This window comes from Apium graveolens, chromosome 2 (genome assembly GCF_009905375.1).
Source record: "Apium graveolens cultivar Ventura chromosome 2, ASM990537v1, whole genome shotgun sequence".
NCBI classification, from domain to species: Eukaryota; Viridiplantae; Streptophyta; class Magnoliopsida; order Apiales; family Apiaceae; genus Apium; species Apium graveolens.
In genome coordinates, this window is record NC_133648.1 from 316003044 (window position 1) to 316075132 (window position 72089).

At 34.2% G+C, this 72089-nt stretch overlaps 5 protein-coding genes across 5 annotated transcripts; 3 read left to right on the plus strand and 2 right to left on the minus strand.

The window, feature by feature from the left end:
- Positions 1–7337: 7337 nt before the first annotated feature.
- LOC141708864 (DNA-directed RNA polymerase 3, chloroplastic) lies at positions 7338–21116 on the plus strand. Its single transcript, XM_074512675.1, has 19 exons — positions 7338–7911; positions 8577–8780; positions 8909–9042; positions 9318–9387; positions 10339–10397; positions 10593–10710; positions 10973–11086; positions 12192–12320; positions 12513–12929; positions 14018–14068; positions 14803–14873; positions 15532–15616; positions 15736–15888; positions 16952–17026; positions 17133–17222; positions 17627–17674; positions 17763–17877; positions 19456–19559; positions 20173–21116. Exons 1-19 carry the CDS (start codon positions 7477–7479, stop codon positions 20281–20283), a joined length of 2583 nt encoding a protein of 860 aa, XP_074368776.1. The 5' UTR covers positions 7338–7476; the 3' UTR covers positions 20284–21116.
- A 652-nt stretch (positions 21117–21768) lies between these two features.
- LOC141706425 (uncharacterized) lies at positions 21769–25542 on the minus strand. The gene is made up of 6 exons (XM_074509185.1): positions 25415–25542; positions 24475–24759; positions 24215–24388; positions 24002–24108; positions 22893–23206; positions 21769–22528 (listed from the first exon to the last, which is right to left on the minus strand). Exons 1-6 carry the CDS (start codon positions 25529–25531, stop codon positions 21969–21971), a joined length of 1557 nt encoding a protein of 518 aa, XP_074365286.1. The 5' UTR covers positions 25532–25542; the 3' UTR covers positions 21769–21968.
- Positions 25543–55284: 29742 nt separating this feature from the next.
- Positions 55285–56457, plus strand: LOC141704305 (bifunctional desaturase/conjugase FADX-like). The gene has a single exon (XM_074507553.1). It carries the CDS (start codon positions 55285–55287, stop codon positions 56455–56457), a length of 1173 nt encoding a protein of 390 aa, XP_074363654.1.
- A 7519-nt stretch (positions 56458–63976) lies between these two features.
- Positions 63977–64525, minus strand: LOC141704310 (uncharacterized). The gene has a single exon (XM_074507560.1). It carries the CDS (start codon positions 64523–64525, stop codon positions 63977–63979), a length of 549 nt encoding a protein of 182 aa, XP_074363661.1.
- A 5261-nt stretch (positions 64526–69786) lies between these two features.
- On the plus strand, positions 69787–71874 carry LOC141704319 (AP2-like ethylene-responsive transcription factor At1g16060). Its single transcript, XM_074507569.1, has 8 exons — positions 69787–69950; positions 70148–70230; positions 70414–70422; positions 70527–70615; positions 70734–70807; positions 70910–70960; positions 71103–71179; positions 71264–71874. Exons 1-8 carry the CDS (start codon positions 69787–69789, stop codon positions 71872–71874), a joined length of 1158 nt encoding a protein of 385 aa, XP_074363670.1.
- The last annotated feature ends 215 nt before the right edge of the window (positions 71875–72089 follow it).

Sequence of the window (72089 nt, forward strand, 5' to 3'; positions counted from 1 at the left end):
ATATAGCTTGTGGACATCGGTTGGCACTCAAAAAACTGATATTTATTTTAATCTTAGACATCAAATTTTATACATAAAAAACTAGGGTTTCAATTTCAAAAACCCCAATTTTAAAATTTAGGGTTTAGATTTATAAGCTAAATGCTGAGAAAATAAAAGCCACTTTCAAATTTGAAAAAGAGAAGAGAAAAATCTAATTGAAACATAGAGAGATCCGAGTGGAGAGATTAAAGAGAGTTGAGCGGAAAGAGTAGAGAGAGCAGAATGGATATGGTGAGAATAGCAGAGTGGAGGTGTGAGCAACCGTGAGCGAGACATAGATAGAGCAGAGGTATTCTTGAGAGAGAGAGAGCCATGAGAGAGATAATCGAGAGAGATCGGTATTCGAGAGAGAGATTGCCTAAATGTAAAAGGTGAAAACAAAAAATGGTCAAGAAAGGAGTAAAAATTTGGTTAAAGAGGAAATATTTGACTAAGTGGGAAAATAATTGGGGATGTTGTGCGCTAAATTTTTAAAAAGTGAATTTAAGACATCAATTTTAAATTAAATGATGTCATAAAAATAAAAAGATATCAAATTAACGCGGGATGATGTCTGTCTAATGTATGATATCTATTAACATTTTTTTTGTAGTGTGAGATTAATAAAAAATTTTGTATCCCGAATGTTGCTAGGAAAATAAGTCAGTGGTGTGGATTCTCGGAAAAATTAGGGGTTCATAAGTTTGATCCTGATATTGAGAGGGCTTTATATGCTAAGATGACTGATAAACATGATTTACCTTTTCTAATGGTTGAATATGAGTATTTTCGTCTTTGGATATCTTATGTGATGTCTTGTTAGAAATTCCGGTCCAGCGTAAAATCTGACTTGTTATGTGTGTATGCGGCTGAAAAGAAAGAATATATGTATAAGGAAATTAAAATTTTGACTTTTAGAGTTAGTGTCACCACTTATGGGTGGAAGCCAAATTACTAAAATAGATCTTATTTTTGTGTCACTTTCCACTATATTGATGATGATTGGATATTACACACACAAATTATTTCTTTTCGTATTGTGCCTCATCCTCGTGTTGGTGTTAATTTGAGTGCGTGATTAAAAGAGAGATTTTAGAGTGGAATATTGATAACAAGTTATTCTCGATGCTTTAAAAATCCAGGTATAAAAAATTGGTTAAACGGAAAAGTCCATGTTATCGGCTTGTTTTGCGCTGATTCATTCACTTCAAATTTCACAAAAATGTTAGTTTTTCCTTCTTTGATTTAAAACAATTTTTTTTTATAAAGGGATCTTGAATATTTTCGCACCAAGCTTCAAAATCCTCGACATTACCTTGCATTTATGTCAACAAAAATTGAAAACAGACATTCTGTGTCTTAGTATGATGCTTACTTGCCATTAGATGTTCTTTTTTTGCCAAATATTTTTTTTCGCTAAATTTTTAGATGCTCACTTCGTTACCCAAAAATAAGCAATGAGTTGGGATTACCGAGTTGCACAACACAAATCTAATAGTACTAAGAAGATTGGTAGTGTCCCAACATTTATTAGTTCAGTTATTTAAGAATACTGGTACATATATCAAGTACTCCCAATAAAGATTGGAATCAACTCTGAAACAAAGAATAATTTATTATTATCAAATTGGTATTTAAAATTATTTTCAAATATCATTTGTCATGATTAGAGTGAGCATAATTCAATTAACAATAGTGAACCCCATCCCCCTCAATTCCCCAAGTCAAATCTTTCCAAAGTTATCAATTTATCATTGTCTCGTCATTTGCCGCCAAATTTTCATATATAATTTGATACTTTTTTCCTAAAAACGCTTTTTATTTTGACCTTTTACATTATTATGGTCAGCGATTGATTACTATAGAGCCCCCTGATCTTGACTCGGATAGTTGTCCCAAGGAATTCAAATACACTTGTTCTTTATATTACTCCCTTTATTTTTATTTTAATTTTTGACAACTTTAACTTTTGACGTATATTTTTAAATATTTTGACCGTATAGTTAAATGACCTTTTAAATTTCTTTTTTGGAAATTAAAATTTTGATTGAATATTTTAACTCACAAAAAATTAGAGAAAATGTTAATATTAGATATACGATCGAAATACTTAAAAATGTGTGTTAAAAGTAAAAACGTCAAATATAGAAAAAAGTATTATGATGTGGGTCTAGGGTGATTGAAGTATCATATAATAAATATCTTATACTTCTGTTTCAAAATAACTATCAACTTTTAAAAAATCATGCCTATTAAAAACTCTAATATTAATAATAAAATTATTTAGTATTCATATTTATTGTACTGAAAACATCAAATTTGGTATAAGATTAATTTTGAAAAAAGAATTAGTAATACAATAATTGTATGTGATACATAATTTATCTTAAAAATATAAACTAAATTTTATAATTTAAATAGTGACATCACTTACAATCATTTTGAAACATTTCTTTCTAAAAAAGGATAATTATTTTGAAACATTTGAAAGCATAAAATAGATGACCATATTTATATATGAAAAGCAGGACCATGAGTTCATTTAAGTCGCTTGAACGTGTCCGAACTCTTGGTAGGGGTGCCGGATAAGTGATCCAGCATCAGTATGTCTATATTTCCGGGACCGTTTGTACATGATTGCTTATAAGTCAAATTATATATTGATTTTTTATGGTGGCCCAAATGCACACAATAAACACTAATTTCCATAAATTTGGTGCATTTTGATTGATACTCTAATTATAAATATTGATGGACCCACACCAAACTTATAAAAATTTAATACTTATTATGTGCCCTTGGGCACATTAGAAAGACCGAATTATATATTTACTCCGTACAAATGTGACTATTTTCTCGGAGAATAATTGAAGAGACAAGTCTTTAAATTCAGGACATCAACTAACTCAATCATATCTCTCAAAAATAAACTCCTCCTCCTCCTATGTTCTACAAAAGAGCAGACATCTATTTCATACGTGTAATTGATTTTACTCAAAAACAAAACCTAAACAGTCTTTTACGTAGGCAGGGCCGCTCAGATTTTAAGTCAAAATAGCTGAGGGGTCCATGAACCATTATTTTAAAAATATAAATACTTTATTTATTTCATTTTTTATTATATATAGTTACAAATTTTAATTACTAAGTGTTCATTTGAGAAATCTTAAAATAAATAATTTATGACTTAAAAGAAATAAGAGACTTATAAGTGAGAAATGAATAAATCATTATAAGTGCCCGTTTGAGAAATTTTAAAATAAGTAACTTGTAACTTAAAATTAATAAGTGGCTTAAAAGTGATAAGTAATGAATACTTATAACTTATGTAAGTGTTTGGTTAATTTTACTTATAAGTCAATTTTTTTAACTTAAACGAACTAAAATAAATAATTTTTAAATATGATTATCTTAATTCATGACTTTTAAATTAACTTAACATTTAAAAACATAAATTTAAAAACTAAAATTAATAAAAAAAATAAAATTAAAAAGAAGTTGAGAAAAAATACGTCGTTACTAACATTCAACTTATCAACTTATAAGTTGTAAATTCAACTTAGATAAGTAGTTAAGGGCTTATAAGCCGGAAGACAAACATGCCCTAAGTGTTTGGATAATCTTACTTATAAGTCAGAGTTTTTTTACTTAAATTAATGAAAATAAATAAGTTTTAAATATAATTATCTTAATTGGTGAATTTTAGATTAGATTAATATTTAAAAATATATTATTTAAAATTAAAGTTAATAAAAAGGCAAAAAATCAAAATAAGTTGAGAAAAAGTAAGTCGTTACTAACATTACACTTATCAGCTTATAAGTTGAAAATCGACTTATAAGTTGGGTCGACACACTCCTCAATAAGTACTTATGGGCTTATAAGTTAATAAGCAACTTATTTGCTTGTCGCCAAACATGCCCTAAGTTAAAAATGAAGTTGAACAATTTTTTTATTTAGAAAAACATTGAAATTTAATGAAACAAGTTAAAGTGGTTATATAGTACAATCATCGTGCGTGTTTGAAAAAATCTTAAAATAAGTAACTTATAACTTAAATCGAATAAGTGATTGATAAGTGATAAGTTGATAAATGCGTATAAGTTATATAAGTGTTTGGATAATTTAGCTTATAAGTCAGAATTTTTTTATTTAAATAAACTAAAATAAATAATTTTTAAATATAATTATCTTAATTCTTATACTTTAAGTGATTAATATTTTAAAAATATATTTTAAAAATAAAATTGATAAAAAATGAAAAATAAAAATAAAGGGGAGAAAAATTACGTCGTTACTAACATTTAACTTATCAGTTTATAAGTTCTAAATTCAACTTATAAATTGGGTCGACAAACACCGGTTAAGCTGTTGCGGATTTATAAGTCAATAAGTTAACTTAAATGATTTGCCAAACATGCCCATAATAAAATCACACTTATCTAAAATTATTTCAGTAAAATCGAATTTAAAATCATTTTTTTTTCAAAATTCAATTGTTAAACATTTATTATATTTGAATATAATTATTATACACTAGCAACGAATGAGATAAAATTCTACTACATTAAACATTTATTTAGAAAAAGAAAATTTTAAAAATGAGTTATGAAACTACACTAAATAAGAGTCTTAAAATGCGTGCCGAACTTTCTATTTCAAATGTTAAGAACCTAGTGGGACGGGGAGTATAATATAAATAAGAGTTCTCGATTCAAGCCTGTATATATTATACTCCCTCCCTCCCATTGAATTCAATACATTATTTTTCGGCACGTTTTTCAATATTTTTTTAAAGCATAATTCCACAATATTTTTTAAAACTTTTTTCTGATATTCAAAAAAAAATAATTAGAAAAACATTATAAAACTGTATTTTATACCAGTCTCGAAATACAACGTATAGAACCTCATGGACCAAGGTAGTATATTATATAGAGTATATATTATATAGAGATAATCCAATTTGATAAATATTTACTCAAGCTAGGGCACACCTGTAGGGAGCCTGTACAGAAAGTAAGCAATATAGTTGAGCTGGTGACTTCAAACTCTGCAAAACCCTAGCTATTAATATTCAAGACTTGTTTGATCGACTCAACGAACATGACTTGTTTCCTTTCCGTTCGACGAACATGCATTTTTGATCAAAAAAACAGGTACACTACAGCAGTTGCTTATTCAATGAAAAGACTCAACTACCAGCCTTTAATATATCTGTATTTTTGTCCTATCAGCTGCATGCTGCTATATTTTAAAATAGTTATACATACATTGCACTTAAATCCATTTCATGACTCGTCTAAAATAGTTAAACATACCTCAGATTACAAGAGTTCATTGTTCAAAATACAAGGATATATGGTTGCTAATTTTGGATGTATCATATATTAAATTTATAATTCAAGCCTATTTATTACTTCCTCCTTCGCACTCACAGCACCCATTAGTATACATAAGAGATGTGACATGATGGTTAAGAAAGAAAATGTAATTTTATCGAGAAAAATTAAAAAAGTGAGTAAAGTGGTGACATCAATTAATATTTAATATAAAAAATGAGTGTGGTGGAAGAAAATAATGAAGATTATTGAATAATTATTAATTTTTATATTATAATTTTTTATTAATTTTAAAATATATAAAATTAAGAGATCAAAACATCGTGAAAAAGAAAGTATGTACAATTAAACGGAATAGAGAGTACTCTTCCATACAATATGTTCCATTATCCCTGTCCAATTTATTACTTCGCATTGTATTGTCTTTTTCTTGACTCTCTGGAGAGTTATGGACCAATGATAATTAATTTGATGTGATATTCTTGCGAGGGAAGATATTTTAAAATATGAACAGTAAATGCAGAGTTGAGGATGTGTCAGTATTATCTTATGCCCAAGAGAATGGGGGTATGATCTCCTGGTTAAGACAAAGTCAATCTGATTTCACTTTATTTAGGTGTCTGTACTATTGTGTTGTGTTGTGATGACACTGAATTGAAATAAATGAGATTCATTAAATGTGTTTTTGGGATTGCTGTTGCAGATAGTAATAATAATTTTTTGCTACTGTTTGGTAAAATTTAAAAACACTGATTTTCTGAAATATGGTTTTAGAGTCAAACATGCTGTTAGAAAAAAGTAAGGCTCTCCCTGTTTTTTCAAAAAACTGATTTTCAGCTTTTGCCTTAAGAAGATACTGATTTTAACATCAAACCTCATCAAAAACATTATTTTTTAAAATTTTTATCATCATACTCTTTAAAGTAAGGTGATTTATAAAGTACTAAGAGTGTATAAATACAATTACAAATTAAAAATTATGATTACAATTATTAAGATATATATAAAATATATATAATATAAAATTATAGTATTTATAATTTGGTCTATTCGGTCTATTCGGTCCGGACCGAAATATTTTTTAAAAGAACCGGATCGAACCGAATTTTATTTCGGTCTATTCGGTTCGGACCGAATAGACCGAATTTCTGAAAAATCAGGACCGAACCGAACCGAATTAGCACGGTTCAGTTCGGTTTCGGTTCGGTTTTGCTCAACCCTAAAAAATCAAATGATTCATTTGTTGCCTTTCAATTTAATCTTATTAAGGTTTTCAAACGATTAAAAAAAATTTATCTATAAGAAAATTATTTTTTGAATAGTATTTCAAATTTTCAATGAATTGAAATCACCATTTATCAAGGTCTTGCGTGACATCAAGTACTCCAACTTATATGGAGCTGGGCCTGCAACACCAAAAAAAATAAAAAAAATAGACCCGGGCCTGCAACACCAAAAAAATAAAAATAGAGCTGGGCCTGCAACACCAAAAAAATAAAAATAGAGCTGGGCCTGCAACACCAAAAAAATAAAAATAGAGCTGGGCCTTATTTGGACATCTTTAACCTAAGCCTGTTAACCAGCAGTATTTCAACTAAACTCCCCATTATTTGGGCCTGGGCCTATACCCAATCTCTTTGGTAGTTTAATTTAACCCAAGGTAAATCCAATTCTCTAGAACGCGGTAAAAATGAACGGTAAAAATTAAAATTACAGCGAGTATATATAATTTAACCGAGTGTGTCAAAAATAGGGTTCTAAAAGGGTTTATGTTCTTCCCTCTTCACTTTCTCTCCTTATCTTCATTTTACACACACTTAAACACACACAATTACACACACCTATACATACACCTATACATACAATTCTGGCTTCTCTAATTCTATCATCTCCGAGCCCTAGAGCTCAATCTCTCTCTCCATGGCGCCCGAATTCATTCACATCAATCTCGAAGTTGAAATTTAAGTCTAATTTATCTTCGTTTTCGAGTCGTGTTTCGCGTCGTGTTTCGAGAAGTGTTTCGACAGTTACGTTTGATCCGAGCACGCAGCGAGAGGAGGATGAGAGTGAGAGAGTGTTTGTTCAGGATCCTCCGTGGATTACGAGTTTCGTGATGCGTAATTTGTGTAATAGAAGTAAGGAGAGTGTGAATGTGGATGGTAAAGAGATGGAGAGAAGGAAGTATTATAAGTTACGGAGACGGCAAGTCAAGGCGGAGACGGAGGCGTGGGAGAGTATGGTGGAGGAGTATAGGGAATTAGAGAGGGAAATGTGTGATAGGAAATTAGCGCCAAATTTACCGTATGTTAAGAAGTTGTTTTTAGGTTGGTTTGAGCCGTTGAGAGACGCGATTTTGAAGGAACAGAGGAGTCAGAAGTCGAGGAAACATAAGGCGGCTTATGCTCCGTGTATTGATTGTTTGCCGGCTGATAAGATTGCGGTTATTGTAATGCATAAGATGATGGCGTTGTTGATGACTGGACAGGAAGGGAGGTGTGTGAGAGTTGTTCAAGCTGCGGTTCAGATAGGGGTTGCGATTGAACAGGAGGTGTGGCTTTAGTTTTGTCGATTGTTAGTTTCACTGAATTCTAATTGGTTTGTGGATACTAATCATAGTGGGAGAATTATGAAAGAAATTGCAAAATGTGTGACACGTAGTTATATTTAAGCTGTTAGTTTTGTTGCTAAACGTGTTTTTATTAGTATTAAATGAGTAGAAATGCTTGTTTAATGTATGTTTTCTTTTTGTTGTTAGAGTATGACGCCGTGTAAGCATATGTAGGTAAATCATAAATGGTTTTTTTTTGTTGTTGCTGTTTTAAGAAGAAATTAACCAATCAAGAATTGTAATTTTACTAGTGTATGTTTGCAATGAAATGTGTATTCTTCTAGATAGGAACTTTATCAAGTAATAGTTCTAGGCAAATGCTTTTTGTTGATGATCACACAGGGTTTTGTGACGTGTTGGTTTATTATCTATGTATGACAGTTAGTTTGGCATTCTTTGGGAAGTATCTATGGATGATGGACTATTTTGTATTCCTCACGCATATCTCAATGTAGTCTTCTTAATAATCAGTGTTCACGTCAGCGCTTATACAAATAACTGATACATGTTATGCTGTACAGTTATTAAATTGTATGGCTACTGGGAGGTACATTATGTATGGTTTATTTTATTTTTGTCTGAATGTAATAGTGAGCTTATTTCAGGTTAGAATCCATAGTTTTATGGACAAAACGAAGAAGTGCAAGAAAGGTAAGATTTTAACGCAAGATCAAGAAGATGCAAGTAAAGAGACAGAGGTACTGAGGAAACGTGTCAAAAGTTTGATGAAAAAGAGAAGAACAAATGAGGTGCGAAAGATCATCAAAAATGAAGATTTTAAGTCTTGGGGTCGAGATACACAGGCTAAGGTATGCTCAGTATGGCATATATTCCGTTAAGTTTAGTAAGTGGTAAATATGTGGAGAAAGGAATAATAGATTGTATATATTATATATATAGCAATGCACTAATGAAGCAGTTCTTTTACCTTGTGCAGTTGGGATGCCGTCTGATAGAGTTATTAACAGAAACAGCTTGGGTACAACCTCCAATTAGCCAGTCAGCAGATGCCCCACCTGATATTCGTCCCGCATTTAGGCATACGTTTAAAATTGTAGCAAAGGATCCAGGGTAAAGATGTACTACTTTTTATCAGCAGTTCTAAATTTGCTTACACTAATATCATACACAAATTTAATACACAGACATTTAATTTTGAGATTTTTGGTTGAGAAATTGCCTAAAAGAATTTGTGATTGCGTATGGTTTATGCCATTGTTGGTTATGACCATGCTCTAAGAATCAATATTCTAGGAGAGTAGGCTTCTTGAAGTATGAGAAATGTTCATAATTAATAAATATTTTTCTAAGAGTTTGAATTTTAGTTTCTTTCTTTGACCTTGTAGGCAGAGTTTTGGAAAACGGTATGGAGTTGTAGAATGTGATCCCTTGGTCCTTGCCGGAAATGAAAACACTGTGAGCTAGAAATGCCTTTTATCTATTATGCTCTTACAATGCCTGTTTCCGCTACCTACAAATATGCAATGTTAAATATTTATCCTGTACACTTTTTAAGTTCATAGGGTTCGTTCAGATATTGTGCCCGTTTGGGAAATTTTAAAATAAGTAACTTATTACTTAAAATGAATAAGTGTCTTCTTGACAAAAAAAAAGAATAAGTGTCTTATAAGTGATAATTAGATAAATGTTTATAAGTTATATAAGTGTTTGGATAAAATTCAAATTTTTTTTACTTAATTGAACAAAAATAAATAAATTAGAATTAAAATAATCTTAATTCGTGATTATTAAATTAGAAAAATAGTTTAGAACACATTTTTTAAAACTAAAGTTAATAAAAAAATAAATTCAAAATATGTTGAGAAAAAGTACGTTGTTACTAACATTCAACTTATTAGTTTATAAGTTGTAAATCCAACTTATAAGTTGGGTCGACAAATACTCCGAGATGAGTCATTACGGGCTTATAAGCTATAAGTAACTTATCTTTAATAGTAAATGCTTGTTTTGGACATGCTTAAGTATTTTCTTTGCCCTTCCGTAAAATAAAGGATGTTTAAATATGATTAATCATCCAAAGAATTTACTGATAATTTTTTAATGTAATAAAATTACTCTTCATCTTTATTCTTTATTATGTTTTTAAACAACTTTTTTAAAGCATTATCTTTCAGATGTTTGATGCTAAATGAACTAATATATAAAAACATGTTGAATGGAATATGTTTTCCTACTAGCTAAGACATGCTTGTGGTGTTTGAAAAATTACAATAAAAAGTTGTAAGTGCTTCATGTAAGTTCTGTTTTATTTGGAACGAGGGAGTTTTTGGTATCAAATTGGGCACAGATGCCATGTTCTATACATACATACAACATATTAACCCTTAAATTATTTTTGAAATGCAGGTTAAGCATATGATAATTCCCTATGTACCAATGTTGGTGCCTCCAAAAAAGTGGAGAGGGTATGCTTTAATTTTAATGCTAATATAAATGTCCAACTGTAAAGAGGCCAGATTCTGGAATATATTTAGTATTCTTTCTTATCCCAGCAATCTCAGTCTAGGAAAACAATTGAATGCAGAATCAGTTAGAGACTGAAATTCTAGAATACTTAAGTGTACTAAAACAGTTTTTTATCACTAAATTTTCTACCCCAGGTATGATAAAGGTGGCCACGTGTTTTTACCTTCTTATCTCATGCGTACTCATGGATCGAGACATCAACAAGATGCTGTTAAAGGTGTTCCTCCAAAACAAATGCAGAACGTTTACGAGGTAAGAACTAGAATGAAAACCTTAATGCATCTTTACATCGTCTGTTGGATGTAAGTTGTAAAATCGTGTGAATTTGCTAAAATTTGTTGAAATATTTTTGACAAATTTTAAAACTGTATATCTTAATGTAGTTACTTCACCAAAATGATGTTATGAAAAGCATTTGAATTGCTATAATATCAAACTGTTAAGAAGGTAGCTAGACCAGAGTGTCCATTCATTTTCTAGATGAGCTACTTTATGTATTTGTGCATGTAAATAGGCTTTGGACACACTTGGGAATACAAAATGGAGAATCAACACAAAAGTGCTGAGTGTGGTGGAGAAAATATGGTCTGGAGGGGGTAACGTTGCCGGCCTTGTTAATCGTGAAGACGTGAGTGTCCTGAAACTCCTTCCATATTGTTAAAGAGCTGGTTATATACTTCTATATCATATTTACTATTTCTCTCCCAAACATATCCCATTCCTGTTGCTTAATATGTAATTGTATAATACAACATTGTATAAAATTCACAAGGTTGTCTTCCATAGCCAATAATATGTGTTTGGCTTTGTCTCACTGGTTTGGAATATGATCATGAATATTTAAATGATTGAAAGACTTTACTGTATGAAAGTAGAAGGAAATATAATTATGTAGTCCTCGAACTATAGAGGCGGCACAGGGGTCAGTCCCTTGACAATTATTTTTTAAAGTTTCGGTCGTAAATAGTATTTTACCTGTTTGAGTATGGACTTCCGTCAAAATATTGGACATAGATTTGTTTTTTTTGCCATAGAACTTTATTTTTTCAGATTTGGCATGGTTTAAAATAAAATAATAAGATACATGGAGAGATGCATAGCATAAACAGTTTCTCGTCCTCCGCTGACCAACTCAGATTGGGCGGGGATGGGTTTGGAACTAATGCGTGTGAGATCCTTTTTGACCTAAGTTCAGATAACAGAATTAGGAGAAGAGCCGGTTGATCTGTTTGTTAGCTTAGGGCTTTAGAAGAATATGATTACATTTATAATGTAGGAACCATAGATAACTCTGATTGAATGAAGCATTCTGCATCATTCAGTGAATATTACATATGATCAAACTACTGTACTATTCCTTTTCGTTGTTCTAAGTTTCCCCACCCTTCTCTCTCTACTTGCATATCTTTTTACGGGCTTAGAGAAAATTGAATGTTATTAGACTTAAGGATCATTCAATTTATTAAAGGAGGTGATTAGATGATTTTAGATAGACACAATCTTAGTACTCTTGTTAGATATGGAATTTAATGGTAGGTAGTAGAAACTATAAGCAGGATATTATAGATGCTATAGGGTTCATATTTAGCTAATAGGGAGCGAAAAGAGGAAGAAAGAAAATGGAAGATTCAGGTCTTTCCGAGAATGAGGATGGTAGGAATCAAGATAAATAATAGTTGATTGCATATATTGTTTATGTGGACAGAATATGATTGTTGATGTTCTAACTGCAGGTCCCAATACCTGTGATGCACTCTGATGATGCAGGTGCAATGAAAGAATGGAGGTGGGGTGTTAGGAGAGCAAAAAAAGTTAACCAAGAGAGGCATTCTCTACGATGTGACATTGAACTGAAGCTTTCAGTAATGTTTCATCTCTTTTTTAATTTCAGTTTCGCTATTATTTTCTAGTTGCTATGTGGTAGTGATGTGTAGATGACTTGGAATGATTTGTTTGAATAGTTCAGTTTATATTAAATTATTATTGGACTTCTAATTTTTATATCATTGTTAAAAGTTTGTAGGCTATATTTTAAGAAGTGCTAACTTGAACAGGTGGCTAGGAAATTGAAAGACGAAGAGGGCTTCTATTATCCCCATAATCTAGACTTCAGAGGACGAGCTTATCCTATGCATCCTCATTTAAATCATCTGAGTTCCGATCTCTGCCGAGGAGTACTTGAGTTCGCTGAAGGACGACCACTGGGGAAGTCTGGATTCCGCTGGCTGAAGATACATTTAGCAAATCTTTATGGGGGTGGCGTTGAAAAGCTATCATATGATGAACGCCTAGCATTTGTAGAAAATCATTTAAAAGACATTGTAAATTCAGCAGACCAGCCTTTAAGTGGAAGTCGGTGGTGGCTCATGGCTGAGGATCCTTTTCAATTTTTAGCAGCATGTATTAATTTATCAGAAGCTCTAAAAAGTTCGTCGCCACATACAGTCATCTCTCATCTGCCAATTCATCAGGTTGGTGCATCAAGATATGCCTCCAATCTCAGAGAAGTTATATTGTAGCCTACAGGAATTATCCCTTATTTAATCAGTTATATGTTGCTAGTTGGTAATCTGATGCTAGTGCTACATAGCTCTAAGTATAACTTGATTGGCATAGTATTATAGTTGTAACAGGAAAAAAGATAATATTTGGATTATGGGCTTGGGTGGTCCATTAGAGCTTCTCTAACAGGCTAGTATAAGTGTGAATATTGTTGTCACGGCGCTCGATTAGTCGCGACTAGTCGACTAGTCGGTTTGAAAAATTCGACTGGAGAGGTCGACTTGCGAATTGTGGACTAGTCGGTCGACTTGATCGACTAATTGGTCGACTTATCGACTAGTCAGTCGACTAGTCGGTCGACTAGTACAAAATCCAATCAATTCCAAAATGAAAATCAAATAAAACAATTCTAGAAACCTACTCAACATCAAGAACAAACAACATGCTAAACTTTGTGTGTGTCTGTTTTTGTTTATGTATGTATAAATTGATTAAACTGAATATACATGTATTATAGTCTGTTTATATATTTGCATAGTCGGTGTAATTGTGTGTGTACAAGGTAGGGGAAAAGGATATGTTTGGAATTAACATATCTATTTTATGATTGATATAATAGGAGTATGGAAGTGTCAGACTTTTGTAGTGGGAAACCACGTTTATAAGATATATATATAATTGTATATTATTTAATTGATTATTTATTAATTTGTCGACTAGTCGGCAAGCTGAACCCCCATCAACTCGACACGACTCATCGACATGACAACCATGTTTAATAATTTCATTATTACTAGAACAATATGCTATTTATAAGCAGAGAGAGTGAAAATTTAAAATTAGCTATATGGATAGACAGACATGAAACGGTTGGATTAGTGCTTTAACCTTTCATACGTTTAAATTAAGAGAAGATGTTACAGTTGCATCTTAATGATAGATATTCTGATTGATTTTAATGTGTTTGTTGCTTTCCTTCCAACCATAATTTATGTGATGTGCCTATTTTGATCGAGTTTGTGGCTATAAACATTTCTGATAGTTGTTTCTCTTTCAGGATGGCTCATGCAATGGCTTGCAGCACTATGCTGCTTTAGGAAGAGATGCAGTATGTTACTTTGCTCTCCAACCTTCCCATAATTTGCTTTCTTGTTTTTCCGGTAGATAAATCAACATCAAACATGCATTTTTTTGTGAATTGTATTCAAGGCAAAAAAAGCATGGCAATATTTGCATACCTGAATGTAGGAATGCCTGCAATAATCTGAATCCGCGTATATTTGTTTAAATAGTTTGAAACTCTGTGCTGAATAATGATGTAATCTGTAAGTGAATGGTTTAGTTCAGAAAATTGGTTTTCAAGTTTCACATAATTCATAGTTCACATTCCTACATCAGTATTCGTTTTTAGGAAATAATTTGTTTGGCACCTTAGTAAAATCTTTAAAAATATTATAATTCCGAAGCTTTATATATGCTTGAATCAATGTCTGGAATTACCTGTAAGAATATGTTGGATGAATATGATTATTAACCTAATGCCGATGATGTAACATGCTAATGTTTTTCGTGATTTTAGCAAAAGTGATTCATATAATATTGAATTCTTTGATATGTTTTTTGACTTGTTTCTGTCTACTTTTCAGTTTTTGTATGTATCTAGGTAATTTGTTGTGGATTTATGAATGACCCACTTTATTCTTCTGTCTTAAAACCAAATCACAGATATGACTTTTTACATTAATATACTTTGCACCATATTTCAATGTTTTGTGAAATGCCAATATAGATAAAGTAAATGTAATTTTTAATCTATGATGATGTTGGTTGTTCTTATGCAAGCTTGAAGCTGCTGCTGTCAATTTAGTCGGTGGAGACAAACCGGCAGACGTGTACTCTGAAATTGCTTCAAGGTAAGATCTGTAAAGAAATCTAGAAAGTTCTAAAGTGTGTGTGTGTGTGTCTAGGCCATTGCTCCATGAAGAACGCTCTTATATAAAGAAAACATAAAATTGCATTTAAATTCTAATTTTCACACCAAAAAAAGTTTTTTTTTTTACGAATAAAAATAGAATCTAACAAAAAATTAGGATAAAATATAACATGATCACATATAATTTTATTTTATCGTCACAAAAATGTATATATGTTATATATACGGTTACATATGGAGAGAAAACTTAAAATGTTTATTATATACTTACTGTTAAAAGATCTTTAGTTTAGCCAAAAAAAAGGTCAGTTGTTTTTGTATAAATAATCTAAAGTACCAGGTGTATAACAAATTTAATAAAGTTCCTTCATAGTTTTTCCTGTTCGAATGGCTACTTCAGATAGAAAGCAAGTAGAGAAGGTATAAACTTGGTCTAAGTGTTAGTATGGGGTACTAAAGTCTTGTGGTTTTGGTCAAATTTGTTTGTTGAAATGAAACTTGTTAGTTTTGTTTAAATTTTTCTAGTGTTCAACTCTTTATAATACCCTAATTTCATTTGACTTTTGTTCTGTAACATGTAAATTTCTCTACTGTTAACTGTAAATGTTCTTCATATGAACTGCTCTACTATTTTTCAGGGTACATGCTATCATGGAAAAAGACAGCCAAAAAGACCCAGCAAGCAATCCAAATGCCTTATTAGCCAAGGTCTTAATTGGTCAGGTTGTTTATAGTCTTTTAATAACCACCCAAAAAGAGGAAAAAACACCAAGCACATTGTGTTGACGGGACTATATCATGTATTTTATTATCAACTCAGCTGACAAATGGCCAACTTTCAGGTGAATCGGAAATTAGTGAAACAAACAGTCATGACTTCAGTTTATGGTGTTACTTATGTTGGGGCACGTGAGCAGATAAAAAGAAAATTAATGGAAAAGGGTCATATCACAGATGAGAGGATGCTATTCAGTGCATCTTGTTATGCTGCCAAAGTAAAACTACTTGATCTTTATGTTTCTTTTTATTATTGGACATGAACTAATGGTCCTTGAAATTGGGTTGTTAACATCTGCAGAAGTCCTCTCAGTCTCAGATTGCCAGCCTTTCATTTTGGTCTTAATGTTGATAGGCCTGCAGTCTGCACTCCATTTAAGTCCCAAACTTTGCAATCTTTTACCGATTTAATATGACAATTACAGATAATAGAAATCTAGTGACGAAATACATTTTTGCTAATTCCTCTGTATATTTTAGCAAGTACGTGTCACAATTAAATAACAAATACTTGATTTTTGTTGTCTAGTTGTCTGAAACAAGCTGTGGCAAAGGTGCTAGGACAAGGCCTAGACTTCAATTCTCACCTTCCCATCCCCTATACTTAAAAGTTATGAACCCTAAATAAATACACTAAAACATACAAAACTTAATTGTCTTCTCCATTTCTTTGTAAATCAAATGTTTCTACTACAATGCAGAATTTCCTTTTGACGGTTTTTTCGTAATTGACAACTCTTCAACATATTAAAATTGACGTTGATAATAATGGTTCTTGAATGTAAATTAATGGTGCATTACCTTGAAACAATTTTTTATGTGTTAAATTGTTTTATAAATATTTAGTTTATAGGAAATTAGAGATATTTCTTTATATGTTTTATGTGGGGCTGGCAGCTTATTAATAATAAGCCTAATCGTCTTGGGCCGTATTCTATTGGGTTCTTCAATTTGGTATTCTGTTATATATATATTGATGAAATCCTCGCGTATTATAGAGGACTGGATTAATATACAGTATATATATATATATATTAATATTAAACCGAGTCCCTTCTTAGGTTGCAAGCTAAGTTACCCTTGGGGTGGTGGATATTCTGTGGTTAATCCACCTAAGTTTGTCGTTCTTGTTTTATGGGGTATCATTTATTCATATCTTCGCAAAGCTGTCCTGCTTTACAAGATTCACTGCAGACATTGAGCTAGTTTCTTATTTTTGATATCTGCTACAACACCTGCACAGCATTCAATCATCTTACTTTTTTCTAACGTTTCCTCAAGGTGACATTAGCTGCACTCGGAGAGATATTCCAAGCTGCACGTGGCACAATGGGTTGGCTCGGAGATTGCGCAAAGGTGTTTTGATTCAACTTGATCTCTACATCACCAATTCACCATTTGGGGTGAAGCTGAGTTCTATATTTTGTCTGAAGTTTTTAATAAAACTAACTGAAATTTACAGATAATTGCTTCAGAAAATCAGCCTGTGCGGTGGACAACCCCTTTAGGCCTTCCAGTTGTGCAGCCATACTTCAGAACTGAACGTCATATTGTAAGTCTTATCTATGGTTTTGACTTTTGAATCACAATTTGCATGCTTACAAGACCAATGAATATTTGTTTGTTGGCTACAAATTTTGTTTTTGAATCACAGTTTGCATGCTTACAAGACTAACAAAAATTTGTTTGCTGACTATAAATTTTGTGCTGAAACTCCTTAACCCTTCACAGAGTATATTTAGCGATTAAAAACAAAATACATTGAACCTATTTCTTTTTATTAGTTTCTATATATAAATTAAGCACATTCTTATATATTTATTTAATAGAGTTAAGAGCATTTCCTTTAACGAACCAAGTATTTAATTTTTTTAAATAGTGTAGATAGTGGCGTTTTGCTCATTTGACAGTTAAAGAATTTTATGACATAGTTACTGACTGGACTATGTATTACAGATAAAAACTTCCCTTCAGGTTTTGGCACTTCAGCGTGAGGGTGACTCTGTATGTTGATATTTCTACCATTAGTGAACACATTATTTTTTCAAGAACCATGCAATGTTGAGTGACATTTCTATTGTGCTCAATTCAGGTTGAGGTCAGAAAACAAAGAACTGCGTTTCCTCCGAATTTTGTCCACTCTCTTGATGGTACGCACATGATGATGACTGCCGTTGCATGCAGGGATGCTGGATTGCGTTTTGCAGGTTTGTGGTTTTCACCGATGCATCTGACCAAAAAGACAATTCCTTTAAACTATCCCTGACACACTATAAAGTGTCCAGGATCATGCTTAGTGAAATACACGGATGAACTAACACACACGCATGCAGGCACACCCCTATATGATAACTTTAAATATTTTCTCTGCATAGTTCTAAATCCAATTTGTGTAAAAAGTGAGTGTCATGTGAGATTTGACATTTATGGCCTGCTTATTCTGAAGGAATGTAAGTTTTGCATATATAGGGCTCATGGCAAATATTGTATATCTTGGTTCATAATTCTTGCCTTGGAGCTATTGGATGTGACACAGTTTTGCAAGGAGCATATTATTTATTGATGATTCTGAGTTTGTGACGAAGGGTTATAGTCATAGTTGTAGTGCTCGGTTGCCTAAGCCCTTTGCAATTGCACGAGTCTAACTAAAAGCTTTCTTTGTTTGACGTTTGTTTAAGCACTTTCTTGGATGTTATAGAACATTGTAGGATGATATCAGTCCCTCAACATTTATGTGATATGTGACAAGTTTTAAGTTTGTCTTGACCAACTACTTAACATCATCTCATGAGAGGTAAATGGTGGTCATGTATCTTGTAGTATGAAGTTATTAGAGATGAAACCTCACACTAGGTGTGGATGAGGGATTCCTAGAAATTTTTAATCCCTATTTTATAGAAGGAACAAAAAAAGTAGAACGAGATATATGTGATGAAAATGTATTAGTTGAAACCTCAGACTACTGCAGGGTGCAGGAGGGGATCATATACATCTAGTAAGCAGGGATTCTTCACTTACCGGACGCACTGCGCACCCGATTCTTGGGAATTCTTGAGTTCGCGGAGATTCTTGGAATCTTGGGTATTCTTCTCTCACCAAAAAGTGAGAGAAGGTAGTGTAGATACTTAAATACTTAATCGACTAACAACGTTATAACACATTAGTTGTGTTATCAAGTAACGATGATATGTATTATAGAGGATTATGAGCTTGTTCAGTTGACTGTTTAATTTAATGTAAATGAAACCCTCGAAATATACATATATATTTTTAATATACTGATATTTGCAGAATCTCCTGCATCTGAATCCCCATATTTTTAGATTTGTCGAATTCCTGTATTCCCGTACAATGCACCCCCACAACTGCAGCCGTACTCATGCTTCCTTATATACATTTAACAGTAGTCATCATTTGAAACCCTATTGAGGGTAAAGAGTTGATCTCCATAACAAACCCACTACGGGGCACAAACTCACTGAGTAGCAACAATAAATGGTGTCCATACTAAACTGTAAGTATATTGGGGGTAGAAGGGTTTGAACACAAGAACTCTCCTCAACCTACCATGTTTGATGACCGACTCTCACTTAATCTTTACGGTTTTGTAAGGGGAAAGCCAGTAAATGGATCATATACATCCATTTAGCGGGCATGTCATTAACCGAGTAGTTTTGTTATATAGTTATTCTTATTATGCATCTAGTATTTATACAAATGTGGACCCATGTCCCATCGTACATTATAGAATTGTGCCAGAAATCATGTATTGTTACATATTACAGGGGTGCATGATTCTTTTTGGACACATGCACGGGATGTTGATGTGATGAATCGAATATTAAGGCAAAAATTTGTGGAGCTCTATAGCATGCCAATACTTGAAAACGTGAGCATTTCTAGTTCTCATTGATTTATTATGAAATGTGCATGCCAAATAAAGGATTACCTTTTTTTTTTCTTGCTTTCCTTATTATTATTGTGCCTGTTCATGCTGCCAGCCTATCGCCGTTATTAAGTTCTTTTTACTTCTTTAGTGTTTTGCATGTCCCTGTTGATTGTAATCGTTCTTTTTACTTGCGTTCGCTGCTGCTCTATATTAAGAATACTTTATACTCATATGTACAAAATGACAGGATCACGGGATATGCCTTGTCCTCCTAGTCTTGATGGTCTTAGGAATGTCAAATGACAAAAATACTGAGGTGTTATTTTGAAACAGTATTACAATTAATTACTGTAACATCATAAAAGATCGATTTTTACCAGTCTCAGTTTATGAATCAACAGTAATCTGAAGTTATTAAGTAATCAATTCGTACTAGACTAGGCAGTCCTGATGTATAAAATTACACATCTTCAGCTTTAATGCTTTCGTTGTCATTGTAGTGAATTTTATTTGTATGGGAGTTTCATGATCTTTGTGTAACTTACAGGATTCATAGAAGTAACACTTCTGATTGCCACATGTTCTTACATTAGTCTTGATTCTTTTAATTCAGTTGCTAGAGAGCTTTCAAATGTCATATCCAAAATTAGAATTTCCGCCTCTCCCAGATCGAGGCGATTTTGACTTGCAAAAAGTTCTTGAATCTCCGTACTTTTTCAACTGACCAACACATTATAGCATCCATGCATCCATATGGATAGTACCATTGGCACAACGCTGAAAGAGTCGAAATGATCACTGAATTTTACTGCCAAATATAGCCAGTGCTCGACCAGATTTGAAGATAGTGAGGCAAGATTGCTCGGGATTCTTCTTAGTTGCTTTCGAGGAAATCAGCCTGTAACAGGTATCTTCAGTTGATGTTATGAAAGATGAAGACATGCCAATGCTCTATTAAGGTTTGCCAAATAGACCATGTTATGTATTCTGTAATGCCCTGGAGATTTGTTGAATGTGGAAATCCCTTCCTCAGGTGCACAGGCAGCACTTATCTCGAAGCAAGAAAAATCTGCTTGTGCTGGGGTATCTGATCATATGATGGAAGGGTGCTGTTTAGCTTCGAAAGCTAGTACTTAGACTTGGAAGCAAGTTACCAGGATTTGCTGCATTCACCTACCAATACCAAGATTCCTATGTGCATGTGGACTTCAAAATGCTGAGATCAATTTAGCTGTTCCTCTTACGGATTTGAAGCTCCTGCCTGAACATTTCCGTGTTTAATTCCTCCTACGGATTCCTGAACATTTCCGTGTTTAAGGACGAGAAAGCTTAGAGATAGAATGATCTTGCATTGAGATAGTTAAATATCAGAAGGCTTGTGGTTTTGGTATTTTGTAGTTAGGTGTTCATGTGTAATGTCTGTATCATTCTTGTACATATATAAGAAAAATACACCTCTGTATCATGAAATTAGGAAAATAGAAACAAATTCTACAACTCAGACTTTCAATGAGAAATTATAGTAATGTTCATAAAATGATATTTTTTGTGGTTAAACTTCGATCGTTTTAAATATTCTTGTGAATATTTCTAAGTCTCTTGGTTTCATTTATATGTAACTTAAAAACTGTAACTTCAAGTTGCAAAAATTTATGCCAACACTTAACTAAGGATTTAAAAACAAATACTACTGATCAGCACAGAAAGTGAAATTTCACCAACAGAATCATCAAAAACTTCAAAATTACAACCCTACTAATGCTAGGATCTTCTCAATTAATCCTCCATTATAGATTTAACCTTAGTAAAAACCACTAATCTAAAAGCATTTACATATATGTGCAAAACTAGTAGCAAAAAACTCCTCCTTGAGACCATTTATCCCTAGTATCGTATCCCCTGAAACTCTACTAACAAGATAATATCTTCCATTTCAACTTCCTTCAACCATCCTAAAGCAAAGATCACATCAATTGCATCGACAAAGATTCATATTTTTAGATTTTCCATTATAATAAGAAATGGAAATATTAGCACATATCAAAATAACCAACTAGACCCAACCGTGAACCATATTTGAGCTGGTGTGAAGTTATGTGAAACACTATGTGCAATTTTTTTGACCACACGCATCGAATTTTGCTAATGGAAGATCGATTTGCATAACAAAAAAACTTTGATTTCTCAGGAATGGGGATAGACCCTTCACTAAAAAATAGTCACTGTAATTGTTGTCACCATAAATTTATTATTTTGCTAGTAACTTTACCAGCAACGCTACAATTAAGTTTCTATTTGAAACATATCAGGTCTCTTTCTGAAATATCGAACAATTGAGTTTCTATCCGGAACATCCCAGGTCTCCCTCTAGAACATCCTATAAATTACTAACAAGAATGAATTACATTCTCAAGTATGATCATCACCGTCTTCCAAAATTTTAGCTAAAATATTTGAGAAAGAGCCGCTCCTGTGGAGATTGAGCAGCAAGTCCCCGAAGGAGTCTTTCCTAGGCATGTTTGGTTGTTTGCATGAAGTAAAATCCATGATATCCTTTCTCTGGCCTAATGTACCGATTTCAAACATACTAGCCGGTGTTGTATTACACATACTCTCTGGTTCAAACTTATTATGTTCATTCATGTTTGTTTTACCATCAAGATTATATTTGGAATCGACAACAGGTTCCTGTAGGAGGGAGCATAGAGAATTCACCCTTGACATAAGAGACTTTTCATCGAATGCAGTTACCGTCTGAGTGTCATTGAGAAAATGATGAGCAATGTCATCCAACATGTCTTTGCATTTAGATATCTTTTCGGAAGCCATTTGTTCTGAAATATGGTGCTCTATGTGGTTTAGAGGATCTGCAGACATAGATTGGTGCAAACTCGAAACTTTTGACAATTCATGATTCTTCAAGCGCGGAATATCTTGTCCTTCATTAATCTCGTTGGCTTCAATGATACCTATGGCCACCAAAACATAATTTAAGAATTACTCACATTACATAAAAAATAATACAACACACCACTTAAAAGAAAAAACTAACAATAAATTTCAAATGATCAGTTGTTTCAATATGGACAACATAGAGTTTCAACATTTTTGTCTTTCAGATATAAGAGATTTCTAGAGGACTTACATAAGACAACAAAATTCAGTATACCACTTAAAAGAAATAACTAAAAATAAACTTCAAAAAACGTCAATTGTTTCTAATTGTTTTAAGTGTGGGAAACAAGGTTTAAATTATATGTGCCATCTTTCAGAAATGCTAATAATCTTATACAACTTTGTATAGACTAACAAACTACGTTGTTGATTAATTACCTGAACTCAGTGAAGACGCTTCTTTTGACTGATGCAAAGGGGCTATGTCAAGAGTATCCATTTGTTCAACATTTGACGAAGCTGAAAAAGGCAATGCTACACTAGAGAAGGGACACACTTTAGCAGTATCAAGTTCATTAGTAAGATGGTTTGTAGATATATTTCCCTCAGAGTCACAAGCCAGTGATACAGAAAATGGTGCATGCATAACTATCTTGGGTTGTTGGCTAAGGCATTTAAGACGCGCATCACACTGAATCAGCTTTTCATAGTGCTTGTTTAACACACCCTGAGGGAACTGCAGAAAGTGTTCCCTATTCAAACAAATACATTAAAATGATTACATAAATAGAGGTGAAATTTTATAAGTACAACACACCGACAAATATTCCCCAACAGAGTTTGTCAATTCAGGACTCGTAGATCAGTATAAATTTACAATATGCTTTATACAATCATATGAAATGACCAAGTTATTGTACTTTAGAAGAAACAGAACATTTCAAAGTAACAAAATGCACAGTCATGTTGATAGGAACAAAATGTTTATTACCAAATTATTGGTTATATTTTTGTAGAATGGTAACTAAACACAAGTAAATTTTAATTAAGGAAAATATTAGAATGGCATTCACCTCTTTCATATTGATAATACTATTTCATCTACAACCATTCTCTATATATTACCTCAAAAATTACATCAAATACTGGTTATATTATTTCTTAGCATATCAAATAGCACGACTTAACATTATAGAGGGTGTTTGCGACAAAAAATTATAGCTTCATATGTATAGTGTTCCTTCAATTCTAGAATTGTACAATAAATACTTTATTTGAAGATAGAGTAATGATTTGATTTGTTGAAAGAAAGAAGTATAAATTGAAGGAATGTGTGTTTTGAAGTTGTTGGAAATGCCTTTAACTTTAACCTTTAATTGAAATCACACAGATCTAGTAAAATTTAATTTCTTACATGAAAATTGTTGTACCACCACCTCCAAATGAATAATTTAGTATGTATCAATACGATGATGGATTCACAATTAACAATAAAACATATTTTATCAGAAAATACTTAGAAAACAGTCAAGCTCTTAAAGTCTAACCTCTGGATGCTAGCCTGTCCATCTGTAAAATCTGGAGTAACTAGCCACATAGTGTGCTTTCTAGGCTGTGGATTGCTCTCTTTGAAGAACAGTGGCGGTCTCGACAACTGAATCACAAATTATGGAAATATATAGCACCAACAAATATGCAAAGAAAAAAACACTCTTGGAAACACAAGGAAATATGAATAAAAAAATATTAATACACATTACCGCTATAGTCAAATTCCCTGGACGATCATCAGGACAGCTTGCATTCAAAGAAATAATGTCAGACCACTGGAATTCTATTTTACTCTTCAGGCCACAGTCAAGAATTTCCCAAACAAGTTTTTGCTTCGTATAGTAACACTTTGCAACCAAGTCACCCTCATGTCTAGACATATACTGGACATCGAGAACAACTTTAGCCACTTCTAATTGTCGAATATAGATAGTTGATATATGTAGAATAAAGATAATCAAACAACTACCTTCCAGCTCCCGATTCTTAAAAATGAAGCGAAAAATTTAGAAGGCTTCAACTTGTCGGTAGACTTAGAAGCAGCAGAGGTTCTAACATTCTTCTTTTCTTTCACTTTGGAATTTTCGCATGCTGTATTTCCGACAAAAGAAGTATCGGCTCCAGAGAGTTTCCTTTGGATCAAATCCAACAATGATGGACTCTTCCTCAGCTTCAAACCCAACGGGCCTGGCTCATCTAGTAGATTGAACTGTGCAGCTGATACTTGAAACTGCATGCTTCTAGAACTCCAATCCTAATCAGAGAAAATGATCGAATGAAGTACATGAACAATTATAAGAGTATATCATTAACTCAATTAAAACATAAACTAATCTAAAATCAATAAAATCCAATAAAAACAAACTAATGATTTGATTCCATTAGCAATCCGAACCAAAATATTTTAGCAAAAAAAAAAATTAAATAACAACAGCCAATCTCAATCACAACAAGTAAGTAAACAATACTGTTATGACTAATAACACCTACACAATGCAGCTAATTAAGTGTTAGTATTGTATTATACTTATTACACCAGTAATTGTTTCGAGCAGTGTTTAAACTATGTAACAGGCATCTATAATATCCGGGTACAAATATATCATAAAATATTTTTACTGATTTATCAGGACTAGTCGGGACGTCTTACTAGTATGTGCCCACTAAACACCAGTTTCTATGAGTTTAATTTGGTAGAAAATTAATATATACAGGAGGGTCCATCATTATCTATGAGTTAAAACCAATAAAATTTGACGACTAAAGTTCTAATGTCACAAACTAGAAAAAACAATAAATTAACACAGATGTTTAAACACGTGCATGACAAAGAAAAAAGTTATGACTGATTTTGTAGAGGCATGGTAACTAGCTAAGGGGATATAAAAATTAACGGAGAAGATCAAAACCTGATTAGAATGCTGCTGTTGCTGCGATGGCTTGAAGCGCTTTCTGAAGTGACCATCTTCTTCTTGGTCAGCACCTGGTCTGTAATGTACATTCGATTTTTTCGTAAAACTAAACATCTACAAGCTTCGATCAGGGCTTATACTGTAAAATCAGGGGACTTATGTGTACTTTAAATTGAGGATGCTGAGATTCCTCCAACTTCGTTTTCTCTTTGGTATCTGAATTCTATTCTACAACGAATATTTTGTAGGCATGAATATGTATTGATTCATATCAATTTCCTTTTTTGTAATATTTTTAGTTGTATTAATTTACTTTTTGTTATAATAATAAAAATAAAGATTATATGTCAAAAAGTGAAAAGAATGGATTCTCAATATTTTTCTTGACAAAAATCTCAATATTGTTAAAATACCTTATCAGTCACTCTAAAGTCACAAATAACAAGTCCATAGCCCATTTTCGAGGCAAATTTTATTTTTCTATATTAAAGAACAAGCCCATCTTTGAGGCAAATTTTATTTTACCCTCTAGTACCATGTTAAATAAGAAAAAAAATTTCAATACATTTAAAATACGGAACCCATCACTCTAAACACATTTTAAATTTAATTTTAACCACGACCAACAATTTAATGTTGTTATAGTCAATCTGAATAGTATATCAAATTTTACCTTATTTTAATGTCATTACACCGACGAATGATTTATCTCTATTTAAATTTTGAAAAGTATGATGGATAACATTGGTAGGAAAACAATCTCGTGTATATTATATAAACTCAAGTACTATATAAATTTAAATACAGTACCAACTATTCGATTATCAAATTTTTAATGTTTCGGCATGCAATGCACCGATGTTTTATTTTTTAATAAATTATTTAATCTTAAGTATTTTAAAAACAAATAAAATTTAAATAAATAAAAAAAATTATCGAGTTTTATTTGATTTTATTTCGGCTCTATCTTAAGTTCTATAAATCAGGTTTTGACGATTTTACAGCACAGGCGAAGTTCACGAAGTAATATTTAATTCAGTGATGGTTAAAAATTTTTGTTCAAAACATATTATTCAGAATTTGAAGAAAAAAAATAATTACGAATTTTACATTATTATTCTATTCAGTTTATCATACCTACTTATTTTCGGTTTAAATCATTGGAAGTGTAGGATATTCCATTCAATTAAAATACCTACCTATAGTTGGTTATATAATATTCCTATTTTTTTATCCAACGGCTATGATCATTTTGTTTAAAAATCTAACGGTATATATTAAATTGGTAGTTAGGGACCATACTTACCAAAAATTTAGATACGATCCTCCTTATGCATATTATATAATAAGGATATAATGTTATCCTCCCAAACTGGACTCTCATGCTCCGTTAATGAACCATCACTCTAAAATCTTATATTATCATTATAACCACTCTTTTTATTTTTCAAAAGTTTTTTGCAAGGAGCATTTAAGTTAGTAATTAATAAAAATCCCTTTTCTTAATATTTATATATATTTTTGTAAAACTTAAATGTATCAAATTTCAAATACTAATTTTATCTGATACCAAAATTTATCAAAAATAAAGTATTTTGAAAAAGCATTTTATTACTAGAATTTGAATTTTTGGGTATATACCAACCATCAAATTTTTTTTTAGTCTAATGGTAACATTTAATCTTATTTGAAATTACATGCCTAAAAGGGGTGATGAGTATTATGGCTAAATAGTATCGATTTTTGAGCGTTACCAAATAATATGATACTAACAAGACAGTTTGTTTTTAAAGGTTAATCATATGTTGTCAGCGAGTTTACAATTGATATACAATGCTGAAAAAAATAACTGCAAGTAAAGAACACATAAAATTTTAATCAGGTTGGATCCCTAACCTTAATGGTGTATGAGCTGGTCCTTTACTATCTTGAAAAAATAATAATTTTACTAATTATGAACTCAAATATAGATATACGTATACTATAAGAGCTCAATATGAAATGATATTCAATAAATGCAAGTTGTGTTTTCTCAGAAAGATACAGTATATAGACCAATTTTAATTTTAAACTGTGTAGACCAATTTGTATTTATAAGTCTTCACTTGTTCAAATAGTCCAACTGTTGTAAATCTCACTAACAAATATAGCAACATAGAAGCAAGTGTATAAAGAATTTAGCAAGTTTAGGCCAAGACCACAGTTAACAAAACAAAGCATGCAGGTAAACAAAATCAGTAACTGAAATAACGAAGAGAGAAAGAAAGATGTACCCGAAACCATAGCTTTTAACAGTGACTGAAATAAAGGTTCACAGATACAAAATGCCAAGAAAAATGATCACAGCTGAGTCACCAGGCCTTGCTCGAAGTCCTGACTGCTCTTGAAGAGAATATTGCCCCTACCTGCTGCGTTTGGGATGCACACAATATCTCCACCAGGATAAAACAGCTCGGAGTTTATGTTAACAGCAGCAACAAAAGCTCCACTTCGACCAGCACCTCGGTCGCCGGAAAATAACAGCACTTCAGGACTTTTGGGAGAGAAATACAGAGAGGTAGAAGAGAAGAGAAGAGAATGTAGTGTTTATAATACATTCACTTTAACCTCTATTTATAGGAGAGGAGAAAATGAAACTGTCCACACACTTAATGTCTGAATTAAACTGCTTCATTAATAAAAATCAAAACTGATCAGATTTTGAATTTAAATTACTTGTAACAGCTTTTCACATTAACAACCACATTATTATCAGAACTTAAGTTAAGTTCTGATCTGATATCAGAACTTAAGTTCTGATTTTATTCATCAGTTACAGATCAGATTATATTATTTGTCCAGGTTCAAGGTATTTAGACTAAGCCCACTAACAAAGTGACTTGGCCCATTTCAGTATCAAACCCAGTCCAACAATTTAATAATAATCCAGTCACAGATAAATAATTTCGAATTAAAATTAATTCACAAATAAATAAAATCCTCGCCCAGGTCGCCTCGCGTACGCGAGACGCCGAGACATTCGCCCAAATCGCCCTTCGACCCGAAGCGGTCCGGTCCGGTGCGGTGCGGTGCGTGGCGTGGCGGGGCGGCGACGTATGTGTGTGTGCGCGTGAAGCACATAACAACACAATGGACCATCACACACCTTAGTAGTTGTATACTACTCATGTGGGTAATACCATATAAAGCACACAACCCCCTTTATTTATTTCAATGTGGGACAAACATTCTCAAATTTTTTTCCAAGTTTTTCCAAGCTACTTTCAACTCTCATTTCATATGGATTTCATTAAGAAAATTCTTAAAACCATACATGAAAATTTAAGTTCAAATATCATTGAACAATTTTCAATCATTAGATTTTAGGATTAACATCAAGAACATAATTAAATTAAGCTCTAAAATCCTAATTTTCTAACAATCCCCCACAAATCCATACAGAAATGCGATCAATTTCCCATCATGACTTATTTTTTCAGAGTCGGTACCCTTCCGGGTTTGAACCCTCCTAATTCCTCTACTTCAATGGCTATCGGACTCAGATGGAATGTTTCACCTTGAATCTTAATCCGTTTAGTATAACCATATTCCATAGACGATGACAAGTCAAAGGTTATGGTGCCAATCTACGGCTTTGAGACATTAATGGTCATGTCTCGATCCTGTTCATCGAATGCTTCAAGGATTAACCCTATCCTCTAATTGCGACCACACAATTACATTAGCTTAGCTGGGCATCTCCAGATATATACTGCCTCTATCTCGTCAAATGACTTGATCCCATTCAGAGTTTTAACACTCTTGCTTTTCTGGCAGTGTCAGTACCTTCTAGGTTTACAGGGGATAGACTCAGATACTATAGTATCAACTATGTAGCAAATGTACTTCCAATTCATCCTTACAGCTTGTTATTACCCATTGAATACACTTCGAGGGATCTCCTCTCATGTGTATTGGGTTCCCACTGTTGATGAATTATGATGGGTTGACAGTCCCATCCCCAACCTTGACTTAAGGACCACTGCAGGTTCTAGTCCTTTAGTAAGTGGATCAGCTATATTATTCTGAGTTCCTATGAACTCTATAGCTATGATCCTATCAGTCACTAAACCCCTTATAGACTTGAGTCTAACTTGGATGTGTCTCTTGGTTTTAGCATTATGCTTTTTACTGCTAATCTTGTCGATAGTTGTTTGACTATCACAGTGAATAGCAATAGCAGGAAGCGGTCTGCTTACTATAGGTATTGCAGACATAAGTCCGTGTAACCATTCAGCCTCCGTCCCTGTGGCGTCAAGTGCACACAACTCAGCCTCAAAAGTAGACCGGGTAATTATAGTCTGTCTGCTTGACTTCCAGGATATTGCTCCACCAGCCAAGGTGAACACGTCTCCAGTAATTCCATTGGAACCAGAATTCTTAGCTATCCAACTTGCATCACTGTACCCTTCAAGCACACCAGGAAATCTCCTGTAGTGTAAACTAAGGTACATTGTGCCTTTTAGATATCTAAGTACTCTATCAAGAGCATCCCAATGAGTTCTGTTTGGACAGCTTGTATATCTAGCCAATTTAGACACAAAATATGAAATATCTGGTCTAGTGCAGTTAGCAAGATACTGCAAGCTCCCAATAATCTGAGAATACCTTAACTGAGACACAGGCACTCCTGAAGTATTCTTGACAAGGGAAACTTTCGAATCATAAGGTGTACTAGCGATTCTATACTGTGAATAACCATATTTCTCAAGTATAGATTTCTCTATATAATGAGATTGAGTCAAGGTTATTCCTTCAGTGGACTGAATCAGTTTGATTCCAAGAATCACACTTGCCTCACCCATATCCTTCATTTCAAAATGCCTTTTCAAGAATTCTTTAGTCTCGTTAATAATCTCAATATTGGTTCCAAACAATAAAATGTCATCCACATATAGGCACAAAATAACACACTCATTACCTTTAACTTTAGTGTAGACACACTTATCACTTTCATTAATCTTATAACTGAAAGGCAATATAGTTTCATCAAACTTTTTATGCCAATCTCTGGGAGCTTGTTTCAAGCCATAGATGGACTTGATCAACTTACATACTTTCCTTTCATTGCCTGATGCAACAAATCCATCAGGCTGATCCATATAAATCTCTTCTTCAAGTTCACCATGAAGAAAAACCGTCTTTACATCCATCTGATGGATGATAAGACCATGGACTGAAGCCAATGCTATAAGCATTCGGATTGTTACCATTCTTGCAACCAGAGAGTATGTATCAAAATAATCAATTCCTTCCTTTTGCTTAAAACCCTTAACTACCAATCTAGCTTTGTACTTATCTATTGAGCCGTCAGGGTTCAACTTTCTTTTAAAGACCCATTTGCACCCAATAGTAGAACACCCAGGAGGGAGATCAACCAACTCCCATGTTCCATTAGAAATAATAGAGTCAATTTCACTCTTGACAGCGCCCTTCCAGTGCCTTGACTCAGAAGAATCCATAGCTTGCCGGAAAGTTAAAGGTTCGTCCTCGATATTGTAAGTGATGAAATCACCTCCAAAATCCTTGACTACCTTTGCACGCTTACTTCTCCTTGGTTCCTCTAGTTCCTTAGGACTAGAGCTACTACTAGGTTCCGCCCCCACATTTGTCATCTTTTCCACATGATCAGGAATAGAACTTGATGTGTGAGTAGGATCTTCATCAGAAATCATTTCAGGTATTCCAGTTTTCATAGGGTAAACATCCTCAAAGAATGTCGCATCTCGAAATTCAACTATCGTATTTACCACTATACCATCTATGTCAGATTTTAACACTAAAAATCTCATAGCTGTAGTGGTTTCAAGATAGCCCAGAAAGATACAGTCAACAGTCTTTGGACCTAGTTTCTTTCTCTTGTGTTCAGGACAAGCACCTTAGCAAGGCACCCCCACACACGAAGATACTTAAGACTAGTCATCCTGCCTTTCCATAACTCTAAGGGTGTTTTATCCATGTGTTTCAGAGGGACTCTATTCAAAATATGGCAAGCCGTATTTAGAGCCTCCCCCCACATGTATTTAGGCGACCCAGAGTTAATAAGCATACTATTAATCATGTCTTTAAATGTTCTGTTCTTTCGCTCTGCAACCCCATTAGACTCAGGTGTGTATGGTGGAGTAACTTCATGAACTATACCATTGTTTGCACAAAATTCATTAAAAGCATTACTCGTATACTCACCACCTCTATCAGATCTCAACCTTTTAAGTAACTTACTAGTTTGTTTTTCTACTTCAGTTTTATATATAATGAATTTACTAAGTGCTTCATCCTTATGTCTAAGTAAATAAACATAACAGTATCTACTACTATCATCTATAAAAGTAATGAAGTATCTAAACTGGTCCTTGGTCAACATACCACCAAATTCACAAATATCAGTGTGTACTAAATCTAACAAGTCTGAATCCCTAACAACGTTATGAAAATGTTTCCTTATCTGTTTAGCAGACACACATACTTGACATTTAGAATTCTTTTCTATGGTATATTTTGGAATCAACTCTAAGTTCATCATGTTCTTAAGAGCACCAAAGTTTAAATGACCTAGTCTAGCATGCCATATATTTGAGGATTCAATACAGTTAACAGTAGGAATAACATTATTATTCAAATTTCCCAAAATGGGATCCGCATTAATAACAAATATACCATTTGACAAGTAACCCTTGCCAAAGAATGTACCAGTATGAATAAGAACTACTTTATTACACTTGAACGAAATTTCAAAACCACTAGAAACTAAACAGCTTCCACTTATTATATTTCTACGCATGTTGGGAACATGATGTACCCTCGTTAGAGATAGAATACGTCCTGAAGGGAACTTCAGATCCACGTTTCCAACTCCATGTACTTGAGCAACACTAGCATTCTCCATCTTCACAGTCAGGCTATGACTCTGTTGATAAGATACAAATAAACTAATATCAGCACAAATATGTACATTAGCTCCAGTATCTATAAACCATTCATTTGACAGATAGGTAGAAAATATCACAGGGTTGTAGGATACATACCGGTCAACATCGGTTTCAGAAGCCGTAGCCTCACCAACAACCATGTTCACTACAGGCCCACTTGCGGTTCCAAGCACAACATTTGCTTGCGCTACCTCGGTTTTCTTCGCTTTCTTCGTAGGGCAGTCCTTACTACAGTGCCCAACCTGCCCACAAGACCAGCATGGTTTGTTTGCCTTGGGTTTCTTGGCCTTGTCCTTGTCACTCTTAGGTTTATTACTATTAGCTTTCTTAGCAAAAGCCTTCCTCTTTTGTCCTACAGTTGCTATGTTTACCTTTGAGGTACCGTGTTCAGTTGGCATCACATGTCCCTGTTTGGACTTGTGTTGTTCTTGCACCGAGATGTCCAGCATAAGGTTGGTCCAGGTGATCTCTCCTTTCTGTCTTTTCAGGGAGAGAGAGAACTCTTCCCAAGACTTCGGGAGTTTTTCAATCACATTCATCACCTTAAACTTCTCCGGGAGATTCATTCCAGACTCCTTCAAAGCATGCACTATCATCTCGAATTCATGCACCTGCTCAGTCATAGACTTATTATCCACCAGCTTGAACTCGAGGAACCTTGCCACAAAATACTTTTCTAGACCTTGTGAGTCAGTATTATGTGTCTGGTCCAGCTTCTCCCATAAGAGTTTTGCGGAGTAGGCATCAGAAGAATAGACATCAAACAAAATGTTTGTTAGTGCCGCCAGAATGGCCGCCCTAGCCACTCCATCCTTCTCAGCCCACTTCGCAAAAGCCTTAACTGTGTCAGCCTTCTCTTGATCCACTACTGGTTTCTCATATTCCACAACCGGCCACAGACCCTTTATAGTCAGCCACAACTTCATCCTTTTCTGCCAGCGAGAAAAGCCAATGCCACCGTTGAATTTCTCCGGTAAACCGGTTAGTTCAACAGCCTGTGGGAAACTATAGGTGGTCCAATCAATGGCCCCAGCAGTTGTACCCGAACTGCTACCACCACCAACGATAATCTCACTTTCGTTAACCATTATGCTAAATTCTATATAACTAATATTCTTTTCAAGAATGTTATAAATCTCACTAACAAATATAGCAACATAGAAGCAAGTGTATAAATAATTTAGCAAGTTTAGGCCAAGACCACAGTTAACAAAACAAAGCATGCAGGTAAACAAAATCAGTAACTGAAATAACGAAGAGAGAAAGAAAGATGTACCCGAAACCATAGCTTTTAACAGTGACTGAAATAAAGGTTCACAGATACAAAATGCCAAGAAAAATGATCACAGCTGAGTCACCAGGCCTTGCTCGAAGTCCTGGCTGCTCTTGAAGAGAATATTGCCCCTACCTGCTGCGTTTGGGATGCGCACAATATCTCCACCAGGATAAAACAGCTCGGAGTTTATGTTAACAGCAGCAACAAAAGCTCCACTTCGACCAGCACCTCAGTCGCCGGAAAATAACAACACTTCAGGACTTTTGGGAGAGAAATGCAGAGAGGTAGAAGAGAAGAGAAGAGAATGTAGTGTTTATAATACATTCACTTTAACCTCTATTTATAGGAGAGGAGAAAATGAAACTGTCCACACACTTAATGTCTGAATTAAACTGCTTCATTAATAAAAATCAAAATTGATCAGATTTTGAATTTAAATTACTTGTAACAGCTTTTCACATTAACACCCACATTATTATCAGAACTTAAGTTAAGTTCTGATCTGATATCAGAACTTAAGTTCTGATTTTATTCATCAGTTACAGATCAGATTATATTATTTGTCCAGGTTCAAGGTATTTAGACTAAGCCCATTAACAAAGTGACTTGGCCCATTTCAGTATCAAACCCAGTCCAACAATTTAATAATAATCCAGTCACAGATAAATAAATTCGAATTAAAATTAATTCACAAATAAATAAAATCCTCGCCCAGGTCGCCTCGCGTACGCGAGACGCCGAGACATTCGCCCAAATCGCCCTTCGACCCGAAGCGGTGCGGTGCGTGGCGGCGCGGCGGCGCGTGTGTGTGTGCGCGCGTGTAGCACATAACAACACAATGGACCATCACACACCTTAGTAGTTGTATACTACTCATGTGGGTAATACCATATAAAGCATACAACCCCCTTTATTTATTTCAATATGGGACAAACATTCTCAAATTTTTTTCCAAGCTTTTCCAAGCTACTTTCAACTCTCATTTCATATGGATTTCATTAAGAAAATTCTTAAAACCATACATGAAAATTTAAGTTCAAATATCATTGAACAATTTTCAATCATTAGATTTTAGGATTAACATCAAGAACATAATAAAATTAAGCTCTAAAATCCTAATTTTCTAACACCAACAACCCAAACGATCGATCTTGATTCTAACTTTCACGTTAATTTGTTATGATTATTTGAATTATGACCGACTTACGAATTTTTTTAAATTGAAGATAAAACATAAAATGTTTATAAAGGCTTACTCTTTAGTTATCTGCAAAACCATGTTTATACGAAAGTTATTTCTAGTAGCATAAGTTGAAAATTTCCTATTAGTTGGAGACTGGAGTGTGATTTGAAAATGCTCTTAGTATTTTATTAAGATCTAATATTTGTATATAAATGTTATACCGGAGTCCTTACAATTTGGTTTCTTGTAAAATTTCTTAAAATCCGCAACTAATATTAATATATGCTTAAGACAATCTAGACGAAGACAGTAAGTGAGCTGAGTAGCTATTAATTTACCATGTTAGCTTGATGTGAATGTGATAATAATTGTTCTGCAAAACAAGAATATATCTCACATATTAGTAGCAAACGACATCATCTTGTTTATTGATCATCAAAATTATAAGGTTATCATTATCTTCATCGAATGCAGAAGTTGTTGTCAGAAAAAACCTCTCATTTGTTTATAGATGCATGCTAAAACTTAAAAAGCGAAAAAAATTGATAAATCAATACATATACAAGAGAAGGATCGAGTAACAAATACAAAATTAATCATATAATTTATAATTTGTATTCTAATTTAGTTAAAAAAGCAGGTTACCCGGTTAACCTCAGGGAGAATTATACGGGGATAACTTTGTATAAAAAAATAATAAGACATTTTTGTTAATATGTATGGATTTTTTATTTACTGTTATGCTCCTCGTACATTTGTACGAGAACTTCTTTCGCAAGTAGATGAGCGCTCGATATCTAATTTGGGAGTATGTTTACCCTAAATCGTCAGTAGTACGCTTAAAATATATAATATCAATTGCTACTCGCTTATAACTTGTGCGATACACATATTTTTTTAATATCACAAGTTTTTTTCTGACTCAAAAATGGTTTTTTATTACGAAATCAAATCATGCACAATACAAAACTTAACTTCAGTAGGAACATCCTTCCTACTGAAAATTCAATCTGGTAGATAATATGAAGCTCTAGCTAAGGTATGACCCACCATATTAGAAGACCGTTTAATGAATAACAATTCCACGTTATTTTTAGTACTAACCAAAACACGACACTCCTCCACAATCCCTCCTACCTGAGACACTGTGGACATTTTTCTCAGAATTTCCTAAATAATCATTAAGCAGTCCGACTCAGTAATAACCTTAGGCCATGATTGGTGATTAGTCCATTTTAATGCCTCTTTAATGGCTAGAGCTTCAACCATAGCTGAATTTACCATTCCTTCCTTAAGTACTGTAGAGTTTGAATCACATCTCCTTTGTCATCTCTTGCTGCCATGCCAAAGCTAAAAGCAGGAACATCCTCAAAAAATGTTGCATCAACCGTCACCTAGATCGTGTCTATCTGGGGCTTAACCCAATAATCCGTACTCCCTCGTATAAAAGTTTGGGTAATAAGCAATCTGTGCTAAAATTTGGGTGTTCTTCCGATTCATAAGGTACTTCATAGTTGAACTAACAACGTTGTTGACTTGAGATCTGAGTACTTCAGAACTGAAAAGCATAAATTTTGAAAGAAGTTGCACAATTCAATGATAGGATCAGCTACATGCTTCGGAAGAAGGTCACGATAAATGATAGGTAACAACTTTTGCATGAAGACATGTCCGTCATGTGATTTCATATCGTGAATGTTATTTTTTGCCCAATTCACACACCTAGATATATTTGAGGCATAACCATATGGAAGTTTCAATGACTCAATCCACTTGAACAACTTATGAATTTGTTCCTTTAAAAGTGTGTATGATGTATGTGGTTTAGTGCCATCACCTCGAATCCACAACTCACAGTGTACACGTAATTCTTGAAAATCCTTTCTCGATTTTGTGTTATCTTTCGTCTACTTTCCATCACCATGAATTGTGTAGAAAATATTATCAAAGACATTTTATTCTGTGTGCATAATGTTAATATTGTGACGAAGGTAAAGTGTCTCCCAAATGGAAGCTCAAAAAATGGAGAAAAATGTGTCCAATTGTGTTTTACCCCGTAATCTCTTGGTTTTTTCTTATGTGACTATCCTGGAGGGGGAAAGTGAATCTGCTCACACATCACCTTGGCTCGGCCCCTTGAATGTCTAGCACAAACTGATCGTGTCTCTACACTTCCAAATTTAGTACTCTTTCATAGGGGATCATCTGATTACAAAAAATATCGAGCAGTGCCATAAAAATTTATTTTTCCACCATGTTTGAGTTGTTTACCTTTTACTTCTCCCATGCAAACTGGACATGATAACTTACCTTTGGTGGACCACCCGCTAAACATTGCAAGTCCAGGAAAGTCACTAATCATCCATACAAGTGCCGCCTTCATGATAAAATTTGTACGTGAGAACATGTCATATGTTTCAACCCCGGTATGCCATAACACTTTCAATTCATCAATCAAAGGTCTAAGATAAACATGTAAGTCTTTTGTCGGAGATGTCGGTCCGGGAATAATAAGAGGCATGAACATATATGGAGCCTTTGTACACATAGAGGGAGGAAGGTTGAAAACAACCACCACCACCACCATAGGCCATACTGTATACTCCTTCGCGTGCTTGTCGCAAAGGGGTTCAAATCCATCTGTAGAGAGCCCGACTCTTACATTTCGAATCTCATTTGAAAATCTTTGAAATCTTTGATCAAATTATTTCCATTCATCTCCATCCACTGGGTGACCTAATTCACCTTCAACTGCAATTATATCATGGTGCCATCTCATAGCTTTTGCAGTAGTCTTGACCATGAATAAATGCTATAATCTCATGGTAATAGGAAAGTAACGCAAGATTTTTCGTGGAATCTTCTGTTTAGGATCTTTCTGCTTTTGGTATCTGTCTCCATTGCATATATCACACTTTGTCTTGCTACTATGCTCCTTGTAAAATAACATGCAATCATTCTCGCAAGCATCAATTTTCTCATATTCCATATGCAATCCTTTAATCATCTTTCGCATGTTGTAGTACTTTTCGGGCAATTTATGATCATCAGGTAGTACTAATCCAAGATGAAGCAAGTCATCAAAGCCATTATTATTGCAATTATGCTTATTTTTCCACTCAAGCAACTTCATTGAGAACTCCAATGTTGTATAATTGGCATTATTTGGATAAATTGGTTCAGAAGCGGTATTCACCATCTTGTAAAAATATTTTGCTGTTTTATTTGGTTCTTCCTCAAAATTCTCGCAATCATCAAAATCATCCTTATCATGTGCATCATACATATCATCGTCTCTATATCCAGAACTCGTTCCAACCTCGACTTATGATATATTTTTCTCCCCATGACAATCCCATGTAGTATACCATTGCATGATACCATGTCGATACAAATCATTTTTCACGGTACTAGGCTTCTTAAAGTACTTATTTCCACAATCTCGGCACGAACATTTTATAAGACCATTATCTTCTTTTTCGCTATGTTCTATAGCAAATTCAATGAATCTATCTACACCGGCTTTATATTATTCCGTTAAATATTTTGCCTCATTAAACCGGTCACGACCAATCCAACTTCGATCGGATGCCATTTACAAATGCGCACATACATATAATTATTAATCACTAACAATATCAACATTTTACACTATTTATCATCCTATTGGAAAAATTAGTAAACAACAATTAATATTTATCAACAAATTCAAGTTATATGTATTAAAGTAATGCAATTATATCAAAGAAAAGATACAAACACAAAAATAAATGAAAATAGATAATTATACTTACTTGAAGATTAAGAATGATCACATGAATGTAAATTGGGTGGAAAAGGGGAGAAGATGGGGGAGGAAATGGATAATTGCGGCTAGTAAGAGAAAGGGACAATAGGGTTGCCAAAATGGAGTTACTAAATTCAACCGATTTTAGAAGAAAATAGGAAGCGGCTAAATACAACAGAAAATGGTCGTATTTGGAGCTACTAAATTCAACCGAATTCAGAATAAAATAGGAAGCGGCTAAATACAATTAAATCCGGTCGTATTTCATTTTCAACAAAGATCGGTCGTATTTAATTTTCCACTACCGGCAATCGTATTTAATTTTCTTCCATCGTCATTCATATATTGTTTTCTACATAATAAAAGCGGTCGTATTTAGTATTGCTGACATATGGCAGTGATGTGGCCCTAAAACCAACTGCATTCGGTTGAATTTTGGAGTGTATATTTTACAACAAACCGGGAAAATTCCACCTCTTTTGGCGCCGAAATAGAAAAAAATGCGGGAAGGCTAAATTCAACCGAAATTGGTTGTATTTAGGAGTGTCCAATATTTCAATAGGCGGGAAAATTCCCTCTATTTTTTTGCCAAGGGTAAATTCAACCGTCATTCGATCGAATTTACGAGCACGACTAAATTCAACCACTAGAGGTCGAATTTATTGCTAAATTCGACTGTACTAAATACCACCGGATGTTTATACAACCGATTTCGGTCGTATTTAGTCGCACCCTTAATTTTAACCGTTATCGATTGAATTTGACTTTGGTTGTATTTACGCGATTGCATTTAGCCTTGTTTTCTTGTAGTGTCTCTGCTGCCACACTGTTTCGTTTCTAGCTTTTCAAATGCCCCATACCATCATGTCAATCTCACATATATCGTTAGAAGAAGATTTAACAACTCCTGTGAACCAGTCCATGAAGTTACCAGCTGAAAATCACTATCCTATAACATTGTAAGGCAAAATCACATAATACAAGAGCATGGTACACTGTCTCCTCTTGCATTTGACAAAATAAACATATATTAATAACTGGAACATATTTTCTCTACAATTGTGCCATCATTGGTAAAATACCAGACAACGCTCTCCAGCATAAATTGAGTGCTTTTAATAGCACCTTGATTTGCCAGTTTTTTTTTCCAGATGCTATTATTTTCCGACTTCGAAACAGTTAACTTCATGCAACTAAAGTAGCTTATACGCATTTCGAACAATGTAGCTTCCTGAGAGCTCATAATTCCAATATAAACTATCCTCCTCCCTCGACCAGTCAAGCTTGACATTGTAAATACACCTCTGATCTCTTTCATTAAACAATCAGTTATAATATTGTTGTCCCAATTTCCACTATCAGTTTGCATCAAGGAGTGAACTATACTTCCATTCAAAAATTCTAGGCCTGATGTAATATAAAGATTTTTCTCATCAATCAGCGATGGTTGCTTTAAAATTTTAATATTTTTTCTAGCTCCCACCCGCCATCTTGTTCCTGTCATCAACAGAGGTTTTGCTTCTCACTTCTCCAGACATAGCTTGGGTTACTACCAAGAGAGGCATCCATAAAATTACCACCTGGATAGTTCCGGGCCTTATAAATTCTATTAAACAAGCTATCCAGATTATTCATTAATCTTCAACCCTGTTTACCTTACATGCTCATATTGAAATATCATATATTTTTAAATCCCATCCCACCAGTGGATTTATGAGCTGTACTCATTCTACTCCACTCTAACCAATGTATACCTTTTTTTGAGTAGATTTAGTCCGCCACCAGAATTTATTCAATATCATCTATAGGCCCTTGACAAGATCAAGTGGTAGTAAAAATACATTCATGGCATACGTAGGCAATAACTGAACAACAATTTTTATTAAAATCTCCTTGCCTCCTCTCAATAAAATCATATCCTTATTTTAGCCGAGAGTGCTTGCATAAACTTCTCGGCGAAAAATCAAAAATCCATGGTTTCCCGGTAGAACCCTATTTCTCCTAAGTTGTTTCGGAAACAGAAAAAAGCTACAACCTGATCTTGACCCCGGAATTCAATGTTGAAGAAAAGTAATGACGTTCGCCAAGCAGGCCGCGTGGATTGGCCTACGGGCCAAGGGACAGTTTCAGTCTCGCGATCAGTTGAGATGTTTTTAAGGCCATTACCAAAAATTTATTACATACCTCCAATTAGAAATTGCGGTCAATAGTTGACTCTATGCCATTCAATATTTTTCTCATGCATGAGACTAAATCCGCCCACGTTAGGATTACTCGTCAACGGTTGATCCAATTTGATAGTGGTATTTTTTTGGGGATTCTATCTATCTGCTCTTACTTATGAGCTTAGGTTCCATAGCTTTAGGAGCTTGTCAGTGCAATAGTGGGCAAAAGCAGGAATTTCTCCCAATTCTCAATTCTATTCCCGACTTTCTCTTTCAAAGAACCTAGCATCACTGACTTGTTGCATCCATACAAATTTGGTAAACCAAGATAAAAGCCTTGATTTTCTGCTTTAGGCATTTGCAGATTATTACATACCTCCTCTTGATTATACGCCAAAGTATTTGAGCTGAAAAAAATTGACGATTTTATTGGGTTCACTTGTTGACATGATACACTGTCAAATTTTTTTAATAACTCCAATATCTTGTTAGCATCCTCATTGTTAGCCCAATAATATAAATAAAAATTATCCGCAAAGAATATGTGCGATAGTCTTGGTGCCTTTCGGCATACTTAATCCCCTGAATCCATTTACTGCTTTCATAATCTTTAATTATTAATGCAGAGAGACCCTCTGTACAAATTATAACAAGTAATGGGATCCATGGATCCCTTTATTGTATTAGTTTCATAAGCTCCATGCACTACTCAATAAGATACCAAGGTCACACACTGCATTACCAAATGAATCCACCAGCTACTAAAGCCCATCTTTGTCATTATCGCACTAAGATATTTCCCCTCATCCCTGTCATACGCTTTGCTTTTATCAAGCTTGATCGCCATAAAACCCTTTTTACCTCTGCGCATTCTCTTTAAATAGTGCATAACCTCATACGATACGATACCATGTTATTTTCGGAGATTAAGCGGTTCAGAATAAAGGAACTTTGAGTATCGCTTATAATATTGATAAAATTATGGAGATGAGAGAGAGAAAAGTAGAGTTTTATTATAATACGACTTGTTTTCTATTACAATAAAAGAGAGACTTACATAGCCAAGAACCAAACAATAATAAAGGAAAACATCCTAACAAGAAAACTATTATAATAATGAAACTTTTCAATAATAAGAATATTATATATGTTAACACCCCCTCAAACTCACATGGTGAATCGAGAGTTTGCCAAACAAGAAACGTAGCCACACAGTCAAACAAATCCAAAGTTGCAGCACAAGAAACAAGAGCTTCCAAACAAATCCAGAAACAGAGTCACATATCCAGAGAACCAATAATTACAAAGCAAATCCAAAGCTGAGCACATAAGACAAATTGTCCAAAGACACAACAATACAAGAAAAAATAAATCCATGTATCTGAAGAAGCAGCAACATGCAATGAAAAACATTCAAAGATGCATCAACATAATAGAAATTGAGCAATCCAATCAGCAAGAGAAAATTAGCTATTCATATCACCCAATAATCAACCAGAACAAATATAAAATTAAAAATAAATTTGCAACCACCAAAACTGAGTCCAAATCCAAAATCAAACCCAATAACCAATCTCAATAAACTTTAAATAACCGAATCCAATTCAACAAACTGTATCCAATTCAAAACCAAATAAAAACTGTATCCCAGTTTAAATTATATCCAAATCTAATCAAATCCCGCGAAGGACCAATGTGCCTAGAGTACCAGATAAACTAAACCAATGTGCCTAAAGCACCAAATAAACTAAAGCAATCCCTCGAAGGACCAATGAGCACCAAATAAACTAAACCAATCCCGCGAAGGGCCAATGTGCCTATATTACCAAATAAACTAAACCAATCCATTGTAGGGAAAATGTGCCTAGAGTACCAAATATAAATAATACAAAAATCGGAGAAGTATATAGATGTGCCTAGGACTTATATAGTCAACAACCAAACAATAATAGAGGAAAACATCCTAACAAGAAAACTATTATAATAATGAAACTTTCCAATAATAAGAATATTATATATGTTAACAGATATCACCTAATACTTTTTTCAATAGGGTTGCAACCACTTTAGTAATAACCTTAACAAGCACATTGCACAAAGAAATAGGTCGTAATTCCGTGATTTTTGCCTGACTCTATTTCTTTATGATTAAAACCACATTTGTACTATTGAGACCATGTAGAATTGTACCATTTTTGAAAATATTGCTGACCAAGTTAACAATATTAGTTCCCACCACTGACCAATGTTTCATGAAAAACCTAGAGTAATTCCAACCGGACCTAGAGATTTGTCTGGATGCATTTGAAAAAGAGTATTTCTGAATTTAATCTCAAAGAACAGCTCTATTAACTTTTCATTTTGGTATGCTGTTATTTTTATCAAAATACAATGAACAATTTCTTCCTAATCTGAACTCGCTGTTATAAAAAAGGTTCCTTTAGTACTCTGTGATTAACTCCTGAAGCCCATTGTCCCACTCAATCCAATCACCATCATCATTCTGCAGTTTCTAAATTTGACTAGTTCTTGTTCTTGTGCTTGCCGCCACTAGAAAGTACCTACTATTTTGATCCCCTAGCTTCAACCATAATTGTTTTGACCGCTGTCTCCAAAGTATTTCTTGTTGGTAAAAAATCCCTAACATCTTTTTTTTATTTCCTTGAACCTTTGTAACAGATTAATTATCTCACATTATTCGAAGTTATTTGAGATGATTCTTGTAATCCTTAATACACCATCCAAAATTTCCAGTAATTCCTCCCCCAACTTTCTAATCTCTCTGCATACATCTACACTTTCTCCTGAATACCCAACATACTATAACTCTCCCAATTATCTTTTACAATCTATATGAATAGTGGTTCGGTCAACCACGCATTCTCAAACCGAAATCTTTTTTTGGCTTTTTGAACATTATGGGTCTTTGGCTCTAAAAAAATCGGATTGTGATCTGATACCGCATTCTCCAAATTATATAACTTAGCCATTGGGCATGTATTGCTCCATTATTGTGAAATTAATGCTTAGTTCATGCGAATTTCCATCCAGTCCTCTATACTTCTTCCTCTCTCCCAAGTATATTAATATTTAACTAGCTTCATCTCTTGTAGTCATGTAGTAACGAGGGTTTGATAAAAGCCTTTCACTAACCTTCTAGGGTACTGTGCTCCTCCTCCTTTATCAACATGTGATACCACGTTATTTTCTTCGCCAATTACATAAACATGAAGATTTGAATCGCTTGATAAATTTTTCAGTAACTCCGAAGTTTTAACTCATTGGGATCTATTAGGTTCTCCATAAAAGCTTGTTAAACACCAATGATACATATCAGGCACATGTACGTCGACATCGATATGGTTCTGAAAAAACTCAATAAACTAGCTTGATCTGTGTCCTTCCATAACACTGCTAATCCCCCACTCCTACCCTGAAGCTCCACCACACATACCATTATAGCCTAATCTTCTCCAAATCCCTTCCAATTTACTATTTCTACCAAATGTCTCACATAAAAATACAAATATAGGCTTTTTTTGACTAATAAAGTTAGATAAGAACCGAAATTTTCAAGGCAATCCAATTCCCTGACAAGTTCTAACTCAATACACTCATGATGAGAGGCGGGCCTATACACAGAACCTGCAAGCTTCTTTTTTTGAATTTATGTCTTCAGTCTCTGTGTAGTCTATTCTTGCTTCATTATTCATAATTCGATATATTCCAAGCCAAACTTTCGTGGGCTCTGTTGTTCTACGTCGTTGAGGGTCCACAATGAAAAGCCCATCATTCAAATATGATTTATTATTTCCCGTCTTTGTAGATTTATTATTTAGATTTTCTGTTTGAAAATTATTCTCTAGATCCTTATCATTAAAGTTCTCCTGATTTGTTAGGATGACCCTCCAATTTTCCAGCCCTATACTATTATTATTCTCCCCGTGGTTGGTGGCGTTTTACCCATCCCCTCCAACTGTCATGCCTGCCTTCTTGCTACCACTAGCTCCCATCATCGATGCCAAGATTCGACTATTCCCTGTCTCAGCCACTTTGATCCGATTGTATAATTTTTATGACGTGGTTCTGCATGCATCCAAGCTCCATATGGCCATTCTATTTGGTCTGGAGGTGTACTAAATTGTTTCATCAAATTTCTTAACGTGACCTATAAATTAACAAATGAAATAAAATATTGGAACTCCTTCATACTGAAAATTTACCCAGCACCATGTATTCTCATTTTTCTTTAACTTCATTCTTCTTTTCAGTGGTGCATCTAATGATATTTGAAATCGAACTCATAAATATTCTCTCCATACCCCAATGAAGTTATTGCACCTGACTCCATAAAAGACACAATATAATATCCTACGTCTCTCACCACCCTTTCTGACATTAAGCCAGCTGTCATGCCCTGCAACTGAACTCACATGACTATTTTATTCAGTATAACAGTTCAAGAATTAACACACTCCTTCGACCTTTCAAGGACCTGATGAAAGCGTTCATACATCCACGTGCTCCCATCTACAAATCTTTTTATATCAAATTCATGATAAAATTGGAACAAATATAGATTTATCTCTTTTTCTTTCACATATAACCCCTCCCGAATTTCCACAAAGACGCTACTTTGTGATGCATATCTTGAAAATCAATGGGTGATTTTGTTAAAAAATACCCACCAAGCATCATCTCATGTCAATATCCGATAATCCTTCTGCATCTTCCTCATAGATTAGCCCAATGTTCTTCTTTCTCGATTGTAATAGACACAAGTTTCTCCTCCATTTCCTTAGCAGCTTCTCTAACATTCGCCATAATTTACAATATAGAACTGAAACGATTAGTAAAAAAATAAAGAGTAAACAAGTACTCAACTTTCAAACCATGTCAAAACACAAGACACATAACACATAGTTGATAGTACTATGTAATTTAGTATTTATCACAAGATTTTTTTTAATTTAAATTGTATTAAAATTTTAAGATCATCAAAGTTTGTTGGTAATACATTCCCCTTCGATCCTCTAGGCTATTGTTTTAGGGAGTAGACGTGTCATGAACTTTGTAGTGTATGATTGTTCTGAATTTGGGGGCCAAATTCTTTTTTGCAGGGTGCTATGTAATATCCTGTATTTTTTTACAACAACAACAACAACAACAATAATAATAATAATAATAATAATAATAATAATAATAATAATAATAAAAGAATAATAAAAAAATTTAAAATTTGATAAGATTATAATTTAAAAATGAATTAGAATATGTGCACAAAGTTCGGATCAGATTTTAAAACAGATAACTTGTAGGTTAAAAATTTGGGTTTTGAAATAGTATATGTATGTCATATTCTCCATCATCATCTTTAATATCAAAATTCGTGGGGTTTTTATACAAAAAAATCAGCAATCTTGTAATATTCGTATTATACTTATTGTAAGTCAGATTCGATAACTCTGGACTTTTCATAATATTCTTTTCATTCTCCATATCTTTAGTATTTTGAGTTGTTAAAAAAATATCGTTTAGAGGATCAAAAAGGCTAAAAACTTATCTGGGCGGAATCATAGAGATTTTTAAGATTTTAGATGTTTCATTTTCGATGAATTCTTAAGAATTGAATATGTGTTCTAATGTGAATTAATTATTTGTATAATTGAGTTAAGTGATTATTTATTGATCCATATTACTATGTAACATATATAATTGTCTGCTTACATGTTATTAATTATTTAGTCAGTAATATTTCATTGCTTCGTATTATTATATAACGTTTATTTGATTACATGTTTCTAATTATTTGGTGTGTAACTATTCGTTTCTCTATATTGTTGTGAAACGTATTTTATATTGTTTGATTTATGTTCTCAAATATATGTTCTAATGATCGTAAGTATCACATCGATATGTGATTAATAAGATAACAATTTTCAGAAATCCCCTATTATGGTCATATATAAGAATAAAAATCCGATCATTGGCTAATGTGACATATATAAATAATTTTACGCACCTTCAGGAACACTTGGATATCGTGTTGAGTTTGTCTTAGCAAGCGGATAAACTAGCCCCCATTGAATCATCGAACTATATGGCCATGTTGCTTGTATATGTGCGACAATAATTTAGAACAATGGGAATAAAATATTTTGATATAGGTGAAATGAATAATTAAAAAGTATATAAATGAGTAGATGACTTAAGAGAATATTAATGAATAATTATTTTTCTTGGTAAGTCATGCTAAGCTAGGGATCAAATCTTTTACCTATTCCAAATAAGACCAGAGCTCAACCATAACGATATATAAATAAATTTATGCGTTGAATCTTGTGGTATAATATAAAATAAGTGTAGTTTATAAATATAAAAAAATATAAAATTATTCATAATATGTAACATAACAATTAATCGAATTTTAAAAATTGACTCTAGATGGAGAATTAATAAATCATATGGTGGATTTTTAAAACATACTCCTCGTTTGTTCCGTCAATTTTATTATTATATAGGAACTTGAACTTTTCCATAACTAAGTTAAAATTATAAGTTTTAAGATAATTAAAATATTGTGTTTGATTTATTGCTATGTAACTTGATGTTACATAATTAATTTTGGTAAGTAATTGATATTTTTATATTGAATAACTACTTAGAGCATCTCCAATGATAATGACTATAATAGTTGGCTAAAAACATTTAAATAGAAAATAGTTTTAAATTATAAATAAGGGGATGGTAAGAACTCCAATAGCACCAAACCAAACCAAACCAAACCAAATATACACAGTATATCCCGCTTAACGCAGGGTCTGGGGAGGATAAAATGAACGCAGCCTTACCCTCATTCCGAAGAATAAAGAGGATATTTTTCGAATGAACCCGACTTCAAATAGATAAAAAATCTGATCACTTAAATTGAAAAAAATAATCTAAACAAACCTTAGCCATGATATTATTCACATGAGACTTACCTAATTATTTGTTGCTTGTTGCTTGGGCGCCCGCATGTTGCAACCAATCAGGAAAAAAGTTTGAAATGGGTAATGATGAACAAGTACATGTACATGTATGATCGGTAAATACAGAATGTAACCGCTCGAAAGAAAGTTGGTTCCTCTAGATGAACAAGATGCATTTTTTTATTGTCAAAGTTGTAATTGTGGAGGAGTAAAGTAAAAAAATTGTTGGAAAAGAAAACTAGACAAGTAATAATGGCATGTTTTTTTTGCTTTCGAATGAAACTGTATAATGCAGAAGATAACTGCTTTTGTTCCAAACTTGACTTGGATCCCTTGAAGACATAAAATGAAGAATTGCCGATGCCCTTGATCCTGATCTTGTCGTAAGCAGATATGAATTAGAAGTGCAAAAAAAATATTGAAGATAATGATGGCGGCGATTACGTGAATCACCCGAGAGAGAATTTTCAATAGAAGACCAGTGTGTGATAAATTTTAAGAACTCTAATAGTCTTAGATAGGTATAAGTTTGGGGAATTTTAGTTCAACTATAATAACGAATATGTATAACTTTGGTTCAAAAAATATAGCCAATAAAATATGAGGGGTGTGGTCCATTGAAGTACTATCATTTTTAACAGATTATCTATAATAGTTGTAATGGTTGGCTAAAAAAATTTATAATAAGAAATACTTAAAATTGTACTTAGGATGGTAGGAACCGTAATAGGCTTAGCTATAATAACAAATATATATAATACAGGGGAATTTTGGGTTAACTATAATAACGAATATGTATAATTTTGGAAATTTTGGTTCAACAAAAATAAAAATGAAAGATCATCGTCTAAATCTCTTTGCTAAGGGGTGTGGTGTATTGGATGTTGGGTTTTGTGGAGTCTTTTAATTAAGCCCATGAAAATAGACTATTCAGATTCAGATTAGTTTATGGATTAGTCTACTTTTCAGATTTGGACAGTAATTTTGATTTAGGCCTAGTTTCTTCTCTTATAAATACTAATGTAATTGTAAAATCATAACACAATAAATTGTGAGAGATCAATACAAAATTAGTACGGCTTGTGGAGTAGGAATTTCCGAACCACGTAAATCTTTATCTTGGGTGATTGTCGTTTATTTTCTTGTTCTTGTTTATTCGCTTTGGGTTTTGCTTTCATTGTTGTATACTCAACAACTGGTATCAGAGCCTAGGTTTTTAGGCGAGTGAGAGCGGTGGCAGAAGACGGGAAGGTAAAGATCAACAAATTTGATGGCAAATATTATGGGTTTTGGAAGATGCAAATTGAGGATTATTTGTATCAGAAAAAACTACATGAACCGCTGGAAGAGAAGAAACCAACTGCAATGAAGGATGAAGACTGGAAGCTTTTGGATAGGCAGGCTCTGGGGGTTGTCAGGTTGACTTTGGCGAAGAACATTGCTTAAAACATCGTCAAGGAAACGACAACTTATGGTTTGATCAAGGCTTTGTCAAACATGTATGAGAAGCCGTCTGCTTCTAATAAGGTGTATTTGATTCGCTTGTTATTTGCCACTAGATTGAATGAAGGCGACTGTGTTGTTGATCATGTGAATGAATTTAATTCCATCCTAGCAAGATTGACATTAGTGGATATTAAATTCGATGATGAAGTACAAGCCTTGTTGTTGGCATCCTCATTACCAGACAGTTGGTCGGGATTTGTCACTGCTATAAGTAATTTCATCTGGAAGCGGTAAAATGACTTTTGATGGAGTTCGAGATTCGATTCTTGGAGAAGATATTCGTAGGAGAAACTCAGGAGAGTCGTTAGGTTCCTTGTTGAGTGCTGTGAGTAGAGGCAAAAAGTTCGAAAAGGGGTTGAATAAGGGGCGTAGCAGATCGAAGTCACAGAAGAGAGGACAATCCAAAGATCGCAAGGATATTGTTTGTTGGAATTGTCAGAAGAAGGGTCATTTCAGGAATCAGTGCACGGCTTCCGCGGCTCCAAAAGGAAAGAGTAAAGAGGATAATTCAACTAACGTAGTTGAAAAAGTGGAAGATGACGATGCTTTGATTTGTTGTGTTGAATGTTCGGTTGAATCATGAGTTATGGATTCTGGTGCATCATTCCATGCTACCTCTTGCAAGGATTTAATGTTAAATTTCAGAGTTGGAAATTTTGGTAAAGTTCGTCTTGCTGATGATGAGACTTTGGATATTGCGGGCATGGGAGATATTAATCTCAAAACCTCTTTGGGAACTAGTTGGACGTTGAAAGATGTAGGGTACATTCCTGGACTGAAGAAGATGTTGTTATCTGTGGGTCATTTAGATAAGGAAGGGTATCGAGTTACTTTCAGAGACGGACAGTGGAAGGTTATAAAGGGGAATCTAGTCATTGCTAGTGGAGAGAAAAAATGGACTTTATACATTTTTGAACAATCTAGCTATGAAGCAAATGCAGTTGCTGATGAGATTGAGTCTTCAACTTTGTGGCACCAAAGGCTTGGTTATATGAGTGAAAAAGGTATGAAGCTGTTAGCTTCGAAGGGGAAGATTCCAGAGTTGAAGAATGTGGAAGTTGGATTCTGTGAGCCATGTGTTCTTGGAAAGCAGAAACGTGTTACTTTTGCAAAATCAGGGAGGACCCCCAAAGCTAAGAAGTTAGGGCTAGTTCATACGGATGTATATGGTCCAACAACAGTTGCGTCGTTGGGTGGATCTCGCTACTATGTCACTTTCATTGATGATTCCACTAGAAAGGTATGGGCTTATTTTTTGAAGAATAAATCAGATGTGTTTGCTACTTTCAAGAAGTGGAAGACTGAAGTTGAAAATCAGACCGGTTTAAAAGTGAAGAGTTTGATGTCAGATAATGGAGGTGAATACAGTAGTGATGAGTTTAAAATTTATTGCGCAAAATTTGGGATTACAATGATTAAAACTATTCTAGAGACACCACAACAGAATGGTGTTGCAGAGCGCATGAATAGAACCTTGAATGAGAGGGCCAAGAGTATGAGATTACATGCAGGGTTGCCAAAGATGTTTTGGGCTGATGCATTTAGCACATCTGCGTATCTCATAAATAGAGGACCTTCAAGTCCTTTCGGGTTCAAGATTCCTGAAGAAGAGTGACAGGAAAAAGAGGTAAATCTTTCACACTTGCAAGTTTTTGGTTGTATTTCTTATGTGCGTGTTAAAGATTCCGACAGGGACAAGCTTGATCCGAAAGCAAAGAAGTGTATCTTCATTGGTTATGGCTCAGATGATATGGGTTACCATTTCTGGGATGAACTGACTAAGAAGGTCGTTAGAAGTAGAGATGTTACTTTTAATGAGAATGAAGTGTATAAGGATAAGCTTGTAGTCGATTCTGAGTTTACAAAGAAACAACCTGAGAAAGAGAAAACAGTGCTTGAAGATATTACAGAAATAGATCTTGCAGGAAATAGTGGGAGTTCGGAGAATATTGATGACAAGGTTCCAGTAACTCCACATACTGAGGTAAGAAAATCTAGCAGAAGTGTGGGGCCACCACAAAGATATTCTCCTTCAGCATATTATATGTTATTGACCGAGGACGGGGAGCCTCAGTGTTATTTAGAGGCAGTACAAGTGGATGATTCAGTTCAGTGGAAATCAGCCATGGATGAGGAAATGAGTTCTCTTGAGAAGAATAAGACTTGGTCTTTAACAGAGTTACCAGCAGGAAAGAAGGCTTTACAGAATAAGTGGGTGTTCAGGATCAAAGAAGAACATGATGGCAGTAAGAAATACAAGGCAAGGTTAGTAGTCAAGGGTTATTAACAGAAAAAGGGTATTGACTATACCGATATATTTTCTCCCGTTGTTAAGATGACTACAGTTAGAATTGTGCTAAGTATTGTGGCTGCAGAAGAGTTACATCTAGAGCAACTAGATGTTAAGACTGCGTTCTTACATGGTGATCTTGAGGAAGACATCTACATGGTTTAGCCAGAGGGATTTCAGGTAGCTGGGAAAGAAAACCTTGTTTGTAAGCTTATAAAAAGCTTGTATGGTTTAAAGCAAGCACCGAGACAATGGTACTTGAAGTTTGACAGCTTTATGATGAAGAATGGGTACACGAGGAGTGCTATGGATCATTATTGTTATTTTAAACAGTTTAATTAATCTTATATCATATTATTGTTGTATGTTGATGACATGTTGTAGCAGGATCAAATATGAGGGAAATCAACAGGTTAAAGAGACAGATGTCTGAGGAGTTTGAGATGAAGGATATGGGTGCAGCAAAACAAATACTTGGTATGAGCATCATAAGGGATAAAACTGAAGGTACTTTAAAATTATCTCAAGAGAAGTATGTTGAGAAATTGTTACAGAAATTCAGTGTCCAGGATGCGAAGACCAGAAGTACACCGTTGGCGAGTCACTTTAATCTCACAAAGAAGCAATCACCTAAAACGGATGAAGGCAAGAAAGATATGGCTAAAGTTCCTTATGCATCTGTAGTTGGCAGTTTAATATATGCTATGGTGTGTACAAGGCCAGACATTGCTCATGCAACGGGAGTTGTTAGCAGATTTATGTCTAATCTAGGAAGAGAGCATTGGGAAGCAGTCAAGTGGTTATTACGCTACTTGAAAGGCACATCCAAGGTTGCACTATATTTCAGTAAGAAAGATGTTATCTTGGAAGGGTTCTCTGATGCAGATTTGGGTGGATGTTTGAATACAAGAAAAAGTACAACGGGTTATATTTTCACTTTGGGTAGCACCGCAGTTAGTTGGATGTCTCGACTTCAAAAGAGCGTTGCTCTTTCAACCACATAAGCAAAATATATGGCTATCTTTGAAGATAGCAAAGAGATGATTTGGTTGAAGAATTTTCTTGAGGAGTTGGGCAAGAAACAGGCGGACAGTGCTTTGTATAGCGAAAGTCAGAGTGCTATTCATCTTGCGAAGAATCCCGTGTTTCATGCTAGGACGAAGCATATTCAGCTGAGATATCACTTTACAAGAGAGTTGATAAGAAATGATACTTTGTCCTTGAAGAAAATCCTTGGTTCAAAGAATCCTGCAGATATGTTGACTAAGGTGGTTACGCATGAAAAGTTGAAGCTTTGCGTAGCTTCTACTGGCCTTCAGAATTGATTAATGAGAAGGCGCTGCACTAGTTAGAGTTATTGATTGAAGAACTGATTTTACTAGACTTACAAGAGTGAAGTGAAGATTGGCCAGACTCCAAGTGGGAGATTGGTATGTTGGGCTTGCTGAGCAGGCCTAACTCCACATTAGTATGATATTGTCCGCTTTGGGCCGAGCTCGCACGGATTTGTTTTTTGGGTCACTCCCAAAAGGCCTCATACTAATGGAGTTATCTGGATGCTTATATACTAGCAAACTACCCCTCCCACAAACGATGTCGGACAACTCCTAACAATCTCCCCCTTCACACATCGGGCCCGACACCTGTCGATTCTGCCTCCTTCAGTGTGACCAGGCTCCCCTCGACCTATACTGAAAGTCTATCTGGCTATCTGCTCCCCCTAGGCCCATACTGGAAGGCCCGTCTGCCTTTTCCTTGAGCCCATTCTGGGGCAAACCCATCTGCCTCTTCCTAGGTCACTTCTGGAGCCCATCTGAGATTGTTATGTACCGTTTCAACCATAGCTCTGATACCACTTGTTGGGCTTGCTGAACAGGCCTAACTCCACATTAGTATGATATTGTCCGATTTGGGCCGAGCCCGCACGGATTTGTTTTTTGGCTCACTCCCGAAAGGCCTCATACTAATGAAGTTATCTGACTGCTTATATACTAGCAAACTGCCCCTCCCACAAACGATGTGGGACAACTCCTAACATTGGACTACTGCTATTTTTTTAACATATTATTTACAAGAGTATTGTTACATTCACAAATTTTTTCACAAAATAACATGACAAATGAGATCAAATATTTTAATTGATGCTATTTATGTGAATACAAGACTCATTTCAATCAAAACTTAATGAACACCATTTCCTAAAACTTTTATATATAATTCTGTGAGTGAAACATTTTCCGATCTGTAATATATACCACTATGGAGATGCTCTAACTTACGGTGATAGTGATGGAGTTTGGTAACTAATTTCTCATTTTTTGCGGTAACTAAATAACCCTATAACTTAAAGTTCTCCAGTCCAATTTAAAATACACCAAATTAAATACTGTAACTCACTTTAAATTCAAAAAATTTAAAGTTACGTACTTGGGTTACATAAAAAAACTGCATAATAGTATTGATAACAAAAAAATCCCCCCAAATAAAATATATTAGTAAAATTATTGACTTTTGACCGGTAAATAGAAAATTTTATATCATTGACTATTGTGTAGTTTTTTAGAGACCGTCACCTGAGGAGCTTGAATTATGCAAATGCCCAGGTCATTAAGTTAAAGAAAACAAGTTCCGTACCGAATGCATTATAAGTTTAAAAATAAAATTTTCAAAAAAAAAATGTTTAAAAATAAAACTTTCTCGCTTACAAGTCAGTTAATCAAATGACCAGTTCTTTCAAATAATTATCCATTAATAATAAATTTGAACTAAAAATAAGATTGTTAATAACAAATCAATTAAGATTTATATATTGTTCGTTGCAGAAAATTAAATATTTTTTTTATAGCAAAAAAAACGAAATTAAATAAACTGACATTGAAATAGTGCATAGTTGATTTTACAATCCATTCTGATCACAGATTTAATAACGTAATAGTTCCGCAGCATGCGAATTCAAAAGGATTTTCTTTGATTTCCAAAGCCACCAACCGCAGAAAAAACTGAGTGATCGGATATAGTTCAAAGACTCAAAACCTCCTCAAAGATAATGTGTTGCTGCATATTAAAAAAGACGGAACCAGAATTATAAAATACTCGAGAATGTATGCAAAATTTAAGAAAAGGATGAACATGATCATAAACAGACGGGCTAAAATCAATTTTTGTTGATATTTCAAAAAATTGTGATATTTTTTAAAAAATTTCAATTAAATTTTCAAGCCAACTATCAAGAGGTGGTTAAACGATGTGAAATTAGATGCAGAAGATTTTAACATGTTAATTGTACCAATATGTAATGACAAGTGAGGCAAAATGACTGTAATATGCTGAAAAATGACTTACATGATTGATTAGAGCCAAAATATTGCCCAAAATTGAGTGTGAGTTCCTCACTTAGTTCAGTGTTGAGTAATGAGTAATGAGCTCATCTAAAATATTCCGTGTTAGAGAAAGGCCCCAATACCCATTTATGAGTTGAAGATGGAACATCTGCGCCCATCTTTGGTGTCCACATTAAATTGTGAGAATGTTGGGGGTGGCTGGTAATCGAACCTTAGTCCTCCCGCCAACCTAAGCTCTCATACGATCTAAAATCTTAAGATATTAGAGGAAGGCACTGTTGGAACATATATTTAACCGTTTTGCATATAAATAGAATGCCTGCGCATGTACTAAAACATGTACCGTACTGTTATCACCTTTAGTGCAGATGAATCAAAACATGGACAGTACTAGTACTAAAGAAAAGATGCTTTCGAAATCGAAGAAATCAAGAGAGAGAGCTCCCCATACAAAACCTCCCTTCACTTACGCAGATATAAAGAAATCAGTTCCAGCTCATTGCTTTGAGCGTTCTGCAGTTCGCTCTTTCTCGTACCTTGCCTTCAACCTCATTTTCGGATACTGTTTTTATATCATGGCCACAACTTACATGATAACCAAGCCACAATCATTTTCTTCAGGCCTGGTATACGTGACCAATTCGATTATATATGCATTACTTCAAGGTTCTGTCTTTGCAGGACTTTTCTTCTTAGGGCACGAGTGCGGTCACCACGCCTTCACTGATTACGAGTGGCTCGACGATACTGTAGGCTTCATCATCCACACTGTAATCCTATGGCCTTACTTTTCATTTAAGTATAGTCATCGACGCCACCATGGGAAAACTGGACATGTCACGCAGGAAGAAGTAGAGACCCCGATGATCAAGTCCCAAGTACCCAATGCATTCAGAATTTTTAAGTACACCCTAGCAAGACTAGTGGCTGTGATTTTCCTCCTATTTTCGGGCGTGCCTTTATACTTGTATGTCAATTTTCGAGGCCGAACTTACGAAAGATTTGCCTCCCATTTGGATCCAACTAGTCCTATGTTCTCAAGCCGACAGCGCAATCACATATTATTGTCCAATGTTGGCATTTTCGCGGTCATCTTTGGGCTATACAAACTAGCTATTATCAAAGGATTTTCTTGGGTTGCTTTCGTATATCTAGGACCTTATCTAGTACAAGGGGCTATCGTTACAATGGTCACTACACTTCAACATATTGATCGCACAGTGCCTTACTATGATTCTACCGAGTGGGATTGGTTAAGGGGATCTTTGGCCTCGATCGATAGAGATTATGGTACAATTCGTAACATTGTTTTTCATCATGGACCAACTTCCCATGTTGCTCACCATTTGTTCCCCTCAATGCCTCATTATCACGGCGAGGAAGCCACCAGAGCATTTAAGACTGTGTTGGGGGATTATTATCAGTATGATGAAACTCCCTTTTACAAAGCAATTTGGAACATTGTGAACGAGTGTGTCTATGTTGAGGAAGATGAAGGTGAAAAAAACAAAGGGGTGTTTTGGTATAGAAGTGTATCAGATTATATGCTTTAGAAGCTGAAAGTTCAACTGCAGATATTGTACAGTAATGATAATAATTTAATGCAATAAATTTTGCTGCAAGCATGCATGCATGCAGCAATATATGTACTTTTTACTTCGTTATATATTGAAATATTTATCATTTTGCTTCCTTACAAAAACGTGGACAGCTTGCTCAACCTAAACTGATCATTGATGCAAATTGCAAATATATATACTGTTTAGTAATTTAACTAGAGATTTTTGTAAGATAAGTCTGCAGATTTATATAATTCGGTTGTTGGTTTATGCTTCGTTTATTTTTGTTATCATACCAGTAGATTGACTAGACATTTCTTATTATTCAACATAATTCCTTATATAATTGTTTAATTGACTATCATCTCTAGAAGGTAGAAACTCACTAAAAAATCTGTAATTATGAATATTATCTGATAGTAAAACTTTGAAGTGTCTTTTTCAAGCATAACGTTATGAGACCGTTACCGGAGAACTTTGGTAAAAATAAATTTGGGAATGAAAATCAAAATGACCATAGATATGTATTATATTTTGACTGTCAAAGCAAATGAGACAGTCTCTTATGCAAATGAGACAGTCTCTTTACAAATGAGACGCGGAATGAGACAGTCTCTTTTAACTGCAGAATGAAAATAACAGAATGAAAATAACAGAATGTAAATGCAATATGCTGAAAACTGAATAAAGTAAAAATAGCAGGAGTTTTCACTTGGTTCGGCCCTTAATCCTAATCTATGGCCTACAGCCAAGTCCCTATACCAACTAGTATAGAGAATGCATTATATCAACTTTAATAAAAGATCTTACAGTCTTTTCCTTGATTACAAATATAGCCCCTGAAAGAAATCATTTTCCAAGCTACCTTGCTACCTAGCCCACTGCTATTCCTTAGCCTTCTAACTACCTTGCTATACTTTGAAATCAAGCCTTGCCACAACCCGACACAAAGTTGATATGAATACACGAGTACAAGTATAAAGAAATTGATTACAACTCAAAATATATCTTGTTCGACTGGATTTATATCTCGAGAAAAATGAACAAGAAAGTGTTTCAGATGAAGAGAGATTGACGTGAAAGCATTTTTTTTGCAATTCAAAATACTAGAGTTGGATTTTAAAGATAATGTCTAACAGATGTTTGTTTCAAACAAAGGATAAGATAACTGATATATTCAAAACAGTTTTGTTTGAAGTAATTTGAATAAGTTCGGAAGATAATCTGTTAGAGTATTTGAAAATGCATAAACTTAGTTAAGGATAATGATTTGAAAGATTCAAACTAAGTCTAAGATAAGGTGTTGAAGAGAAGGTTTAAATCCAGTCAAATAAAGATGTACATTAAATCCTAAACCTTATCTACTAGAAAACTTCTGGAAACTAAAATGCGTTAATCTCATATTGATCTCGTTCAATCATTCTGTTGTATGGAGTTAATCCTATTCTGTTGTATCATCATCAGAAACCTTGAAACTAACATTCTCCCCCTTTTATGATGATGACATATTTCTCCCCCTATCAAAAACCCTTAAAGCCCTGGAGGAAAGAATTAGTAATAATAGAATATATAACAGATATGATATGAATGCAACAATGCGAATGAGACAGTAAGATATGTTATAAATGAATGAGACAGAAAGCATAAAATATAAATATAATGTGACACACAAATGAGACAATCCCAATTATATAAATACTTAACAATCCAAAGAACAACCCACCCATTCAACCAGGGTGTCCAGTTGTCTTCAAAACATCCAGAATCATTCATCAAACAAACTTAGTATTAACAGAAATAACAAAAACAACCATAGTCAACATAACATCATATTCTGAAGCAAACAGAGTCTTAAAGCACATAAAAGAAACATTCTAAATTTTTTAAAACATATCATTTCCTGCCCCTTCATCATCTTAAAAGGAATCAATCTGAGTCATCTGAAGAAGATAAATCAACCCGAGTCTTCCCTTCGTCCTCGCCAGAGCCTGAAGCTTTATCATTTGCAGTTGGAAAAACAGGAGCAGATCCATATTCAGAGAAGAGCTTGTCGAATGCATCATGAGCTAGTGCTTTGCCGTCTCGTTCCCGAAGCCATTCAAAAATCTTGTCCTTGTATTCGTCCCTTGTCATACCAAAAATAGAGGGTGGAGAGATGGCAGGAAGTGGCAAAGGAGCAGTAATCTCTTCCAATGTGCAGTCCCCAATCCAATCATGTTTTTTGTGCCAATACATTTTCCTTTGTCCTGTATAGCGGACAGCTGCTGCGACACAAACTTGGTTTCCGAACCCAGCTTAAAGAACAACTTAAACAACAACAAAGAAAGTGGAGTTAGATCTGATACCGAAGGTTTTACAGAGACGTCAATAAAATTCTCCCCAACAATAGCCTTAAGTTGTTCCTCATACTGAAACCCCGGAACATCCATAAACGCTTGGTGTGTAGTGAACAGATATACCCCTTGATCAGACAATTCTCCTATTCTGGCAAGCACGTCGGCCTTGAAAACAACAAGAGTCCCTCGAACATTCGAAAACACCAGTCCTTCTAGAAGTAACTGAAAATTGGCATAAAACTCCCGAACGAGTTCTTGTTAGACAACTTTATCCGGTGATAACAGTAACTCACATCCTTGAAACTTGAACAAATTGAAAATGCCAACACGAGTCAAAAGATCAACATCACATATATGCTCTTTTATAATAGGCTTTGTTAAGATTTTGGGTCCGCTTCCTTTTGCATGTCGTTCAAACGAGTTGGGAGATGCTTCGCCGGACGCTTCAGATTCAACGGCATTAACACGGCGACGCTTGGAGCCTAATGCACCGGCGGTTGGGGTTTGGTGAGCGGTGGATCGCGATCGAGTAAAAGGGGTTGATTGACGGGCCATGGTTAGAGAAAGTAGAGGGTTAAGAGAGAGAGTAAAGATTTTTAGAGATAATGTGAGGATGTAGTGAAGAAAATGAAGAGATTCAGAAAGAGAAATATATAAGAGTGAGAAGATAAGGAGTTAGTAGTAGAAGAGGAAACGAAAAGAAGAAAAGGAGATGTACTGAGATAGAAGTACATGCATGAAGAACGATGAGATGATAAGTCAAATCAATTAGATAGCCTAAATCTATTTGCATTCCACACGGAGAAACACACAGACTAAAAAAATAAAACAATTATAAAACTAATAATCACAAAATCACATACATAAATACATGTAATAATTATGCATTAACACAGAACTATATTCTCTAATAACCACAAGAATAAAAGATACCATAAAAATACATAAAAATTATGAAATAATGCACACATAATCACGTAAAAAAATTACATGGAACACATACCTAATTCACGACGCATTATACAAAAACGATCTTCAGCTAAAGGCTTAGTGAAAATATATGCAAGCTGTTTCTCAGTGGATATATAAATAAGCTCAATATTACATCTAGAAACATTATCTCATAGAAAACGGTGATGAACATCAATATGCTTAGTACGAGAATGCATGACAGGATTTTTACAGATATTAATTGCAGAGGTATTATCACAATAAATAGGAAAATTTGTATAAAGAATGCCAAAATCCTGCAAAGTTTGTTGCATCCATAAAATTTGAGCACAACAACTTCCAGCTGCAATGTACTCTCCTTCAGCTGTAGAAAGAGCTATAAAAGTTTGCTTTTTGCTATGCCATGCAACCAAACAATCTCCTAAAAATTCACAAGCACCACTTGTGCTTTTTCTATCAACCTGTGACCCTTTTGAGTAGATCCTTAATATATTTTCCTTGGTAAATAAATATTCCTGCATTAGACTGATTAATTTACAAACCTAGAAAGTACTGCAATTCACCCATCAAACTCATATCAAATTCCTTATGCATGCAGTCAGAAAACCACTTACACAAAGATTCGTTAGTAGATCCAAACACAATGTCATCTACATAAACTTGAACTAAAAGAAAATGATCACGTTTACGAAAAATAAAGAGAGTAGGATCGAGTGTATCGCGAGTGAAGCCATTGTTTACAAGAAACTGACTGAGACGTTCGTACCAACAACGAGGGGACTGTCTTAATCCATAGACAGATTTCTTGAGCCTGTAAACATACTTATGATATTTTTCATGAATAAAACCTGGATGCTGCTTGACGTATACTTCTTCCTTGAGATAGCCATTAAGAAAGGCGCTCTTGACGTCCATATGATATAGCTTGAATTTCTTGTGAGCTACAAATGCTATAAGTATTCGAATAGCTTCTAGATGAGCTATAGAAGCATATGTCTCATCATAATCGATCCCTTCCTGTTGATTGTATCCCTGAACAACTAAACGAGCTTTATTGCGAATGATATTTCCATCTTCATCCTTTTTTTCTTGAAAACCCAACAAGTACCAATGATCTTGGCATCCCGAGGAGGTGTGACAAGTTCCCAAACATCACAACGCTCGAACTGATCAAGTTCTTCCTGCATTGTAACTGACCAGTGTTCATCTGCAACAACTTCTTGAGCATTCTTTGGTTCGAATTCAATAACAAAAGCACAGAATGCACACAAATTATGAAGTCTGCTTCGTGTGGAGATTCCTTGATCTAAATCAGTGAGAAGATTATCTGGTGGATGATTCTTCACAGTTATAGAAGATTTAAGAAGACGAATATTACTCATCTCTTCCTCATTATAGTTGTCAGCCTGGAACTGAATAGGGGTTGTCTCATTTGAATGAGATGGTCTCATTTCTGCTTGTGAAGATTTTATTAGAAGGAGTAGTAGAGAATACATTTGAGACACTATCAGGAGTCTTTGGAGAGCCAGAAGATTTATCTGAATCTTGAGAAGAATCTGAAGAGTTATCGAAAGACTGCGATGGACCTGGAGAGTCTTGAATGCTCGATTTATCAGAATGAGACTGACTCTTTTAAGAATGAGACTGTCTCATTTGGGAATGCGATGACTGATCCGCAGTGTCTTCGTCAATTTGAGATATATTGCTTGAAGATTTATTGAAAGCAATATTTATGGATTCTTCTACTTTGTTCTTGACAGAATTAAAAACTCGATAAGCCTTGCTTGTTGTAGAATAACCCAAGAAGATTCCTTCCGTTGATTTTGCATCGAACTTGCCTCGATTATTTTGAGTATCTAAAATAACGCACTTGGAACCAAATACTTGAAAATAACTAATGTTAGGAGTCTTTTTCTTAAGCAATTCATAAGGAGTTTTAAGCAATATAGGATGGATAAGAACTCTATTAAGAACATAACATGATGTATGAACAGCTTTAGCCCAAAAATTACGAGGAAGCTTACTCTCATGCAAAAGAGTTCTTGTTGTCTCTTGTAAAGTTCTGTTTTTGCGTTCAACAACTCCATTCTGTTGAGGAGTACGAGGAGCTGAAAATGCATGAGTGATCCCTCTCGATTTGCAAAAAGTTATGAAATCCTTCTCGAATTCACCTCCATGGTCACTACGGATAGTCTTGAGCTTATATGAATACTTAGTTTCAAGGTTAGTAATAAGGTCTTTAAATTCAACAAAAGCTTCATCCTTAGTACGTAAAAATAATACCCATGTAAACCATGAGTAATAATCAAATATGAAAAATGCATAATTTTACCTCCAGGACTTACATACCTTTCAGGAACAAAAAGATCTAGGTGAAGAAGCTGCAAAGGATTAGTTGTTGACACACGATTTTTAGCTATAAAAGATGTTTTTACCTGTTTTCCTAGATGGCATGCTGAGCAAGGTTCAACCTTCTTGTATTTCAGCTTGGGCAGACCTCGTACCCGATCATGAGAAGATATCTTTCGAAGGAGATCCATGTGAACATGACCTAGACGTCGATGCCAAAGATTCTGTTGATCTTGAACAGTAGCAAGACAGATCTCCTCCTGCTGTTCATCAAAATCTAACACGAAAATATTCCTTTTTCTTTTGGCAACTAAAGCAAACTCATTTGATTGAGTACCAATATAGCATACATCTTTATCAAACTTAACTTTATGACCAACATCGGTAAGTTAACTTACACTAATAAGATTGTATTTCAAACCATCTACTAAACGAATGTTAGGAATAGCAAACCTGTCATTACCAATGGTGCCATTTCCAATAATTCGGGCGATGTTAGAATCTCCAAGAGTAACTAAACCACCTTCCTTGGTAACTAGAGATAGAAACTTGGACTTATCACCGGTCATATGATGTGACCAACCACTGTCGATGATCCATTTATTTAGCGGAACATGGACCTTCAAGAAAACTTGCAAAAATTGCTTTATCTCTTAGGTACCCACTTAACCTTGAGTCCTTGTTGGTTAGTATCACAAATCTTATATAAATGTCTATCTGATTTCTTAATCCACATCTGAACAATATTAATAGATGCATTAACAGATTTATATCTAGCAAAAGATCTATATGATGAGTTAGAAGAGTGACCCTCGATACCACATAATCTAGATTCAGAAGTAGTGTGACCAGATCTACCACAATCTCGACATTTCTCATAAGACATCTTATACTTCATAGGAGCTCGCTTGTAACCACCTTGAAATGCACGTTTCATGATTGATTAACATCCTAATCCTCCTTTATCAAGAGAAGATTTTTGTTTAGCAAGTAAAATATTCAAAGTTCCTTCACCATGAAAACATTTCGCTAAATCTTTTTCAAGCTGTGCCACTTTCTGCTTTAGTTCAGGAACCAAAGGGTCAGGAGCACTATCTCTTTTGACATTTTTTGGAACAACTGAGGCTGTCTCTTTCTTCAATTCTTCCAGACATACATCCTTCATCTCAATCTCATTCTTGAGATATTGATTTTCCTCAGTAAGCTTTGAAACCTTTTCAAGCAAAGATGTTTTCTGCAGCCAAAGCTTCATCCTTCATAGGATCTTCCATTTCACTAAGAACTTCACTTAATGCTTATTTTAAATAAGCATTCTTTTCTTTTAGCTTCTTAACTTGGACCTGCAAATTCAACATAGAAGAAGATACATTTGAATTATATTTTATATTATGTACCTCATCGTTGTCACTAGGGCTGTCCTCGAGTCCAACAAAGTAGAGTTGAGCAACTTCATCATCTGAATCGATCTCAACATCAGACTCATCATCACTCCAAGTGATTAATGCCTTCTTTTTGTTCTTCAGGTTGTAGCAGTCCTTTTTGAAATGCCCTTTCTTTCCACATTCAAAGCATGTATCCTTGCTTTGATTTGATTTATTCTCCTTGCTAGAATTAGATCTGAAGTCCTTCTTTGGAAAATGTGACTTCATAGGTCGTTTAGAGGCATTCCGTTTGGAAAGAAATTTATGAAACTTCTTGGTCAGAAGAGCAATCTCTTCATCAGAATCATCAGGAGACTCATCAGCTTTGGCATCGAGTGCAAGAGTCTTTTTACGAGGAGTTTCATCTTCTTCATCATATATACGTAGCTGATTTTCGAACTCTTACAATTCACTGATGAGTGTTAAAGTGTCCATAGTCGAAAGAAGTGTTGAGTCCTACAGAATGGTAACCTTTGGAGAAAACTTCTTTGGCATTGCCATGATGATCTTCCTATTGATTTCAGATTGAGAAATGATCCTTTCCAATAGTGAGATAGAGTTCATCAAAGTCAAGAATCTTCCTTGTGCATCTCGAACACTTTCATCTCTTTCCAACCTGAAACCTTCATAATCACTCATTAGCATGCTAAGTTTGACTTCACGTACCTTAGAAGTGCCTTCGTGGCTGACTTTGATCGTATCCCAGATCTGTTTTGTAGTAGTACAGACAGATACTTTTTGTAACTCGGTAGCTACCATGCTATTAAGAAGTGAGTTCATAGATTTAGCATTGGAGTTCATTGCATTCACTTCTTCAGGAGAGAGGTCCTTGAGGGATTTGGGCTTTCCATGTTTTATTGGAATTGTAAAGCCATTTTCTACAGCATCCCACTCGAATGCATCACGCTGAAGAAATATCTTCATCCGGAATTTCCAGTCATTGTAGTTTTCAGCACCTTGGAGCGGTGGTGGATAATTATTTGAATACCTATCTGGTTGAGTCATGGATCGCTAGCAAAATAAATACTAAACAGAGAATTAAATGCACCTGCTCTAATACCAATTGACAATTGAAAATCAAAATGATGATAGATATGTATTATATTCTAACTGTCAAAGCAAATAGGACAGTCTCTTATGCAAATGAGACAGTCCCTTTACAAATAAGACGGGGAATAGGACAGTCTCTTTTAACTGCAGAATGAAAATTACAGAATGTAAATGCAATATGCTGAAAACTGAATAAAGTAAAAACATCATGAGTTTTCACTTGGTTCGACCCTTAATCCTAGTCTATGACCTACATCCAAGTACTTATGCCAACTAGCATAGAGAATGTATTATATCAACTTTAATAAAGATTTTACAGTCTTTTCCTTGATTACAAATATAGCACCTGAAAGAAACATTTTACCAAGCTACCTTGCTACCTAGCCCATTGCTATTCCTTAGCTTTCTAGCAACCTTGCTATACTTTGAAATCAAACCTTACCACAACCCGACACAAAGTTGATATGAATACACGAGTACAAGAATAAACAATTTAATTACAACTCAAACTATATTTCGTTCGACTGGATTTGTATGTCGGGAAGAATGAACAAGAAAGTGCTTCAGATGAAGAGAGATTGACGTGAAAGCATTTTTCTTTTACAATCTGAAATACTAGAGTTGTATTTATAGATAATGTCTAATAAATGTTTGTTTCAAACAAAGGATAAGATAACTGATATATTCAAAACAATTTTGTTTGAAGTAATTTGAATTAGTTCTGAAGATAATCTGTTAGAGTATTTGAAAATGCATAAACTTAGTTAAGGATAATGATTTGAAAGATTCAAACTAAGTCTAAGATAAGGTTGTTGAAGATGAGGTTTGAATTCAGTAAAACAAAGATGTACATTAAACCCTAAACCTTATCTGTAGAAAACTTCTGGAAACTGAAATACGTTAATCTCGGATTGATCTCGTTGAATCATTCTGTTGCATTGAGTTAATCCCATTCTGTTGTATCATCATCAGAAACCTTGAATCTAACAGGGAAGGGTTATTGAAATTGTGGCAGTGCTTGATAACTGTGAATGATATATGTAACTTTTAGGATGAGGGTTTGATCATTTACGCTATGTGCGAGTAAGACTGTATGAAATAATTGGTTGCTATTAAAGTGGAATGAGGAATTTTCTCTTTACAATGGACGCTTGGTGCTTAGTCCGGACTATATTACCCGAACTTTTCATTTTATTTACAAATACCCGTGTTAGACACTTGACACTCGGACATGAAAACTCGGAATTGAACACTTCATTTAGGCTAAAATATGTATATTTTTCAAAATGTAGCCGAATCCGATACTAGAACACGTATCCATATCCGACACTTCTAGCTGAGTACGAGTAATATAGGTCCTGAACGAGGCTTAGTCCTTTTCCAAAATAGTCCATTTTGTAAATTTCACAAATATTAAGAAAGGGGTCCGGTCTTTGACAACCGTTTGCCAGGGAGGTGTTATATAAAAAACAGCTTCTAAGTCCTTGGATGAAATATTGGACGGTCTGGATTAAAAATTTCTCTCCTATCAATCGCCGACATTCTCCGCAGTCCGTAAAACTTTTTCAAACGTACCGCGGACAATGTCAGCGGTTGCTACGAATGTAACATGTGATCATCTGGCACACATTGTTTTATCAAATTTGTTTTTTTGTTTATTACATTTAAAATGTAATTTTGTTGTATTTATTTACTTATTGATTTATTTAAGAGTATTAAAGTTAATTTTTTAAACAAATCACACCTCAAGTAAAATATAAATTTATTCTATTTATTTACTTATTTATTTATTTATTTAAGAGAAATAAATTTAATTTTTTAAACAAATCACACCTAAAGTTTTTATTAAATTTAAAAAGAGTATGCATAAAAATTTGATAATGCTCATTAAAAATAAAATTCTGCAAAATAATTTGTATTATCATTTGTAACGGTAGTGTATATTAATATTTGATAATTAATGAAATTTAAATAGAAATGAGCTGCTTAAAATATATAAAGCTATCTTGTCCTTAATCAAATAAATTCAAAATGATGAAATATGATCAAAGTTTTAAAAGCGATTATTTTAATTTCAATTTTTTATATACTGTTAAGTAAAACAAAATAAAATTTAAAGATAAAGTAAATAAAAATGATAAATTTCAAATTTCTTGGTATAATTTAAAAATACTATACACATAAATTTTATTTGGATAGTTTTAAATAATTAATTTTATTTTTCAAAAATAAATAAATAAATATCATAGAATAATATTTTAATATAAGAAAAAGAAATATTTATAAAAGAATGCAAAAATGTGAGCAAAATGATCACATGTTACATTCCGGCTGACATTGTTCTCAGTACGTTTAAAAAAATTTTAGGGACCGCGGACAATGTCAGCGGTTGGTAGGAGAGAAATTTTAAATCCAGGCCGTCCAATCTTTCATCCAAGGGCTTAGAAACTGTTTGCTATATAACACCTGGCAAACCGTTTTCAGGGACCAGACCCCATTAAAAAATAGTAGATACAGTGTCGATTTCTCGTTTTCACACAATAATATAACTCAGTTTTTACACATTATGTTAATTACACATACTTGAACAAAAAAGTAAATGTACACGTACACACACAAAAATTATAAAATAATGTGCATTTTGAATTTTTATAGAAGGACATTTATTAGTTAATATTGAAACTATAAAATTTGCATGATTTAAAGAACATGACAAATATTTTGAGAAATTTTTATTTTACAAAATGGATTATTAAAATGGGATGGAGAGAGTAGCAATTGAAAAAGAAGTGATATACATGAGTTGGGACATAGCCCCGCACGTTATTTTGAGGGACGAGGGTAACTTGAGGGTAATACTTTTAAAAATGGGCAAGGCCGATTTCATGTTGAATGTGGGACAGAGTCAAAATATGATCGAAAGAAAAAATTTGTGTTTGATAGGGGTTCTTCCTATACCCGTGAATTACATTGGATCCAGGAATGATATTTTGGAAAAATCTGTTGGGTTTTCCAATATCAGTAGGTTGATTGTTTCCCTCCAAAAAAAAGATATCTGAGAGTTGTTTTATGAATTCGCATAAAAATACTTGAATTCTTCCAATAACTAAAAACATAAAAGTGTAGCATGCTTCGATCTAACTGGGATTTGCGATGGTGGAGGAACTAGATCGGAAAAAGAAGGATTCTAACTAATTGAAAGAATCTTGGGATAGATTCCTTGCTAAATATGGAGACAAATCTTCTTGCACCAAGTATTTGTAAGATAAGTTAGTTATCCTCCTTGTAATTATTAACTCAACTCAAAATTTTCCTCTAAAAGTAGTTATTATTTCCAAAAGAATATGCACACAGTACATAAATTTGTTTTGCCGAAACTAGCTCTTATACCTACTACATAACCGATTCTCAGTGTTCACATCAGCGTAATGTGAACATCATAGACTTTTAGTATACATTTATTGCTATAATCAAATCCTAGCTATATATTTAAATCACTGATTGAGGGTTGATCAAATTAAACTAAAGTTTAATACAAGTTTTTCTCAAATGATTGATGCACTAGTTCCACAAAATGGTATAACAGATGTTAACGAAAGTATGGTACTTGAAGAGATAATCTACGTATAGATTAAGCAAATCTATTCTTTCGCAATCAGATTATCTGATTAATTTTATCTTTTCCACATTGATTGTGATTGCATGCCCCGTAAAAATGGAGGTTGGAGGATAAATTAATTAATTGTGATTTACTTATCAGATTTAATCCACAAGTTATACAATCTCTTTAACAGTTTAACTGTACTGCCATTTTCTCCCTGTTGGAAGTTCTGAAGTCTCTTATCAAATTACACAAAGTTCCATTTAGATGAATCTTCAGTCTCTAATAAGGTACATTTCCCAGTATCTCATTAACAGATACAGAGTGGTAGACTCTAAACTGTTTTCTTAAACAACTTTAAATAGTTTTTTGCTGCGAGTTTTGATTTGATACTTGTTTGGTTTTATATGTTGAATAACATTTAGTCCATTTAAGACTTTCTTCTTTATAAGATAATGAGTTGGTTACTTAACAATTTTGTCTATAGTATAGACAACACATTCACATTTTTTAGCTCGATGAGATAACTGAAGTGGTAATAACTTATTACTTGTCATCCCAGTTTCTGAGTCCGATTCTCGCTCATCATCGTGATTTCTTAGGAAAAAATTAACCAACTGTATAATTACCATTTGCAAGGACTGTAACTATTCGAGATTCGTTATTATAAAACACACATGTTGCTTGTTTTAAAATTGAGGGAGTTTTTGGGGAGATTTCTTGCCAGAAGTAATCTGCAGAATCAGATTATCTCAAAGAAACTTGGTAATATAACTTTTCCTCTGTCGTTAACATATGCATAAAATGAACTCTTTGTAAGTTACGTTAGCTTCCCATTAAAAGTTCTCTTCATCGTGTTCTGATGCTAAACGGCTCATCTAATCTGTGGGTTCACTAAAATCCTGACAAGCCACGACACTTCCATTCATGCACAGGACAGTTAGTTAATTAGTTAACCATCAGCTCCATTTTAATTACGAATCTATTTCATATCCCATGTTGTTAATGTGAAGTCGGATCCTTAGTTTTAGATGAAGAAATTGTGACAAAATCGTTTCCTAGCATTTTAATGGAATGATATATATTTTGGTTTCAAATATAGAACCAAGGATGCATATTTGCATCTAAGTATGACAGCTCTTTGTAGTTGAGTTTTTTTTTTCATTTGGTGCTATAATATAGCAATAGCACCAAAGATAGCATTGCATTGGACTTGCTCTAACGCGTCTTTCTTCACTAAAGTTGTTCCAAATTTGATAAACCAAAAATTTAAGTAACTTCCAAAAACTTTGTTACTTGAATAGCTGTTAAATAACAGTAATATATAGATTAGTAAAGGACTGTACTATACAGATGACTAACCAATCGAAATTGTTGTACAGAATTTAAGCAACAGATTATAAGTGTATTAATGAAGACAAGATAGAAAAAATCACACGAGCCGGTTGAAGACGGCCACTATAATACAATTGCCTGCTGCCGGCTATTCCCCAGTTCTCCAATATTACTTTGACAGCAAATCCAGAAATCTTCCTTTATAAACCCCTTCATTGGTAGACTCAGTCATATCTCACACGTTACTCGACTGTAAAAGAAAATTATATACTAATTACAAATGGCCAAGTTATCACAACAAAACCAGAGGAGCACTGTGGTTAAGAGTAATCTTGCTACTAATACAAATGGTATCCATGGTGTGGTTAAGGTGAAACGTACAAGAAAAACTGTTCCCAGGGACTCTCCTCCTCAACGTAGCTCAATCTATCGCGGTGTCACTAGGTAGATTTTAAGTATATTTGGGATTTCTGTTCACATTTTTCTCGTGGTCAAGTTTGTTAAAAAAATGCAGAAGAATGAACATGTAGAATTTATATCTTGTGTATAGGATTAAGATTGCTAGTTGCATGCATCATTTAATCAAACATGCAAATTGTTATCTATATCTAAGGATGTCTCTGCTGATTATGTAAATTCAGACATAGATGGACAGGGAGATATGAAGCTCATTTGTGGGACAAGAATTGCTGGAATGAATCTCAAAACAAAAAAGGCAGACAAGGTAATTTTCTTCAATTTTAAGCCTAATTCCTTTTCCGCTTTTCGTCCTTGTAATATGTCACCGTTGCAGTTCTTATAATAGTAAATCTATTTTTTCTTACTAACTAATAATACATCAATTCTTGCTTGTGTTTGGTGATTGCTCCTTATTACTGTGTGCGTGGAATGCTTCATGGATGTGCAGTTTATCTTGGTACGTGCATGCATAATATGCGATGATAAATTTAACAATTTTTAAGTTGTAATGGTGTGCCTAGTTAATTATCATCCGTACTGATCGTGATTATAAACTTTCAGGAGCTTATGATGATGAAGCAGCAGCTGCGCATGCTTATGACCTCGCGGCCCTTAAGTACTGGGGACCTGAAACCATTCTTAACTTTCCGGTACCTAAAAATACTCTCTATATCTTCATTTTTGTGTTCTTTGAAATCTCTCCTATGATACTCATGTAATACAAATTTTCAGAAATCTAATTATGTAAAGGCTTTTGAATTTTTGTAGTTGATGACCTACCAAAAGGAATTGAAGGATATGGAAGCTCAATCCAGAGAAGAATATATAGGGTCTTTAAGGAGGTAATTAACTGAACTATCATCAGCTAACTTTTTTAATGCACCATAATTTTGATAGTAAGAAGCTATAGTCTAAACCTAAACCTAAACATTCATAAATCGCAGGAAAAGCAGTGGATTTTCACGGGGAGTTTCTAAATACAGAGGAGTTGCAAGGTACTGACAACAATTTCGAGTCACTATGGACCCAGACTTTTGATCTAGTCCTGATGACAACAATTTCGTTTAAATTAATAATCTTATACGATTATATTCGTTGTTTCCCCTGTGATTTTAATCAATTCGCGCAATTATGCAGGCATCATCACAATGGAAGATGGGAAGCTCGGATAGGCAGAGTTTTCGGAAACAAGTATCTCTATCTGGGAACTTATGGTAAATCTTCATATCTCTACGTGTGCAAAATTACATAATAGATAACAGACAGAGTAATATAGATTATTTTGAATGTTCTTGCAGCTACACAAGAGGAGGCAGCAGTGGCATACGATATGGCAGCAATCGAGTATCGTGGATTGAATGCAGTAACAAATTTTGACCTCAGCCGATACATAAAATGGCTAAGACCCGACGGTAATAATTCCAGTTCCACAGCCATCAACAATCTGCCAGACCTAAAAGTCGAAACAACTAACACCTTACCCAGCCTAATTCACCATGATCAAGTCAAAAATAGTACACAGGAGACAAAATTTCTCCTTCACCACCAACAACCAGCACAGCTATCAGCAGTCTGCGTCGCAGATAATAATCTGATGCCCCTCAACACTCCTCCCCCGCCACCAGTCACCGCAACTTCAGCCCTAGGACTCTTGTTACAGTCATCAAAATTTAAGGAAATGATGGAAATGACTGCAGCAGCAGAGTACTATCCCATAATTAATTCATCCGATTCTGAACCTCCCAGAAGTTGCAACTTTCCTGACGATATCCAAACGTATTTCGGATCACAGGATTTAAGTAGCTATGCTGGTGGAGACGAATTCATATTCGGTGATCTCAACTCCCTCATGCAACCTTTGTTGCATGCAGACTCATCATCATCAAATGGAATAGATCATTATTTTTAGAAATTAAAAATTATTTAATTAGTCTTACATGCAAACGCATTCAATAAGGGGTAGCAGCAACATCCCGAGGAGACAACTACTGTTTCCGGTTGCAATCGATCCGACAATTAGTTAGCAATTTACTTTTTGTAGATAAAAAATAAAGATGATGGAGTAATTTCGTATTTATTATTTTTTTAATAAATTGTACTGCCTTTTAAATACATTAACTAGCT

Coding starts and splice junctions, on each gene's coding strand:
- LOC141704305 (XM_074507553.1), top strand. CDS start 55,285: ATGGACAGTACTAGTACTAAAGAAAAGATGCTTTCGAAATCGAAGAAA.
- LOC141708864 (XM_074512675.1), top strand. CDS start 7,477: ATGCGTAATTTGTGTAATAGAAGTAAGGAGAGTGTGAATGTGGATGGT. Junction 9,043..9,317: donor ATTGTAGCAAAGGATCCAGG/GTAAAGATGTAC, acceptor TTGACCTTGTAG/GCAGAGTTTTGGAAAACGGT. Junction 17,223..17,626: donor TCAGAACTGAACGTCATATT/GTAAGTCTTATC, acceptor TATGTATTACAG/ATAAAAACTTCCCTTCAGGT.
- LOC141706425 (XM_074509185.1), bottom strand. CDS start 25,531: ATGTTTAGTTTTACGAAAAAATCGAATGTACATTACAGACCAGGTGCT. Junction 24,109..24,214: donor CAGGGAATTTGACTATAGCG/GTAATGTGTATT, acceptor TTTGTGATTCAG/TTGTCGAGACCGCCACTGTT. Junction 22,529..22,892: donor AGCGTCTTCACTGAGTTCAG/GTAATTAATCAA, acceptor TGGTGGCCATAG/GTATCATTGAAGCCAACGAG.
- LOC141704310 (XM_074507560.1), bottom strand. CDS start 64,525: ATGACTCAACCAGATAGGTATTCAAATAATTATCCACCACCGCTCCAA.
- LOC141704319 (XM_074507569.1), top strand. CDS start 69,787: ATGGCCAAGTTATCACAACAAAACCAGAGGAGCACTGTGGTTAAGAGT. Junction 69,951..70,147: donor ATCTATCGCGGTGTCACTAG/GTAGATTTTAAG, acceptor ATGTAAATTCAG/ACATAGATGGACAGGGAGAT. Junction 70,616..70,733: donor AAACCATTCTTAACTTTCCG/GTACCTAAAAAT, acceptor GAATTTTTGTAG/TTGATGACCTACCAAAAGGA.